The following is a 72,089-nucleotide window of genomic DNA, read 5'->3' as shown; positions in this document are numbered from 1 at the left end:
AGGACCTGAACACAGGCTATAGCAATGAGAGCCCTGAGCTGTAGTCACTAGAGCAGGGGTTCTCAACCTTTTTCTTTCTGAGATCCCTCCAACATGCTGTAAAAACTCCATGGCCCACCTGTCCTGCAACAACTGTTTTTCTGCATCTAAAACCCCGGGGCTGGTGTTAGGGGGCAGCAAACAGGGTAATTGCCTGGGGCCCTGTACCGCAGGGGGGTCCGTGAAGCTAAGCTGCTCAGGCTTCGACTTCAGACCTCATTGGTGGTGCTCGGGGGCACCAGCCCCATGTGGTGGAGCTTTAGCTTTCTTCCCTGGGCCACATTAAGTCTAATGCCAGCCCTGCTTGGCGGACCCCCTGAAACCTGATCATGGCCCCCCAGAGGGCTCCGGACCCCTGGTTGAGAACCACTGCACTAGAGCATCAGAAATGAACCAATGAGACTGGCTTATTCAGGCTGCGCTGAGCCAAGTGCATCACTGTCAGTGCAGATCTGGATTTGGGAGTGGTGGTATTTCCTAGGATTTAATTGTAAGCAGGGTCTGAATTAATTCTCCCCTGACCTCTAGCTGGGAGGGGGAGAGACTTCAGGAGTAAATTGTATTTACATGAACACACCTACTCTGCTTAGATATCCAGCAGATAGAGTGGTGTTGCTCAAAGTGATCAACTTTGGCTGGTGTTGGGTTACAAATCACTTTAGTACGAATGCAGAGGTAGAGAAATGTTGATATCAATGTTGTTGTCTTTATTGTATGAATAAAGGGGAGCAGAATTGTGCTTAACTTGTCCCAAATGAGGGGGTCACCCTCAGTTGAAAGAACCTCATTAAGCCAGGGGCTCGAATGCCAGAGCCCTGTGAAAGTAAGACAGGAGGGGACAGGTGTCTAGGGTTCCCAACTGTCTAATCGCACAAACCCAAACACCCTTGTCTTGCCCCGCCCATGCTCTAGAGGCTCCAGCCCCCCTCCCTCCATTGCTCGCTCTCCCCCAACCTCACTCACTTTCACTGGGTTGGGGTGTGGGAGGGGGCTCTGGGCTGATCTGGGGGCAGAGGGTTGGAGTACAGGAGGGAGTTTGGGTGCAGGAGGGGGCTCAGGGCTGGGGCAGGGGGTTGGGGTGTGCGATGGAGCGCAGGCTCTGGGCTGGGAGGTGGGGCTGAGGGGTTGGAGTGTGGGAGGGGCTCCGGGCTGACCCAGGGGCAGAGGGTTGGAGTACAGGAGGGGGTTTGGGGTGAAGGCTTCAGGAGGGAGTTTGGGTGCTGAAGGGAGCTCAGGGCTGGGGAAGTGGGTTGGGGTGTGGGACGGAGTGCAGGATGCAGGCTCCGGCCAGGTGGTGCTTACCTCAGATGGCTCCCGGAAGCAGCAGCATGTTTGGCGGTGGCTCCTAGGCTCATGGGTAGCCAGGCAGCTCTGCACACTGCCCCTGCCCACAACTTAAGCACCACCCCCACAGCTCCCATTGGCCATGGTTCCCCATTCCTGGCCAATGGGAGCTACAGAGTTGGCGCAGGGGGCGGGGGTACTGTGTAGAGACCCCATGCCCGCACCTCCTCCTAGAAGCTGCTGCTGGACATGTTGCCGCTTCCTGGAGCGACGCGGAGCCAGGACAGGTAGTGCCTTAGTCCTGCTGCGCTGCCGGACTTTTAGTGGCCTAAAATCTCCCAGATTGGCTTCAGTAGCTGCTGGGAGATCGAGCCCGATTCTGGGAGACTCCCGGACAAACCTGGAGGGTTGGCAACCCTACAGGCATCCCAGCCAGGAGGTGTGGACTCTCCCTACGGGTCCCCAATCTGGTTGAACCTGTTATTCCCCAGTGTTCAAAGATACAGCTAAATAGGCTGCATTCGGAGCCTTTGTTATTTTAGGAGCTTAAATGAGAGCTGACATCACTTGTGGTGGGAGGGCGTTTCTGCCCAGCCTGCTAAAAGCTGACAATCACTAAGAGTCGGTCCTGCAGAGGTCACAGCAGAGAGGCAGATGGCAGCAGAAGGGAACTGACAGTCGGCCAGCGGGAGCAGCGAGCAGTCAGCTGGTGGGAGCAATGAGCAAGCAAAATGAGCACCTGGCAGGGTGGCCAGCAGAGAGGAACCGCAGCTGGCGGGGCAGCCAGCCAGAGCAAGTGCTTGGATGGTGGAGCAATCAAGGTGCCTTCTTCCCCAGGTGGAAGGGGAACTCACACAGATGCATCTCTGAACCCTGGGTCCTCACTGACCAAGGACAACCATTGTGCGTGGGGTATGATGAGGGGGCAGAGAGGGGCACAGAAAAGGAATTTTTGGTTGTATAACTCAGTAACACGAAGCGGAAGGCTCTGCCCCACGCACTTTGGGGTGAGTGTCCTGCTCACAGTTTTATAATTATGAATCCTGCTTGCGGCATTTTACCTATTTAATGCTGGGTGACTTCCCTCCTTTCACTAAAAGTTTCTTTTCTACACTCAGACTCTGTGCTTGCAGGTGGGGAAGTATTGCCTCTCAGAGGTGCCCAGTGGTGGTGTGTAATTTTCCCAGGTTACTGGGTGGGGGCTCGAGCTGGGTCTGTGTTGTACTGTTGAAAAGGAACCCCTGGCTATTGAACCTGGCCCTGGTTGCTGTCGGCTCCACGTGGCAGCCGGGTTCCAAAATCAAAGACAAAACTCACTAGTTTTTAAAGCTCAGATACTTAGAATGTTGAGACTTTTAGTCATTTTGGGGTTTTTTTGGTTGTTGTTTTATCTTCACCCTCCATCTTAGACCACCTTCTTGTTGTTAAGATTGGTGCCCTTTTTAGGTGCCTATTTTTCTGATTGATTAAAATTTAAGCCTAATCTACCTAGCGACAGTAAAGGCGGGAAGGGGTCATCTGACCCCCAGTTATTCTGCCTAGTGACAGAGTCTATATAAGGCGGTTTCATACTCTGTCAAGTGCTTTCTGCCCAGGAGGCAGCCCATGTTCAGTTCAATCCATGTTCGTGCTCGGTCATGTGATGGAGGAAGAGGAACATCAACAGAACACCTGTGCTTACCTGCTTGTCCATCGTCGGGGAGGATCTCCTCTTCAATCTCGAGTTCCTGATTCCGGTAGCTGTCCTCAAGGTCCCGACCTGAGAGACCTGAGAAACAAGATGAACAAGAGTATCGTGAGCCATCTACACCTGAGCTCCTGTTACTCCTAGAGACTGAGTAACATTGACATTTTATTTGTTTTGTGCCCATATTGGCTAGGGGTTGGGTCTGGGCTCCAAGCCCACTGTACTTGGAAAACCACCGAGCTGTTCTCTGCTTAATCTGTTTCATGCTCTTTTATTCTGTTTTAATGTTTTATTCCTCTTTCCCCTATATTATGTTACTTACACTTTAATAAAACCCTCCTGCCTGTTTTCACCTTTTAAAATGACTAAGTTTCATTTGACCTGCGACTAATCAGTGATAGACCCTACAGGGGAATCAATCCTTTTTGGGAGGTGGTGTCCTTAAATCAATCCCACCAGTCTCTTCTGGTAACAAGAAGATATCTGGCAGCCAGCGCTGAAACACTTGCATTGTCAGGATGGAGGATGGATGGCCATAGGCTTGGGGAAGCTATTTGCAAACTGGCTGATCAGAAGGACAGCCAGTGGCTTAGCCATGGCAGAAAACTTTATCCCACAACAGTCCAGATAGAGCAGACATCTGAAGAAGGGAGGTTCGGGTTTAACTCTAATTGTGGAATTCGGAGGCTTGGGCATGTCACATATTATGATGGTGGAGCTGGTTGGGAGGGGTATAGCGTTTGCGGAACCTGGTAGCATTTGGGGTCGCTGTGGATTCTCCTCAAGGCATTTAAGCCAACGTGGCACCCACATAGGCAGGTTAGATAAAAACATAAAATACTCTTATTAGAAGGTTGCAACATAACAATACTTTATTTCTTAGAATTCAGAACCTTAACATACAAGAACCCCAAACCAGAGAGAGACAAAGCAGGCTGCTCTCTAGGGCAGCGAGGCACAACTCAGCCTATGGTAAGATGGGGTATCTGTCTGCTGACTAACTCTGCTTGCCTGCTTCCCTACAGAGCCAGCTGTCTGCAAGCAGGACCAGGAAAATGCCTGAGAATGTAAAGTGATTGATCACAATTATAACACAGTTTTCAATATACCACACCTAATAACAGCACCTCAGAGTGGGCAAGATTTAACAGGATGCTCCTGTGGGGCCTGTAGGGAAATCCACTCCTTCCCCATGCACGCAGAGAGGGCCATCTTTGGTTCCTACAGCTGCTACAGACTTTGAAATCTCCAAATTAGCCTCACTAGGTAACATACAGATGTAACAAGGATGTGTCCCCTTGGCACACGTAACTGCTGCAGTGATTAAAGGGGAAACTGACAGGGCCAAAAGCAAGTGCAGGAAGGGACCATTCCCATGGACTGGTAGGGAAGACAGGGAGTCCCAACCGCAGCTGGTCAGGAATTTTTTGACAGATGTTTTTTCTTCAGAAAATGCCAATTCATCAAAGCCAAAACAGTTTGCAGGAAAAGGGCTGGTGTTGCTGAACTCCCTGTTTTGGAAAAAGGTTTTGAGGTTGTTGAAGTGTCTTGGTTTGATGTATTCAGAATGAAAAAAGTTCCACTTTCTGGCTTGAAGTTACATTGTTCTGCAATTTAATTTCTAGTAAAAAAAGTCAAAATCAAAATAAAAGATTTGATGGACCAGATCCAGTTTCTAAATTTTATTTTTGGTTTGCAAAAATTTCAGCTGGGCTTTTCCTCCCAGCTGGGCCAAGAAAAGTGTTTGAAATCTCACATTCTCACAGGACAAGAAAAGTGGTCCCCACTCAGCTCCAGTCTCAACCACTGCAGGGTAGGAGTGCCAAGAGTTTGACTCAGAAATGGGTATTGCATCCAACTCCCAAACATCTGGGCGTTAGTCCTCAGGAATTCCTCTCTTCCGCGGGCTGAACAACCAGCGTCCCCCAGGGAGTCACTCACCCCCTCACCTGCACAGGCAGGCAAGTAAAAGAGTGCCCAATCCCACTGCCAGGGTTACCCGGCTATGCACGGATCAAGCCAGGTGTGTGCAGCGGCCACCATTACCACCCTCTACAGTACTGGCAAAGTCTGTTGGGAGTCATTGGCTCTGAAAGCTCGTTCCAGCTCCCTTGTGCCCCGCTGCACTAGAGAGCTGCACGGATTGGCCCCTCAGTGACCTGACACAGCTCTGAATGCTTAAATGAAGGATTGGCAGTCACCCCACCACAGCCCTTTCTGAAGACACCAGATGACAGCTCCGGGGGACAGGGACAGCAGCCACACTTGGGGCTCCCTGTCTTAAGTCATTTAGAGCCAAATTTAAAACCCAAGTTTAAGATTTGGGGTAGAAGAAAATGAAAATGCCTCTCATGGAAAAACCAAGTCAGCCAGGAAAAAGATACGAGTAATAAAATCCTCTCGCAGCTCCCAGGGAAACAGGACCTAGCTTCTCCTTGGCACAAGAGCAATGGGCAGCCTTTGAATCATTTAGTCACACAAAAATTCAGTGAGAAATGGTTCCCAGCTCCTAGAGCAGGCGATGCTAGGAACAGAGCTCTCTGCCTGAGAGAATGGCCAGATAGAACTTATGCCCAAACACAGCCAGCCCAGCCCAGTACAAACTGACTAATGTACCCCTAAAACCTCTCCTGTCCTTCCTTCCCACCCCTACTCACAGCACACCCAACATGAGCCAAGTATCTTCTAAAAGCACTCCCCAAGCAAGCCTGTCAACCACAGCTCCGCTTCCAGAACCAAGCGCTTCATTTGCAATAGGGTTAGGGGGGCAGTTGCCCACCCCCCCAACCTTTGTTTGCCCCCTCCCAAGTTTGCATAGGTCCACATGCTTCACTTTTTGGCTCTCCCCTGACTTTGCAGGATATAATATAATATAACTGCATAGTAGTGACACAACTTTGCCTCCCCCAAATTTTTCTGAAATGATACTCCTGACCCAAACCATATTGAAATCCTGGGAAATTTTATACAGTCCAGTTAACCCAGAATTCCCTTCTTCTTCAGTGTGATGGGAGCATTTTTGGCCAATCAAACACTAAGTCTGAGAAGTCTGTTGCTCTGGAGTTTGGTTATGAACAGGTGTCCTTTGAGTGGCAGTTTCCTCACTCAATGAGAATTCTGATTGGTTGAGGAACTGTCACTCAAAGGGTAACCGCTGTGACTCCCCACCTTCTGAGGTCCAACAGTTATGATCTGATTGGCTGACAGTGTTGTACCTGAGCGCCATGTGCATGAGTGGGATTCTGGGAAGGCTGCTACAGGAGTTCTATAGGGCAGAAGCCTGGTGGGGAGTCATGGCTGAAGCTGAGCTGAGTTCTGCATGTAAAGCAGAATTCAGCCTTGGGAGCTGTGACTTTCCCCATGGAAAGCTGACTTCGGGCGTCTGCCACACGACTCTCTCCAGGTTTGGCCAAGTTTCCGGGAGGACTCTAACCATAGAGACCATGGGTGGAAGCTGATGCTAGATTCATGATTCAAAACTGAAGCTAGCTATGGAAGGGTGGTCTAGTCTAGGGGATTAGCCACTAGTCACAGACCTTGGTTCAGTTCCCTCCTCCACCGCAAACCGGTCTATGTCACTGCAGGGGTGAATGCTTTACAGCTCGTGAGATGTTCTGATAGCAGGTAATGGGGCATATCAGTGTCACAGGTAGAGATCAACTCAGGCTGGAAGTAAGGTGCAAATAGGTAGCAGCGAGGGTGATTAACCATTAGCCAATCTACCAGCCAAGGGTAAGGGATTCTCCATCCCGTGGAATCTGTCAAGCAAGACTGGAAAAAGCATTCTCCAGCTCAACCACAAGTTAAGGGGCTGGAGGCAGGAGTCAGTGGCCTGTGCTCTGCCGGAGGTCAGACTAGATGAGCCCGATGGTCCCTTCTGGCCTTAAAATCTGTTCAGTCCGAGCATTTAGCCATTTGGATAAAATCTCCACATTTCTGCATCATTCCCCTTAGCGGTATCTGTAAATGGGACAATGATAGCTGCTCCCCTGAGGCGGGGGTCTGGGGCCCTGTTTACGAAGAGTTATGGACTGCACCTGACTGTCCCCTGCAGTCCATGGGCAAGATGGGGTTAGCACTCCCCCTTTGCTTTGCCAGTCAGGGTCCTTTCCACCCAGGCTAGATGGTATGTGACTGGTGTCTCCCTTCTCCCCTCCCACTCCCACTTGTCCTGAAAATCCTGCCAGAGGTGGGAGTGTCACACGAGGTATATGATGCTGGGCAGATAGAGATCCCTGAGGGCTGCCCTGTCTTGCTCTCCCCACTACACAGCACTCTGGCCATGCGTGACACTCAGCAGGCAGCCGTGTCTCCAGATGTGCCCTCATCCCAGAGCACTTCCTGCTCCAGGGGGGAGGCTCAGAGCTAGGGGAACTGGCACAACCCTCTGGCAGAGGCCCCCTGCTGTGATGTTATCTGGTTTATAACCCTTCTGCTCCAGCATAGGCAAAGCAAGGGAGCCATAGGACAGCTCCCAATCCTGAACTGATAGGTGCCTTTCTGGTGAACCTGTCACTTGATTTTCACAGAACCTCACTGCAATAATCACACGAGTTATAATTCATGCCAGACAACATCTGTCTTTTCCCCAGGTCTGCAGCAAAGAGGGCAGTACCAGGGTCTCTCTTCTTAGTGAGACGTTGTTTCTGACAAAAACCCTGCAGCGCATCCATCAGCCCATTACGGAGAATTGCTGTAAATAACCGGGGCCCTGTCATCAAATCAGTGAGCATCATCCATGCTTTTTCCTTTCTCACCGTGTTTATTCACTCACTAATTCCCAGCGATGTAGTCCTTCACCATGGGTCTCCCAGTCACTAGTAGGAATTAGCAAGATTCTAGTAATATATATACACTGCTTACTGTATTTTTCACTCCATGCACCTGATGAAGTGGGTTTTAGTCCACAAAAGCTTATGCCCAAATAAATTAGTTAGCCTGTAAGGTGCCACAAGGACTCCTCGTTGTTTTTGCAAGATTCTAGTGTTTCTCTTTGAATGAACCAAGAGACACTTCATACCCTTTGGAGACTGGGCATATAGATCGATAGATGTTCTCCTAAACATATGTAAGTCTGGCAGCCTGGAAAATGCCAGCATCCTAAGGGTTAATACATCCATTCCCCTCTATCTAACATTTCCTTTGTTGCCAGTTCACACACACTCACCAGCAACTGATGCTGCTTCATCTGTTGATTCTGCTTCCCCCTAGTGGACTTAAAGGTTTCCCTGTAAAAAAAACTTTCAAATCTTTCCCTGGTTTGCCCTTATTTTAGCCTTTCCTGGTTGCTTCCAAGGTGCTCAGATACCAGGCTGATGAGCGTGAGAGAGACACTCTACAATGCACAAAGAGATGCTTGCAAATAGATTTTCTGGAGGACAGGCCATGGCACCTGGAAGTTTGGGGCTGAAGGTGAATTCTCACTGTAATTCCTCAGCTGCTGACACTAGAGCAAAGCAAAGCTTTGCATGGCTCAAGAGTAACTCTATTGCCAAGCTTGTGTGGCTTCACACAACTGGAGTTTCTTGTTAAGATTAGATCCTGGAAGACATGTCACGTGATCAGATGTTGCAATTTTGTTATATAATAAAAATGAAATTACAACATTCATACAAAAAGAACAGGAGTACTTGTGGCACCTTAGAGACTAACAAATTTATTAGAGCATAAGCTTTCGTGGACTACAGCCCACTTCTTCGGATGCATCCATACAGCCACAGATTCCAAGGCCAGAAGAAAGCATTGGCATCATCTAGTCTGACCTCCTGTAAAACAAAGGAAATTGAGTATCAAACAATTGATGTCTCTTAGGGGACGTGGAAAATCATAGAATCATAGAATATCAGGGTTGGAAGGGACCTCAGGAGGTCATCTAGTCCAACCCCCTGCTCAAAGCAGGACCAATTCCCAGCTAAATCATCCCAGCCAGGGCTTTGTCAAGCCTGACCTTAAAAACCTCTACAAAGGAGATTCCACCACCTCCCTAGGTAACCCATTCTAGTGCTTCACCACCCTCCTAATAAAAAAGTTTTTCCTAATATCCAACCTAAACCTCCCCCACTGCAACTTGAGACCATTACTCCTTGTTCTGTCATCAGGTACTACTGAGAACAGTCTAGATCCATCCTCTTTGGAACCCCCTTTCAGGTAGTTGAAAGCAGCTATCAAATCCCCCCTCATTCTTCTCTTCTGCAGACTAAACAATCCCAGTTCCTTCAGCCTCTCTTCATAAGTCATGTGCTCCAGCCCCCAAATATTTTGCTCTCTGTTGCGGTGAAAGATTCGGAGGGTGCCCAAAAAAACAAGGCTGGTTTTGTATCCATCCTGGCCCCCCGAAGTGGCTGTATTTTTGCTTGGCGGTTCCCTGAGATAGGTTCCCTTCGACCTGCTTGACAGTGCACTCCTGTCCAAAAGCCAGTAGGGCAGGGAGCTGACCTTCAGTGTTAGCCGAGGGCCCTAACCACAAGCCCAGGCTGCCTCTGTGGAAGTCTTGCTCTGTTGGATTTTAATGCCAGGGCACCGCTGGTTCACCTCCTTTCCCCGTGAGAGTCAGAGGTCTGGTAAAACCAGCCAGGAGCTTCCCAAACCACAGGACACCAGCAGTTCTCATTGTTCCACACCGTTTTTGGAAGCTGTTGGAGAAAATGATGAGTTTCTATAAGTTAAAAATCTTGCTTGTAGGAAAAGATCTCTAGGATGCTGGGTTCTGGGCATTTCATTGTCAGCAATCTGCAAATAACTCTCCTAATGACACAGGAAACATGCAGGGCTATTGGTATCTGGACCAGAATTCACTGGAGAGATTCAAAAATCCCCCCTGCCTGGGAGTTACCACATCTCAGACTATCCCTTGGGAAAGGTGTTCACTAACAACTGTATCTGAAATCATGAAAAGGGAAAGTGCCTGGTTACAGGTTTCCAGATGTGCACTGTCATGCTGGGTGACTTTTGCTTTCCAGAGAAAGAAAGACCAAGCTGCCGAGAGAGCGAGAAGGAAAGGTGGGCTTCTCACTCGCTCACCAGCCACTTTGAAGGAGCTCAGTAGGTGTGTTTCTGCAGACAAGTTAATTTAACTCCTAAAGGTGGCACGACCTAGAAAACAGCCCCGTGGGTACATTGCTGCACGACTGGGTTGGGGTTGGTGGGAAAGCCCTCCTGTGGCGCTGAACCTTTGCCGAGTGGTGGGAATATTAAGCAAGGCGCTAAGGAAGCTCTGCTTTTCCCTCACAGTTGTCTTTGCGCATGTCCCATAATGGTCTGAGCCCCTCGTTCCTCAGGCTTTCCGTAGATGTTCCCTCAGCAAGCGCCTGCTGTGCTGTCTCCAGAGCCCTTTTCAAGGTGACAGGAAGCTACCGCCTGGCTTTGCCAGACCTCTGACTGTTCCAGGGAAAGGGGATGCATAATGTACAGAAGGGGATGGAGGAGCAGGTGGGTAGCTGGGAGAGGAAGGGTGCCTCAGTGGCTAGGCTGACATCTCGCGACTCACAAGACATAGATTCCTTTCCCTTCTCTGCACAGACTCCACTTAGCCTCTCTGTGCCTCAGTTTCCTATCTGTACAACGGGGATACTAGCGGTGGTCTGAGGATAAATATGTTGAGAACTGTGAGCCATGGGGGCCATATCAACACCAGAGATCGATAGGGACAGTGGTGAAGGACATTCCCGTTTTGGGTTCATGCTCTCTCACAGTTTGACCATTGGTCCAAAGGAGTTGCTCTGAAGTGTGTGAGCCAGAGACAAATGCCAACTGTGCAGACAACTCACCATTGCAAAATTCCCTCACACAGACGTGGCACTTACTAACTGTCATTAGCTACCTCCACCATCACCACCAGCATGGTAAAGAGAGGCCGGGAGCGGGGAAATGCGGCTCCTGGCCTGGCAAATTTTCTTGATGATTTTGCAAAGCTGATCACGCTTGATAATTAACGCTGAGAGCGGTGAGCTCATCCACTTCTCTTAAACTCAGCATTGTCCTTGTCTGGCTACATCACTTTTTGGCAGGGGCCCAGCCAGCACATGCAAGATATTGAACTGACCTTATAGCTAGGCAATAAAGCACACCCAAAATAGCAACGCCTCTCAGAGCTCATTTCAGCCCCTCCCAGCCCCTAGAAGTCAACGGGAAGCTTCCCACTCAGATCAGGTCTCGGATCAGGCCCAAAGTCCTGAAGAAGAGACAGCAGCTTGCCTGGGGTGGTTGAGCACAGCCCTGTGGGTGGAAAAGCATGAGAGGACCATGGAAGGAATTGGGGTGACCCGTGGCTGCCATTTTGGATTCACTCCATCATGGAGTCAACGTGTCTGGCCACTTTGGAAGCTTTAAAAGTTTAGCCACTCTTAGGAACATGATTTGCTAAAGAGATCACTGAGCTTTTAATCTGGCTTTCTGCTTCCTGTCACTGCTTGATGCGTCCAAGGAAACAATACACATTATAGCAATGCTCCTGGCCACTTGTACAAAGCTGAATCTGGGGCACAACTTGTTTTATAGGCACAAAAAGCAACTGCATGTGTTTGCTTGAAGGACTTTTATTTTAGAATAAAGGGGGGGGGGGGAAGAAAAAAACCAGCAAAGTTTCCATGAGAGAGCACAGTGTGTGTCTCTCAACTGTAGCATGCTGTGTCTGAATTGAACACAAAGGGGCCCCGGCCTGCAAAAAAATCCCCCCAAATGTAAAGGTGCCAGCCTCACAAGTCATAATGATAGCGACTGCAATGTTAAACATGCCACCTGGTGGGAAGAAGCAGAAGGGTTAAAATTCCTTCCTGACCCCTGCGGTGATCAAGCACATGCCTAGGACCATGAGCTCTGATCACTTTCTTAGCACATATAGTTATACCAACAAGTATTGCTCTTAACATCACCTAGCGCCTTGTTAAAGCCCAGGGATAGGATTTGCTGTCTCATCTCCTGGCTGGCTACTTGCTGCAGGAAAATCAATTTTCTTTGACCAGTTTCAGATCTTCTAGCAGCTGCCAATGACCTGAAGTGATGTGGCCAAGCCTCGCTTTACTGATGGACAGTATTCTCTGATGCCTGCCTTGTTAATTGTTGCAGCCATGCAATATGCTACTCTAACGATGTGACTTTTAGCCATCTTGGCAGGGGGTTAGACTGGATGACCCTTGCGGTCCCTTCTAGCCCTAGGATTCTACAACTTTGCTGCTGACCAGCTGGGCACTGTGCCATTGTGCTCAGTTCCTCGCCTCGCCCTTCTCAGGCTTCAGTCATTCTTCACTGTGCCTGCTACACTCTTCCTCTGGCCTTCTCCCAGACCCTCTTCTGCCCCATGAATTCACCACCAGCCGGCATCCAAGCACATCAGCTCCTGGGTCACTCCCACTTCCCCGACATTCATGCAAATACCATCTCACCCCTCCCAGATCCTCTGCTTTGTCCTGTTGTATTAATTTAGATGGAATATATGGGCCAAGGGTGTTAACGGAACCCAGTCAATGTCCAACATACAGCAGCGTTAAACAAGGGTCGGAGGCTGGTGTACGGGGCCCTCAGCCTGCTTAGCACCATGGCAGACACACCATTAAACAGCTTTTTAACCTGTTATTAAAGATAAAGAAAAGAAGGAAGAACAGGGAAAACATTGGAAAAGTGAAGTATTAATAAGACTTTCATTTTAACCATGTCCCTTCTTCCCTTTCCCTCTAGCTGGAGAGAATTTTTAAAGGAGAAACCCTGTAGTCTGACCGTCTTCTAGATTGTATCAAAGATGGTAAGAACCGTTGTTTTGGGGGAAAGAGAAGCAGGGAGCTGGTAAGAACCGTTGTTTTGGGGGAAAGAGAAGCAGGGAGCTGGAAGGGGCTGGGTCTGCAGTTGTTGTGGCTGCTGTTGAAGTCCGTTCCTGTTTCATGCCAGATGGTGTCTGGGACTCAGCTGGAGCTGGTAGCAATGGTGAGGTCACCTGGGTCCCTCTCGTCCATCCAGTCTGGTCAGGATTAGGATGAAAAAGGCCCATGGTCCATGGGGACGGTAGGGGTGGCAGTCATGATCGTCAAACTCACTCCAGTAGCCAATTTTTCTCCCCCAAAGGCCCCCTCCAGGGAGTGGTGGGTGGAACAGCCCATCCCCTCGGTAGTTTGTCTCCCAATTAAGCCTAGTTTCCAACACACCAGTTTTGGTTCACTGATTCCTGGTCCCACATGGTTCTTGTTTACAGGCATGGTCTTAACACCGTCCTTGAGTTCTACCAGGAGCCTTTTTGTATGCACTAATTCAGTTGTTTTCCTTTTTATCTTTTTCCCCATCAACATTTGTTATTATGGGCTATTCTGGCATCTTATGAACTTGCCTGTATTTTTTATAGTTGAGCTCACAATTAGGGTAAACTTGTAGGCCCAATTATTACAATGGGCCGGAGCCAGTCCCTCCTTCCTCCCCTCCCCTTATCTATCCCACACACCCTTAGCCCCGGGCCTGTCACCTCTCTGAGCCCTGATTTACCCATCTGTAGAATGGCTAGGGATATCTACCTCCCGGGGCAGCATGAGGGTCAGTACAGCCTGTGCAGTGGTCTGAGGTCTGCAAGTGGCAGGTGCTGTATAAATGCAAAGTATCATTAGCGTGTCCCTTGCTTATCAGGGCGCAGAAGTGGCAGCGTTAGAAATAAGCATTGAGTGCACAGGATTTCTGCGCAGGGTGTAGCTGCTGGAATAACCATACACACTCACACACACACTCACACACACACACGCACACACCCCTCCCGGTACTAACCAGCAGGTGTCACTGAAGGCCAGGCTGTATTTTTACAATTTCTCCTTTGTTCCCAGTTTCTATTAGAAAATCTAGAACTGGAAGAAGCCCCCCACTGCTCTCTCCAGCTGTAAAGCACAGACTCCGGAAGCTGTGATAAATGAAGGAGTCCCAGTATGCCCCCAGCCCCAGGAAATCCCTCTGGTTGTGTCAGTGACGGGGAAATAACAGCACACAGAGTTGCTGGGTGGATCGAGAGATTTCCATAGAATCTGTAGGGACTCACTCCTTTCCCCACCCGATCAGTCCCTCTCCAGACACTCCTCCATGTAATCCCCCCTACAGCGATCCATCCATCTGGCCTGCATATCCCAGATCATGTGGGGTCACATGGCACTGCCTAATCCTCCCAGAGCAGGGTCAGTGTGACATTCTAGGAAGAGACGGGGCTGTGAACAGGGGATTGTGATACACTCAGAGGGGTGGGAGTTAGGGTACCATAGGCTGGACCAGACGTTCCCCTGTTTGTGGCCCGGGGAGCTGGTGTGATGTTGGGCTGCTTTTCTGTTGACTGAGAGGTGAATGCATTCTGGTTACTATGTGCCCTAGGATGAGAGAGGGACAGATTTATTTTCATGCAATGGTCCCATCCAGCAATAATCCTTTATAACAGTTCCATGTCTAGTTGGCAGCTGGTATTAAGCGGAGTGCCCCAAGGGTTGGTCCTGGGGCCGGTTTTGTTCAATATCTTCATTAGTGATCTGGAGGATGGCGTGGACTGCACCCTCAGCAAGTTTGCAGATGACACTAAACTGGGAGGAGTGGTAGATACGCTGGAGGGTAGGGATAGGATACAGAGGGACCTAGACAAATTGGAGGATTGGGCCAAAAGAAACCTGATGAGGTTCAACAAGGACAAGTGCAGAGTCCTGCACTTAGGACGGAAGAATCCCATGGACTGCTACAGACTAGGGACCGAGTGGCCAGGCAGAAGTTCTGCAGAAAAGGACCTAGGGGTTACAGTGGACGAGAAGTTGGATATGAGTCAACAGTGTGCCCAGGTCAACAAAACTACCATCGCAATGATCCCTGGGTGCCCCCACCTGCTGGCAGGCTCAGCACAGAGGCCAAGGACTGAATGGCCCATGGAAACCAAACTCCTTCCTCAGCCCTAGAGGTGGCTGGGAGTTATGGGGAAGCAGGTGCTGCCAGTATCTGGGCCACATGTGCCCAGTAGGAACAGAGGGATCTCCAGGACTGTCATTGTGGCAGGGGCGCACTCTATCATAGGGTTCCCCACGGTTTGAGGTACCCCATGACAATGGGCCACGTATCTGCCTCCCACCATCTGGGTGCAGGTGAGCTCCCATATCCCATGGAGACATGACTTCAGCACCTTGAATCCACACCTCTGCCATGCTGTTTCCCAGGCCAGGCCAGCTCCTCAAGGAGATGTTCTGTCCTGGCCTCTTGGGGAGGCTGTGAGCTCCAAAGCCTGGGTCTAATTCCAAACCCTCTGGCTGGGCCACTGGAGGCTCCATTTTCTGATTGTTTCCATCACACCTGGGAGGCCCAGAAATATCAGGAGAAAACCCATTACGGGCAAGATTTCCAGAGCAAAGCAGTTCGGACATCTAGGGATGGATCAGCTGAGATAAATTAACACTTCAAAGTGCTCAACCAGCATCAGCCAAGTGAGCCTCTGAGAAGCAGATATTGTCACCACCCCTTTCCAGATATGGCAACCGAGCCACAGAGAGTATAAGTGGCTTGTTTCAGTCTGGAGAGGCAGTAGCAGGACTAGAACCCAGGGTCCCTGCCTCCCAGTTCCACAAACCCTACTAGAACACAACACCTCTCACAGGAACCAACCTGAACACTTAAAGCCAACAGGAAACCTCTGTTGTAGCCGCCCAGGTGTAAGGGCCCAGCCCTGTGAGGCAGAGAGCAACTGGGAGTGGAGGACACTCAGTACCCTGCGGGTCAAATAAATGTGTAGCTACTGGAATTGCTCTGCAAATAAACACAGGCATCTGGGAGCAGCGCATGGGGGCTCCGTTTTCTGACAGCATGGGCAAGACACACACCTTTGCTTGCTAAACCCCAGCAGTTTCTTTCTCCACTCGGATCCGGTCTGAAGCAGACATTATGCTACTCGCTTCTCCAGGACAGGCTTCACGTCAGTCTGAGGTTAGCCTCTGTCCCTGCTTCAGGGACGTCGGCTCTAAAGAGATCCCCATGGTTTAAATATTTAACTATGTGTTTCAGTTAGCTACATAAGAAATAACTTTGGCACCATGCATCAGTCCATTGGTCCATCTAGCTGGAATCCAGCCTCCAGCTGTGGCCACTACCTGACGTTGGGGAGGAAGCCATATTGACCCAGTGGAGCCAATGCGGGAATGAGCGGCCATCACTGTCTCCTGGCTCCCTTAGAGTATGGAATGAGATTTAGACACCGCACCACCCAAATTCCCCACATAGCTCATAGAGTCAGCGAGATTAAAGCCAGAAGGGACCATCAGGTCATCCAGTCTGACCCTGCCTAGCACAGGCCAGAATCCCACCCGTGTACTCCTGTGCTGAGCCCAAGAACTTGTGTTTGACTAAAGCATTTCTTCCGAAAACTTCTCAGCCTTGTGTGTCCTCTTTATGAATCAAATTCACTGTAACTTCTCCTACAGAGAATCCCCGTGATTCGTGTGATACCAAAATGTCTAGATAAAGAAGAGGAAATTCTCCCGGGCCTTTTTTCTTCCTCTCACACAGCTATCCAAACAAGCTGCCTGACACAATGGGTCTTGGTGGAAATTGTTTGAACTCTCAAGTCCTTAAATTTAATCTGACACTAACTTTTATTTGCTAATCAGGGTTTTATGGCTGTGCCAGTTTGGGAAGGGCTCCCTCTAGTGCTCAGTTTTTCACCTGCTCTCAACATTTCTCCGCAGTTCTGTGGATCAAGATGAGGCTGGAGGAATATTTAACTCTTCCATAAGAGGCTGGTTTCTCCAAGCCGCTGAGGACACACAGCTCCAGCTGAAGTCAGTGGGAGCTGCATCTGCTCAGCTCTTCGGAAAAGCAGGACCATAGCACTCGTCCTGCCTTGGTCTCCAAGCACTTTACAAAGGGGAGTTCACATCACTAGGAGTTGCACTCTTTGTTGTTTACATGGGTCGAGCTGTACGCCCCCATCTGGGCCTTTGTCCTTCCCACACTCCAGCCAGGCCCTTTCCCTCACTCTGGTCAGACCCTGTTGATTTTGGTGGAAATCAGAAAACCATAAAAGCCTGATCTCCACTAAAATCAGGCTCAGAGAGGGCCCCTATGGTGCTGCATGCGAGGAAGCTCTGCGATGCCCTGTCCCTAATCCTGAGGTCACTGCCTCGCCCCTGCATCTAGAGTGACTCTGCTCCCCTCCCCCGGCCTCTGCCAGGTCACTGCCTCGCCTTTGGATCCAGTCACCAAACTGAGATTTTATTGGAATTTGTAGGTTTTCCGATTTTCGCCCAAATCAGTCGGGTTCTGCTCACTCATACCGAGAACATTCCCAGAAATGTCAGGACCGACCAGATGAGGTTTTCAGACGTTATCACGTTACTAGGTGAGGGAAGGGCCTGGCAGAACAGATGTCTCCTCACTCCAACCCTGGTGCTCTCTATTCACTAGGCTGTGGGTGTGAACTCATTGAGAATTAACACTTCTGGCCAGACCCTCAGGTGCTGTGTATTGCCACACCTCCACTGACTTTAATGCGGCTGAACTGACTGACACCAGCCAGGGATTTGGCCTTCTAGGTGCAGTGTATTTGCCCACAGTGCGGTGAGTTCTAAATATCCCCAGGTTATAGGGCAGGAGAGAGAAGTTATGGCCTGGGGGCTGGAGCAGCAAGTGAAGTTGTGAATACACTGGATGGTATTTTGCAAGCCAGGGAGCTTTTCTCTTCCTCGCTGTTCCTTAATCCAAGCTATTAGTCTCTCCACGTGTGGAGACAAATGCTACCTTGGGGCAGCACTCTCATGCTCTCGGGTGAGGTTATTGTGCAATTCTAAAGCAGCTGCACTAAAACTAAGGGACAATTATCTAATAGCGAGATAGCAATTAATTCTGCCAAAGGGAAACGTTTACCCGTTCAGGTCTAAATGGAGCGTAAAAGGGAAAGGCATTTACAGGATGAGAAGGGAGAGGGAAAGCGCTCAGTGACGATCTCCTTGGCTTCTGCTGCTCCTTCCAGACACAATTCACGCACCGTGCCTCCAAGGGTGCCGGGCGCAGCCAACTGGAACACACCTGGCTCCCGAACAGATGTGCCTGCTGGGCTGCTGCACATGCCAGGTGCAGCCAGGTAGAACCCACCTGCTCTGCTGCCGAGTGTCCCCCCAGGCAGCTCTGGGTGCTCCAGGCAGTTCCTCCTAGGCAGTGCTGGGTACCCCTGGCTATTGAATGTCTCATTCCAGAGGGATGCATGCGGAGGACCCAGCAGGCCCAGGAGAGGAAAGGGTTAAAGGAATGCAATTCCCCTTTCCACTGCAAATAGGTTTTTCTCCCCTCCAGCTGTAATACTGTTTATCAGCAATTGCAGGCTTTAAAATCCGTACTTTACAAGTGCAGCAGAACCTGCCAGTTATAATTGGTTGAATTATACCTCATCCCTTATGCAACTCCTGATGACTCTCAGCCTCCGCCAGAAAACTGATGGGAGACAACTTTATAGCTCTCTCAGAAAACACAGTTATAAACTGCAGCTGCCCCACAGGCTCTGGGAAAGGTTAACTCTCTCACCGCAATTCTCTGTGCAGCCAACTTTTACCGCGAGTTCTCTGCCAGGGTGGGAAGGGTGGAGGGAGAGAGAAAAATCTTTGCTCCATCAATTCAGTTGAACCCATTCAAATCTATGGGGAGAAAAAGATGAACATACTAGGCCTAATTCTCATTCACACCAAGGCCCCTTGTGCACCCCTCTAGCAATGTGAAGGGGCCTGAACCCAGGGGAACCCCACATTTACACTGCCAGAGCGATGTAAAGGGGCCTGGGTGTCGGTGAGAATCAGGCCCACTGGGTTTTAGCAGGACCTACAGAAAAGAGAGCCCCGGGCCATCTGCTGATCTAAGACCTTGCATGGCCTGGGGATTGGCCCTGATTTCAAGTCCCTGCTGAACCTAGTGCAAATCCCTAGTGCGGTCAGGATGAACTGTTGTACAGTGCAATCTGCACGGGGGCTGCTTACCCCGTTTTCAAGCACCGATGCAGAAAGCAGCCTTTTTTCTCCAGATCAGGCTTGGAGTAACTGCAATGGCAGAAATTGGAACACCTCCTCAATGCAGACAAAGCCTGTTAGTCCTCCCCACATCTCCACCCTGGCGTAAGCACACTCAGTAACACACAGGTCCTTGCGATGCATTTGCTGTTTGCACTTTTGTCACGGTGCTTAGAGTGTCTTTCAAGATTAAAATCTTCTGTTAGAACTGGATGTGACCTGTAACTGAGGAGTTAACTGAAGCACTCCAGCCTAGTGGCATTAAATCATGGTGCCCTCTAGTGGTGGTGCACAGTGCTTGCAACTAGAGTTGGTCAGAAATTTTTCACTGAAACGGTTCTTTGACAAAAAATGTCGTTTTTTGTCAAAATAGAGATGTTTCAAAACCACTGTCAATTTCAATTACATTTCGTTTTTTAAAAAGAAATTCAGCATTTCGGGAATGTCCAGCCATCCTGTTTCAACAATTTCAGAGTGGAATCTTTCAATTTTTCATGTTGAAATGACTTTTTGAACCAAAATGTATTGGTTTTATTTCATTTTAAAAAAAATAAAAGTAACAAAAGGTTGAAATCGGAATGAAATGCTCCGTTGTTACCTAAATGAAATGTTTCCATTTCATTGACCTCAAATTATTTTTTTTTAAATATTTCCCATGACATTTCAAAGGGGGGAGGGCTTGTCTTGTTTTTTTCTTTTTGTTCCATTTCAGAACGGGAAAAATTTCAAAATCGCAGAATTGCCCACAAAATGGCTATTGCCCGCCCAGCTCTAATTCTACCAGCCTGCCACTTCCTCACAACTAGCCGAGGTATCTTTCATCCTTGAGCTGACATGGCCGGGGCATGAACTTTTGGTGCTAAAGGGCTCAGACTCTATGTCAGCCGTATTTGCTGGTGCCTCCAGGGTTTGTTATAAACACTCCTTTTCTTTGGAAAAGTTTGAATCTGATCCGCATTTGAGGTTGGGTCTAACCTATCCAAGAGGCTGATCTGAGAACACACTAACCCAGGTGAAGCCAGGATCCAAATATGAATCCCAAGTCGGCTGCTTGGGCCCAGCTCTGCTTTTGATAGGGAGGTACAATGGGACTGGGATGAGGGAGAAAGGACAACCTGAGGACACAAAATGCACATGCCTAAAATCATCATCAGACCTAGTCCCACAAGAAAGACTGGCCTTTCTACCATATGTTCAGTGCTAGGGGATAGTTCAACATTGTGTCTCTTTCCCTGCTTCTCTTCTCTCCTTAGCAGCCTGAGGGGAAGAAAGAAATCCACCATTACCAATTGCTTCAGTCATTGAGCCATGTAAAGCTGGTGGACACAGAGCTGAAGGACAGACTGTAGGGACCAATCCTGGCCTGGCCTGCAGGATAAGCTGGCTGACCCAGCAGGTCTCGTCTGCTGTTGACCAGCGAGCATCGCCCTTCGGTAAGGTGGGTTATGTCCCAGTGTGAAGAGCAGGAGAAAGCCCCCTTATTGCACAGTGCCTTACAACAAATGAATGTGGCCTGTAGCAAAATACTTCTAGGAATAAACCTGATTGAACTGCATGGTCTGATGGGCACACGCTGGACCTCAATCCATCCTGTGGCGCCGACGAGAGCGGGAGCCGGAAATGGCTTCGAAGGAGCCGTTCTTGTGCCCATGAGGACAAGCCAGGGCAATGGCACCAGCTGAGCCCCTTCTCCCTGACATCCCCGGGTTGGCTGGGCTGGATCTCTTTTTGCACGTTGACCTTGTATCGAAGCCTGACAAGTCCATGCAGCCGGAGAAGGGAGCCGTCTGTTGGCTTCCCATCTGGGAAAGGAGCTTCAGAGACAGTCACTGGGTGCCATCACCAGCGGGTTAGGCAGCTGTGTTCATGGAGACGGCAGAGATGAAATCTTCAGGCCATGTGTGAGATCTCTTTGTGCAGGAGGCCTGTGCTGCAGAGAGCGACTCCTATTCCCTATCCCTCATCTCCAGACCATGAAGGCAGCCGGCACCCTTCCCTTGCATTGCTGCAGGCACCCTGAAGACGGCATTGCTTACACCAACCCACCAGAAGTGCTGATCCATTGGCATCAACAGGAGTGGCAGGACCGGCGAAGGAGCTCCCTTCATGCCCCAGTCAATGCACCCGAGGGTCCCCTCCTCCCACCGAACCCCATCCATGCTGCACGTGCTTGTCATGGCATCAGCCTCCCAGCTCTGGAGGGACTCCCACTAGAGCCATCTGTACAGCTATCAAGGCTCACTCTTGTGCAGTATGGAGTCTTTGTGCACACACCGCCTCCCAGCCCTGCCTCTGCTCCGCTCCCCACTTCTGCTGACTAAGAGCACAGAAGCAGCCTGAAGCCAATCAACCGCCAGTCTCCTCATTTCGAGCCCCCTGAAATATAGGCCCAGAAATATTTACAGTCTCTCCACCTGTCCCTGACCTTCAGCTTTTATTTGCGTTCATATATTTTGTTCTATTTCAGGAATGCAAGTTCCATATCAGGGCAGTTCAATCTTTATGAGGATAAAGTGTTTGCAGTGCTCTTAAGCTGCTTAACGTAAGCATGTGTGTGAAAGATTAACAGCTTTGTAAGTCCGCGCAGTTAAGTGACAATATAAGGAGGAAGGAAGGGGGGAAGCATCATCAATCTAAAGCGGCACTAGGAATATTTGTGAGAATTACTGAATGGAGCTGGCTGCCAAGTCCAACCCAGTGCCTCAGTAGCACACAGGAGTGACCCACGCTGGAATCATCTCATGGCAAGGGAGAAAACAGACCAGCTTTAAAGGCTCCATCTTCTCTACAGTCCTTGAGTCACTAGGAAAAAGGAAACTTTCCAATTATCAGTCGGGATTTATGACCAGCCTTTTGTGTCCTGTTCAGAGCTGACCTCTGAGTGGAGGAAGGAAGAGACAAAGTCTTTGCATACAGCTAAACATGTGCTTCCTAAGGCAACCCAAAAGTCCATGAGATCAAAGGCAGCACAGAGCCTGCAAGCGTGCCAGGAAGGTCGACACCACGTTGGCTTGCTCCCGCCATAAAGGAGATGTTGAGGAGGGCTCATGTTTCTTTTTGCTGATTCCAGGGAGGTTTTTGAACAGATTTTCCCTGGGTTTGATAGATGTTGAGCCAAACTCATGAAGAAGCAAATTGTTCAGCCTGACCAGTTTGGGCCCTTCCATGTGCCCTGGGATGAGAGAAACAGAAACAAGTTCAAGGAACATCTGAGGATAAGAGTGGAGGCCATGAGACCACCACTTACCTGACCTCCTGCAAGTACACCCCAGTCAAACCCCCCCACTGAAGATCTTAGTTATAACCACGTGGATCTGGATGAGATCTGTCGGGGTGGATTCTGGTCCAGTGTATCCAAACGTTAGCCCAAATGAGTGGGAATCAGCAGTTCTGAGCTTTCTGCCTGGCTCTATCACAGCTTCCTTACAGCCCAGGTGACAGGTTGGGGACGATATGTCTTAATGAACCTTTGCAAAGCATTCTGAGCTCCTCTGACACAAATGGCTTTAGCAAAGGGAAACTAGCCAGTTGGCTCCGAATTATAATCACAGCCAAAAGAGCAGTGCTCAAATTATGGAGAAAAGTAGTCCTAAATAGTCCTTAACCTGTTCTTTCACCACTGAGGGCTGCTCACCTCCTCCCCATACTGTGCTGCCCAGTGCAGCAGTCTGGGAGCTGACCTTCTCTGTGAAGACTGAAGCAAAAAAATGGATTGAGTACTTCAGCTTTTTCCACATCATTTGTCACTAGGTTGCCTCCCTCATTCAGTAAGGGGCCCACACTTTCCCTGACCTTCTTCTTGTTGCTAACATACCTGTAGAAATCCTTCTTGTTACCCTTCACATCCCTTGCTAGCTGCAATTCCAGTCGTGCCTTGGCCTTCCTGATTACACCCCTGCTGCTCAAGCAATATTTTTATACTCCTCCCTAGTCATCTGTCCCAGTTTCCACTTCTTGTAAGCTTCCTTTTTGTGTTTAAGCTCACTGAAGATTTCACTGTTAAGCCAAGCTTGTCACCTGTAATATTTGCTCTTCTTTCTGCACATCGGGATGGTTTGTTCCTGCGCCCTCAATAAGGCTTCTTTAAAATACAGCCAGCTCTCCTGGACTCCTTTCCCCCTCATATTAGGCTCCCAGGGGATCCTGCTCATCAGTTCCCTGAGGGAACAAAGTCTGCTTTTCTGAAGTCCAGGGTCCGTATTCTGCTGCTCTCCTTTCTTCCTTTTGTCAGGATCCTGAACTCGACCAGTTCCCACACACTTCTATTTCCCCCACCAGTTCTTCCCTGTTTGTGAGCAGCAGGTCAAGAGGAGAATGGCCCCTTGTTGGTTCCTCCAGCACTTGTACCAGGAAGTTGTCCCCAGCACACTCCAAAAACTTCCTGGATTGTCTGTGCACTGCTGTATTGCTCTCCCAGCAGATAACAGGGTGATTAAAGTCTCCCATGAGAACCAGGGCCTGTGATCTGAAAACTTGTTAGTTGTCCGAAGAAAGCCTCGTCTACCTCATCCTCCTGGTCTGGTGATCTATAGCACACGCCCACCACAATATCACCCTTGCTGCTCTCAGTTCTAAACTGAACCCAAAGACTCTCAACAGGCTTTTCTCCAGTTTCATACTGGAACTCTGAGCAATCATACCGCTCTCTTACATACAGTGCAACTCCTCCACCTTTCCTCCCCTGCCTGTCCTTCCTAAACAGTTTAAATCCATCCATGATAGTGATCCAGTCATGTGAGTTACCCTACCAAGTCTCCGTTATTCCAATCCCATCAGAGTTCCTTGACTGTGCCAGAACTTCCAATTCTTCCTGCTTGTTTCCCAGGCTTCTTGCATTCATGTACAGGCACCTAAGATAACTAGCTGATTGCCCTACTTTCTCAGTATGAATCAGGAGGCCTCCCCTGTTGCACCTTCCTCCTTGTGTTTCTTCCCGGGATCCCATTTCCCCACTTACCTCAGGGCTTAGATCTCCATCCCCCGGCGAACCTAGTTTAAAGCCCTCCTCACTAGGTTAGCATGCCTGCCTGCGAAGATGCTCTTCCCTCTCTTCATTAGGTGGATCCCATCTCTTCCTCACAATCCTTCTTCCTAGAACAACATCCCATGGTCGAAGAATCCAAAGCCCTCTCTCCGACACCACCTGCGTAAGCATGCATTTACTTCCACAATTCAATGGTCCCTACCTGGGCCATTTCCTTCAACGGGGAGGATAGACGAGAACATGACTTGTGCCTCAAACTTCTTTATCCTTCTTCCCAGAGCAACACAGTCTGCAGTGACCTGCTCAAGGTCATTCTTGGCAGTATCATCGGTGCCCACGTGGAGAAGTAGGAAGGGATAGTGGTTCGAGGGCTTGATCAGTCTCAGCAGACACTCCGTCACATCCTGAATTCTAGCTCCAGGCAAGCAGCACACTTCTCGAGTTTCCCAGTCTGGACGGCAGATGGATGACTCCAGCCCCCTTAAGAGGGAGTTCCTAATCACCACCAGTCGTATCCTCCTCTTGGGAGTGATGGTCATGGAATCCCCATCCCTAGGATAATGCATCCCATGCTTTCCAGTCGATGGGGTCTTCTTCTGATCCCTTCCCTCAGATAATTCTTCCAAATCATTCTCCGCCATAGTACCTGTGTAGAGAGCCTGAAAACGGTTTCTTACCTTTATCTGCATTGGGGGTACATGGGTTCTCCTTTTTCTTCTTCTGGAGGTCACATGCTGCCAATTTTCTTCCCCGTTCTGCACTGCCCTCTCTGATTCTTCAGCATGCTGTGCCTGCAGTACCAAACACTGACTTTTATCCAGAAAGTCTTCATTTTGTCTGATGCAGCTCAGGGTTGATACTTGGGTCTCTAATCCTTTAACCTTCTCTTCCAATATGGAGACCAGCTTGCACTTCGTACAGACGTAGTCGCTTCTGTCCTCTGGGAGAAAGACAAACATGGCACATCCTGTGCAGGTCACTATCCATATTGTCTTCCTTCTAAGAGCCTCTTCAGATGTTGTATTTACTGCTCACAGAAACCTGAAAGGCAAAAACTCTGTGGGAACGCCTCCCCCAGGCAAACTCCCTCTGTTTGCTTCTCCTCTCTTTGCAGCTCACTCAGTTCGCAACTGGCTGCTTTTTTATAAGGCTGCTGGCTCCAAGCAGTTGCCCCAGCCTAAAGCCTTCCCTCAGTCAACCACTCAAGGCCCACCTGGAACGAAGCACTCCCAATTCACACTTTTTAAACAAACAAACACACGGTCAAACAGTCCCTGCAACTAGCACCAGTCAAACAAAAGGTCACAGCAGATAGACACTTGGATAATCATCTCACCAGCTCACAACACAGCCCCCCTAATGCAGCGCTCACGGTAGCTCCTCTCAGATGATTCCCAGGCAAACTCCCTCTGTTTGCTTCTCTTCTGTTCACAGCATACTAGAACTGCATTAGCCTGTTTCATGGCCACATAACATTGGCGGCTCATAGTCATCCTGTGATCAACCAATACTCTTTCTCCTCCTCTATCACTTCCAACTGATACCTCCCCAGCTTATAGCAAAAATGCTTGTTGTTAGTCCCTCAGTGCATGACCTTGCACTTTGCACTATTAAATTTCATCCCATTTCTATTACTCCAGTTTTCAAGACTGTCATCAGGTGGACAAAGGTCCAATGAATGGAGAATTCCCCATTCATTTAGTTGCAGATTGCAAGATGAAGCAGATGCACCTTGCTGACCATGTGAAACTCTTTTGCACATTGCTATGGTCTTCTTTTCATTCTACAATAACCTCGCCTTTTAGCATGAAGCAAACATCTCCAGCACCTTGTCTCCATCAGATCACAGAACTTGTCTTAGGACAGCCTTGTTTTCTCTTGATGAACATTCTCACTGAAATGTTTTGAACATCAACAGTTCCTGTCTTTCCAGGATCTAGGCAGACTTACTCCTGCCTCAGCATAGGGGGATGGACTAGATGACCTCTATAGGTCCTTTTCAGTCCTACATTTCTATGATTCAATTATTCTCCCATATCAGGCGAAGACTGGAATACTGGCCTGAATAACAACAGGATTATTAGCTCAGGGCTGGAAATTTTTCAATGGAATCTTTTCCCTTCAGAAAATGGCATTCCATCAAAATCAAAACTTCCATGAGAACATCTCAATTACAGTGAAATTTTATGTAGGAAAAAAAAGTTGGAACAAAATGTTTCCATAAAGATGAAATCTTATCAGACTGGCAATTTCACTTTTTGTTTTGAAATTTATTTTCTATAATATTTTATAAATTATAATATCAAATTTAAATGTAACTCCCACTTGCTGTTTGCCAGCTCCTGGAGTGCCAGTTGGCAACGTCCCTCTAGGGGACCTTACCAACAGGACTACAGCTATGATGACTACCATAACCTCCTGACAACATTTCCCAGCATGCTTGGAGTCAGGGATGAGGACAGAAGGAACTAGAAACCCCTTCTGAGGCCAATTGGGAGGTTTCAGCATGGGGTGATCTGTACAAGCAGTCCACTGGACTAATGACAAGCAAGTAGGGTGGCCATCCCGGCATTCCCAAAATACTGGACATTCCAATACTTCTGGGAATGGTGTGGGTCTACCCCTGCCCATGTGACCTTGCATGCATGGTGTTTGCGAGGTCACATTGGTGGGGGCAGAATGACAAGCTCTTCAAAATGGTGCCCCTTGTCCAATACCAGACAAAACTATGTCCGGCTTTGTCTCAGTACCGTATGGGGGGCAAAACGCCCAAAAAGAGGACCGGCCCGTTTAAAACTGGACTAATCACCTGCCTACAAGCAAGGGCTGCAGCACCCCCTGTGAGGGGACAGCCTAACTCTACACAAAGGAGAGAGAAAGCTTAATTTTTTGAAAGCAAAACTTCCCCTTCCACCAAATGGAGTTCATCCGCTGCTGGGAAATCCAGCTGCATGGATCAGGCAGCTCAAGCCCTGCAGCAAACCAGCATCCAGCAGAGATAGCGCCACACTGCCGCCGACTACCAAGAGCCAGCCAAGATCTCCCCAGGATGTTGATAAATTGGAGAGGGCTCAGAGAAGAGCCATGAGAATGATTCAAGGATTAGAAAACCTGCCTGATAGGGATAGACTGAAGGAATTCAATCTATGTAGCTTTACAAAGACAAGGTTAAGGGGTGACTTGATTCCGGTCTATAAGTACCTACATGGGAGACAAATGTTGGATAATTCAATCTAACAGACAAAGGTGTAAAAAGATCCCTGGGCTGAAAGTTGAAGCTAGACAAATCCAGACTGGAAATAAGGTGTACATTTGTAACAGTGAGCGTAATTCACCGCTGGAACAATTTAACAAGGGCCATAGCGGATTCTTCATCACTGACACGTTTAAAATCAAGATCCAATGTTTTGCTCTAGGAGTTACTGTGGGGCAGGTCTCTGGCCTGTGTTGTATAGGAGGTCAGACCAGATGAGCACAGTGGTCCCTTCTGGCCTTGGGATCTATAAATGTAGGATTCTAGACCAGGAGCCCACAGGATTGGTAGGAGTCAGAAGAGAAGCCTGTCCCACCCAGGGGTGGAGAACGAAGTAAGGGCACCTTTTGGTTTAACGTTCCCTCTCAGGATACTCAAGCTCAGCCTACCATCTGCCTGAGAAGGTGCCAGGGAGGGAGCTGGGGTAAATTGAGAGTGTTGGGATGGGGCAGATTGGTTTATTTATTAATGTTTAGTACTTACTAGTTAACCTTCCCCGTTTCCTTCCCTCCATCCTTCCTGTTCCCAGTAAAGGCCTCCTTGTTATGCTGGTGTTTGGGGAGTGGCATTCCAGCCCTGGGGCTTGAGTTGATGTACTTTATTTTCCCTCGTGCGCTGGGCTTTACACTCCTGCCAGCTGGTTGTATTGACTTTCACTAGGGACAGTGAAAGGCACGTGGCACAGTGAGGAATCACCAGCAGTGGAGGCACCAGGTGCCAGAAAAGAACCCCGGACCCCACCCATGCGAGGCGTGAACGTGTCTCTCCTAACACTGGTGATAGCAAGCACCACAGAGACAAAAGAGAGGAGGCCTGAGCCACACCGTGGGACAGGTTAAAATCAGAATGAAATGTTGCTATTGACTCAAAACAATGTGGATTTTTTTTGGTTTGGTTTCAGTTCAGAACAAAACCAGAATTTGAAATGTTGGAATTTCCTATGGAACAGAAAATCCAAGTTTTTCACCAGTTCTAAGTGTTACCATGAAAGGAATGGACCCAGTTCCATGTTCCTTGCTTATGGCAGATTGGCACAGACCAAAGCAGTAGAGTTTGAGGTTTCACAAGCTTCACAAACGTCTTTCAAAGTCTGGTGCATCATTTCCTTCCCTGAATGAAACATGTGTTGTTTTTAAGGGAGAATCAATCCGAAACCACTTTTTCCACCAAGGGAAGTCTGTGCTATGCAAACAATAAAGACATCCAGGAAAGATAACTTTGCAGGCTGTTGTTTTTATATCTCAGCAGGAGTACAAATAAACCTAGACTGGTGATCAGTTGCCTTACAGATGGAAGTAGATTGTGGATTGAACTGTAAAATGATGTGCCACATAGAGAATATTGAGTCACATTCGGCTTTCTGTTTCACTGGTGTAAATCCATCTGCCTCCTTTAGGAATTTCTAAGGGAACTATCATGGTATCTAAGCATAAACCTATCTCAGCTTCAATGTGGTCACTCTGGATTTACAGCCCGGTGACTGAAAGTCAATTTGGTCCAATCTATTGAAGAAAGCATATGGCATTCAAAGTTCTGATGCAAATCAGAGCCAGTGTCCTTTCTGCATCTTCTGAAATCGGTGTGGATCCCTCCACACCCAGTTTCAATTCAGACCATGCACTGGTTGATGGGCACTTCAGAGCTAAACTAGCCAGATCGAGCCAGCCTGGTTGGCTAATTAGGTGGTTAAAATAGACAAGTCACCTGGTTCTTGAACCTAGCAGGGCAGAAATGGTCACTCAGTCTCCTGTGGCTAGACTGACATAAAGGATCCATCTGTCTATCTATTGTTCTGTCCACAGCATACGCACAGAGAAGTTAGATAAAGACGTTACTCTTGCTAGAAGGTTGCAATGTAACATGATTTATTCCTTAAAATTCACAATGATCAGACACAAGAACCCCCCAAAAAGAGAGACACAGCTGACTGCTCCCCCTAGCCTGCGAGCAAGGCCAGGAAACCCCCTGAAATTTAAAGTGATAGCTTGTCATTTTTCTACACAGTTTTCAATACAGCAAATCTACAAACTGAGCTGTACTAGGACAAATATGTGTGAAAAGTATATTTGAACCTCAATTATTCACTCAAAGCAAATTGCAAATTGTGCGAATTGTGCATGTGATTGTAACGTTAGTTATATAAATCATCCAATCATGGAAGAGAAGCTAAACCATGTGACTTATTTAACTAAGCAATGCAGCAAGGATGTTCAGATTCTAATATTGAATATTCACAGCAGACTGTGAGCTCTTGGTAGAAGGGAAACATTCACAAAGAAATCCATGGATAATGTCAAGTAACAAGATGTGAGACATTTGGAAATATGTGCGTCAGCATTTTCCAAACAGAAAATGAGGCAAAGTTTGACTAATTAAGTATCAGCTCCCAATTATCTACTTGGATCTAGCCATAACGGAGATTGCCAGACATTCTTCGTGCAGGCATGCAGAGTGTGTGTAATGCTACAAACTGGCACGTATTAGCACAAGAAATCCAGGGGAAATTAGTCCCGGTGAGAGAAGCTAGAGTGACCCTCCAGGAGACTGTTGTCCTCTAGTCATGGAACAAGCAACAACGTTGTAGGGTTCCTCACACTGTGCCATCTGATGGGAATGGATCGTCTTTATGAGAGAGCACCATCTCCTCGGCTTTGTCAGTCCTTAGCCCTGGGCCTGAAACTGCCAACACAGAGAGTAATTAATGCCAATGCCTTAGTGGTGGAGGGTTATTCTGTGGGCACCTGCCCAGTGATAAATCACTGTGTGACCACTTCACATAGGCCACAACAATGGACCAAGTTGTCCATAGCAGGAAGTTTTGGTTGTTCCTGGCCTGGGCTGGATTGGAAGCAGCAGCCTGGCGATGAAAAGCTCCGTATCCCCTTATTAAATCTTGGAGCCATCCATTATTCCTTGCTCTGCCACTGACTTACTGTGTCCCTTTGGGGAAGTCACTTCTTCTCCTTTTGCCACTGCGTTCTCATCTGAACAATGGAGATAAAGATACCTTCTTCAGAGGGGAGTGGTGAGTCACTAATGTGTGTTCAGCACCTGACACCCTGGGGCCCTCGCCCATGACTAAGGCTCCTATGTGCTATGGTACACATCATCATCATCATCATCTTAAAGCTATTTAATATGATTCATTTATGAGTTTACAAAAACGGTCCTATGCAATGAGTCAGGGCACATGGACAGCAGCCAACCACAAACGGGTAGGTACAACCAACTCTAACTAGGTTCAGAGTGGGGGGAGAACCTCAAAGGACCAATCTTCACAGCACGGCCCCTTAAAGCTCCGTAAAGTCAGGCTTTTTCTGGCCATTGGGGGGAGCTAATTCCAGAGCTGAGCACTCTAGGGCCAAATATGAAATACGGTTCTTGACATGGCCATATAGCCACAGCCAGATTTTCCAGTGCTCAGCACCTATAACTGGAGCAAAATTCTCAGATGAGATTAGTTCCCATTGAGCTAAATTGGAGCCCAGGGAAATTTTCAAAGGTACAAATAGCAGCGAGGCACCTAGGCCCAGATCCCCAAATAGATTTAGGTGCTGGGCTACCGTCCTATTCAGCTGGCAGTCCAGGGAATTGCTTGGATGTATCCAGGATCTCTTGTTTCCATCTTGTTGCCCTCTGCTATGCACTGCTTTGCTGTGCCTGTGGGAACATTCTGTACTATCCTCAGTCAATGCCCATGGAGCTCAGTGACTTGTCGTGAGAAAAGGTTACTTAAATCCACATTAGAGGGCAGCAGGGAAGCTGTCAGGCTGCAGTTTTGCGATCCAAGGAGCCATCAGGCCTTGTAGATGCAGAACGGTGAGCTCTCCATGGTACACGCGGTGCACAGGGGATGCTTCTGCGGTGGGTCTGGAGAGCAGTAGCACCCAGGCTCCTAGTGTCTTTCACACTGAGGCAGGTGGAGCCCAGTTTAAATGCACCGGCCCTAGTTTACTACGTGCCTGATGGAGTTCCCCAAACCTCAGTCTCTGGGCTAAAACAAAATGTACTTGTTTTTTCTTTTCAATGTATAAATGCCAAAGCTCCCCAATCCACCCACTGGGGTGTTACAGGGTGTACCACTTCATTTGGGACAGTGGAGGGCTGTATAGGATGTTTGTTTATTCTTAACATGTTTATTATAGCAGTGCTCAAGGGCCAGCCAAGAATGGCGACCGTGTAGTTCTAGGCACTGAACAAACACAGAGTAGTAGATGGTCCCGGCCATTTCTGTAGCTAGTTTGATGATAATCTCCCCAACTACATGCAAACACTCATCTACATATACTCTTGCACACACATTCCCACTCACACCCATGCACACAGGTACACACCCATCCTTGCACACACTTCTACACACCCATGCAACACACCTACCTTCACACACGTACACTTAGTATCAGATGACAAATGCTAAATAGAGGTTTAGAACTCAATCCCATGCCAGGATTACTTTGCAAACCCTCTGATTGTGCAAGAGTTAGGGGGACTCAGCTTTCCTTTGGGGGCTCCTTTCCGAAATGGGGTTTGATGGCAGGCATAATGTGTATATAAAAGATACTTTCCACACTCTAATGTCATTGGCCTATTTGGAGGGAGCGGCTAAGACAGGGTTAGTGGGTTTTATTCACAAATCCCTGGAAACATCCTGACATTTCTCCAGATCACTGTTCCTGTTGTAACAAGGTGACTTTTCAGGAGTTCTGCAAGTCTGCCTCATGCACAGATGTGCTCAGGGTATCACTAGGACTTCAGCTTCATGGGGCATGCAAATGTACCTAGGGCATCGCCAGAGGTCCATCTCTCACTGACCAATAGAAATGTGTTTCTCACCAGCTCTCATGAACAGGACCCAGGCACTGCTAGGAATTCATTGTCATGGGGATGTTCTGGGTACCACTGGCAGTGCAGCTGCTGTTCTGCCAGGTTGTGGAGCAGCATATAAAGATCTCACTTGTCTGCAATTTTAATTCCTATCTGCCTGTGGGTCTGAACAAGATTCTCTGTGCTGTGGAGCGACTTGCAGCTCTGTGCTCACTAGATTGCTACTTGCTATCAGGGCAATTTGCTTCAAGACAAACCTAGGCACGAGGAACTGCAGCTCCTTGGGTTTTTGTTATGAACAGCTGTTTCTTATTGCGCCGTGTGGCTATATTCTGCGTATAAGATCCTCATGGGCTTAGGATGCTTTGCCTTTTTATGCTTCTGCGAGTCTCTTTAGGGTCTTTATGCATTTCTTAATTGCCTGGCTTGGCCTACCAGCACACCAGGGATCGGCGAAGTGAAAGCATAGAAGTGTTTCCTGCCTTCACATAAAATTAACCTCACCTAGCATGCTGAAGGGAGCAGCATGTCAGTCTGGGGTGTTCTACCCTCGGAGTCGGTACAAAGCCAGGGCCCCGTTACAATGCTCTGGGGCGCGGTGATGCAGGGAGTGGCACCGGTGAGTCAATAGGGGATGCTCCCCGCAGTCAGTCAGGGCAGAAGCCCTGCACGGTGTTAGACGGCGCTGTGCTTTGGAAGTAGCTTAGCACTGAGGGCCTGGTTGCTTGTGCTCATTAAGGTCTCATGCACCAAGAGGCATGCAATTAAATCTGGGACCCATGGTCCCATGGCTCAGGGCAGGCTGGTCTGGGGATTGGTGGAAGGGGCTGGATGAAGCGTGCTGGAAAGGGAAGTGCTGGAGAGTCACTCAGACAGGCCCACTCATGGGGAAGGAGCAGACACGCATGTGGAGGCACCCGGGGGCCCAGTGGAACGGAAGTCCCTGGGGTGGGGAGTCAAGGCTTAGCAGACAGGGGTACAGCGAGTCATGGGAGGGGAGGGAGAGCCCTTCCCTGGTGCTGCCAATAATGGCTGCTCTGGCTCTACATGACAGCCGGTCAGTTTATTCCCCAGCCTGGTTAAGAGCAGTAGCTCAGCTCCCCTCGGTGCACTAACCTCCCCCAGCTGGCCCGCAGGACCCCCTCCCCGCCCCCCCGCCCAGAGCTCTGTGATCGCACTGGGGCAGGTGGGTTGCCTGCGGGAGCCAGACGAAGCAGGGAGCAGAGCTCAGCATCTCTCCACAGGGCTGCCTCGGCCCCAGGCTGCCCCGTGCTGCCAGGCTCCCCACGCAGGCCTGTGCGCACGCTGGCTGCAGCTCTTTGTAACCTGTCATCAGCAGCCTGTTGGGGGTGTGCCTGGCTCTCCGGGAGCCTGCCGGCCCCCGAGGTTGAAAGCTGCTGCTCCTTCCCTTGGAGAGGATCCAGATCCGCAGCATTACAATCGAACTAAATTACTCCAGCAGCTGAACGAGAAGCATTAAGATGAGAGAGAGACTAGGGGTCAGCCCGCTCCCTCCTGGGGTCCTGGGAGGGTCCACTGGCCTGGGAGAGGAGTTAGCGCTCTGAACCAGACTGGGCCCAGTGGCCCAAGGTGGGGGTGACTGAAAGCTGTACTGCCTCGAAAGGGAGCTCCAGGAAGGGCTGCGCCCCAGCAGACACTCCCCCACAGCTCCCCCCACAGCGCATGGGGAGTGTGTGCTGTGCCACTGCTTTGGATGGCGCAGGCTGCTCCCCTCTGCCAGTGCCCCTTCTCCTCCTATGCCCTCCCAGCCTTTTGGGGGAGCTGGGGGATCTACAGAAGGGAGCAATCACTGTCGCTTCTCCTGACTTCCCCCCACCCAGACATCTCTGCTGGGGCCAGATTCCAGCTAGCCCTGATGGCTAGAGAGACAGCACAGTGGAGACCAATGACTGGGGCGCTCACCCATCGCTCAGAGACCCCCTGATCTCCCTTTTTAGAGTTTTCGTTGACATCTGGTCACAGGTCCAGGGGGCGGGCGAGCTTTTGTGCTTGTTCCCCCATTTTTACCTGGGGAACATTTGGAACATAAAGGGCCAGATTTTCCCACCCTGGCCTCTCTTTCTGTGTTTGCAGTTTGTGGGTGCAATTTAGATAATTCCACTGCCTCCATGCCTGGCCACGCTTGCAAACCTCGAAGGGCCCGAAATCACGGGCCACAGTTATCCGTGCCCACAGAATGGAAAGCTCTGGCTTGTGGTGTTGGGGACTCTTCCTGTCATCCCCAAATTGTTCCTTCCTTCCAGAGCCAGGAGCCAGGGCTCAGAAATCTGTCTCGGAAGCTCACTTTTCTCCCCCTCTCCTGCATGCACTTCACAGAGATTTCCAGCAAGCGAGAGGGAGGCCTGCTCACAGGAGAGCCCGTCAGCTAAAATGTGAGAAACCCTAAATGTGAGAATCCCTTTATTCCCAGATCTACCCAAGCTCGCAGCCCTCTCGGCGGAGAGGACTTCGTGAGGTGCTGAGCACCCAGGACTGAGGTCGGACCAGATGATCACAACCGTCTCTTTGTGACAGTGTGAACTGTTGCAGGTGGGGAAGAAAACAACCAAGCTGCCAGCTCCACTTAGCCATGCCTCTGCAAGGCTGCTGGGAGTGGGAGGGACCTGGGGCTTATATAAGCCAGACCCAGCTCAGGAGAGATCGGGAGGCTGAAGGAGTGCCAAGGGGAAAGCTGCTCCAGAAAGGGGCATGAGAGGCAGGGGGAAAGTTGCTGCGTTTGGGGAAAGCTGGGCCCAGACTGGGGGCTGCTTCCCTAGGACTTGCCTGAGAGGTCAGAGAACTTGTGGGGAAATGGGAGGAGATGATGATAAACTAAAAGCTGATACGTCCCTTTGTAGAACTGCTACATTCTCTGGCATCTTTTTTTCTTCCCCCCCCCCCCCACATCCTTTTTGTGGTGCTCAGGTCAACCTGGCCCATCAGGTAGTGGCTTGGTGATACCTGGAGCTGTGGGAATTGGTACTTAACCAGACGGCCAAGACACCTTAGTGTCTCCCTGGAGCTGGTGAGAAATCACCATTCACAACCTTGATATCACTGGGGAAATCAGTCGTTTTTAGTGATCATGGAGAGCAGGGCCAGAGAAACCCTCCAGGACTGACCCAGAGCTCCTTGCTCTGAGTAATGGCTTCTCTGTCCTGGTATCTCTGCAGTGGTATCTCCTCAGCCCCTCCCTTGGGAGCCTATCGCACAACTGAACTGTTCTCAACATTCAGAGCTTTTCAGCAGGACTCCTCCTTCCTCAGCTGCAGGCTCCCATGGTTCCTCATGCCTCCATCTTCTGAGACGGCAAAGAGCAAAGAGCTCTCTTCCTTCAGTTACAGCGTTGCCTTGGGGGCTTCTATAGACTCTGGGACTGAGTCTTCCCTTTTCTAAAGCACATGCATTCAACTCCTGCCAAACCACTGCCACGACGGTGGGGACTAGCCCTTCGGCAGCTCAGCTTCGCTGTGGATAAATCTCTCTCTTTCGCTAACGTATTTGGCAGCCAATGCTAGAATTCTAGAGGGCCAGCCCGGCGGCTTCTTACTTGGGATTTATTCAGTCCTTAATCGGGTAAACCCGTCATTGCAATCAATGAGTAAAGGCTGAGTAATCTCAGCATGAGGACCACAGCAAATAGCTGCCATCGGTGGTGGCATCTCCTCACTCATTTGGTTTGTGTGCATGGTAGAGTTATGGCTGGGTGCAGAGCCGAGCATCCTGCCCTCTGCTCACTGGTGCAAGGCAGGGGCGGCAGGTCCCTGGCCCTCCCTGCCTGATGGGCCATTAGCCAGTGACACCCCCCCCCAATCCACGGCATGAACCAGAGACCCCCAGGGAGCAAAGCATACTTTGGGACCCCTCTCTACCTGGGGCTGTAAGACTCACATCCTTGTGGAGCAGGCACAGAGGGGACCAGTGGGCTCCATGCTGGTCAGTGATCACTGAGTATTTAAGCAAGGGCTCTGCTTTATTCTGTAGCAGTGCATAACAAAAGCTTCACAGCACCCTGCCTGATTCTCTGCCTGAGAAGCTCAGCCCTGAAAAGCACAGTCTCCAATACCACAGGCTGCCCTAGGTTAAAGAGGGATCCCAAGAAAAAACCCACCTGGTGCTCTGGCAAGGTGACCAGGAACACAGTTTTCTCTTCCCCATGAAAAGGTGGTGACCAGGGTATTCTGGGTCCTTCGCTTCTGGATCATGGGTGACAGCTGGTGCTTTGACAAAGAGTAAGATACTCCTCAAGGAAAAAGAACAGGAGGATTTGTGGCACCTTAGAGACCAACACATTTATTTGAGCATAAGCTTTTGTGGGCTACAGCCCACTTCTTCAGAAGCATAGACTGGAACATATCGTGAGGAGATCTGTATACACACAGAACATGAAAAGGTGCAAGTAGCCATATCAGTTCTAAGAGACTAATTAATTAAGATGAGCTATAATCAGCAGGAGGGGAAAAAAACGTTTGTAGTGATAATCAAGATGAGCCATTGCAGACAGTTGACACGAGTTGTGAGGATACTTAACGTGGGGAAATAAATTCAATCTGTGTAATGACTCAGCCATTCAAACCTAAGTTAATGGTATTTAGTTTGCATATTAATTCAAGTTCAGCAGTTTCTCGTTAGAGTCTGTTTTTGAAGCTTTTCTGTTGCAAAATTGCCGCCTTTAAGTCTGTTACTGAGTGACCAGGGAGGTTGAAGTGTTCTCCTACTGGTTTTTGAATGTTAGGATTCCTGATGTCAGATTTGTGTCCATTTGTTCTTTTGCATAGAGACTGTCCGGTTTGGCCAATGTACATGGCAGAGGGGCATTGCTACTTCCACCTTTTCTAAATTTGTTAGTCTCTAAGGTGCCACAAGTACTCCTGTTCTTTTTGCGAATACAGACTAACACGGCTGCTACTCCTAAAGGAAAGTGAGGGATGATGTATGTCAGAGGAGCCCGAGTGAGGTACCAACCTATCACTCAGTTAAAGGCCTGTGGGGCCCACACCCAGAAGGGTGCAGGATGCATTACCTACAGATATTGGCCAGCACTGGTAGAGGGATGCTGTCCCTGGTGGTCTGACTCAGAATGGCAAATCCTATGCACATAGAAACAAACACAATCAGCACTATGGTAAGGACTGAAGCAGAACTAGGATACTGTTAGGAAGTTTATCCTGAGATTTAATCTAAATCTGCTATGCTGCAGTTTGAAACCATTGCCTCTTGTCCTGCCCTCTTTAACAAGAGAGAACAAGAACATAAGAATGGCCGTACTGGGTCAGACCATCTAGCCCAGTATCCTGTCTACATATAGTGGCCAATGCCAGGTGCCCCAGAGGGAGTGAACCTAACAGGTAATGATCAAGTGATCTCTCTCCTGCCATCCATCTCCACCCTCTGACAGACAGAGGCTCGGGACACCATTCCTTACCCATCCTGGCTAATAGCCATTAATGGACTTAACCTCCATGAATTTATCCAGTTCTCTTTTAAATCCTGTTATAGTCCTAGCCTTCACAACCTCCTCAGGCAAGGAGTTCCACAGGTTGACTGTGCGCTGTGTGAAGAAGAACTTCCTTTTATTTGTTGTAAGCCTGCTACCCATTAATTTCATTTGGTGGCCCCTAGTTCTTGTATTATGGGAACAAGTAAATAACTTTTCCTTATTCACTTTCTCCACATCACTCATAATTTTATATACCTCTACCATATCCCCCCTTAGTCTCCTCTTTTCCAAGCTGAAAAGTCCTAGCCTCTTTAATTTCTCCTCATATTCTTTTACTGTGTTTTTTAATTTGGGGTATACATTTAAGTTGGGCCTTTATTATGATGTCTTTGAAGAGTGTTCATGCAGCTTGCAGGGATTTCACTCTAGTCACTGTACCTTTTAATTTCTGTTTAATTAACCCCCTCATTTTTGCATAGTTCCCCTTTCTGTAGTTAAATGCCACAGTGTTGGACTGTTGACGTGTTCTTCCCACCACAGGAATGTTAAAAGTTATTATATTATAATATAGTATATTATGGTCACTATTTCCAAGTGGTCCTGTTATAGTTACCTCTTGGACCAGATCCTGTGCTCCACTCAGGATTAAATCGAGAATTGCCTCTCCCCTTGTGGGTTCCTGTACCAGCTGCTCCAAGAAGCAGTCATTTAAAGTATTGAGAAATTTTGTCTCTGCATTTCGTTCTGAGGTGACATGTTCCCAGTCAATATGGGGATAATTGAAATCCCACACTATTATTGAGTTCTTTATTTTGATAGCCTCTCTAATCTCCCTTAGCATTTCATCATCACTATCACCGTCCTGGTCAGGTGGTTGATAATAGATCCCTAATGTTATATTCTTATTAGAGCATGAAATTACTATCCATAGAGATTCTATGGAACACATGGATTCACTTAAGTTTTTTACTTCATTTGATTTTATATTTTCTTTCACATATAGTGCCACCCCCCCCCCACATGACCTGTTCTGTTTTTCCATCTTTTTTATGGCACCCGTTCAAGTATTTGAAGACCGCTATCATGTCCCCCCTTAATCTCCTCTTTTCCAAGCTAAAGAGACCCAGCTTTTGCTCACACGGCTTGCATTCCATCCCGTTGATCATCTTTGATCATCTTTGTCGCTCGCCTCTGGATCCTTTCTAGTTTCTCCATGTGGGTTCAAGATCAGAATGTCATGTGGGACGGTGTCAAAAGCCTTACTGAAGTCTAGGTATGTTATGTCCACCACATTCCCCCTATCCTCCAAATCAGTTACCTGTCAAAGAAGGAAATCAAGCTGGTTTGGCATGATTTGTTCATGGAAAATCCATGCATGTCACACCGATCAGCTCTGGGGGGCGTGATCACATTCCTGCTGATGAAATTGGTCGAGATGAGGGAAGGCAATAAAAGCCACAAACAGTGTAATAATCCTGGGGGGGAGGGGAGGGGGGCAGAAAGGGAAAGGGCCTTGGTACCATGCAAATATTGTAAAAGGCCATAAAAGCAAAACAAAGCCATAAAGGGGAATTTCAGAGGAGACTGAAAGGTGGGGACCAAAAGGCCTAACTGCCAACAGCAGAATGCCAGAGCAAGGCTAGGCTAGATGAGAGAAGGCTTTGATAGACGGGGGAGAGTGACATTAGATGGAGATAAAATAGCGTGAAAGAGTTTGACGGCGGGGTGGAATGGAGAGAGAGACAGATGCAAGGAGAGAGAATAGGAACAGAGACCAGCAAGCCCCTGTGCTGGGACTCCTGAAGCTGCAGAAACTATAAGTGGCTGAAACCAGGCAGGGGAAGCCCAGGGGGGTGGGGGTGGAGAGGCGGTGGGGGGTTGGTAGGTGGGAGGAAGCGATTCCTTAGTGAACAGCAGAGGACAGGGAGATGGCTGAGGCTTTGGCTTGTCACTCGCTACAGATGGCTGTAGCAGACAGTGGGTTAAGGCACAGCTGGAGGGGGCCTGCATTGCAGACTCAGAGCCTGAACCTCCACCGGCTCGCACTTGTGTACAATGCTCCCATTCTGATCCAGGAGCATTTTCCATTCGCTCTGCACTGCTGTAAATGACACAAGGCAGCGGAAAAGCGGCTTTCAGAAGCGAATCCTTCAAGCCATGGAGGGCATTTGAAATGCGTGTGTCACGCAGACGATGCCATAGAGAGCACGTGAGAACTGGCAGCGCTGAGCCAGGGCAGAAGGGGCTCTGGCAATGCAGCTTCTCAAAAGAGCATGTACCACAGCTGGGCGGCAGTGCCGGGAGTGGGTGCTGCACTCTCTCCTGCTGGTTATAACACATGCCAGGTGCCCAGGTCCATGGTGATGGTGCACGAGACTGATCGAATAACACTTAAGAGGACAGGTGGACACCGCCTGTCATGGGACGTTCCGAACTGGAGGGGAGGGCGTGCTAGAGAACATGCTGTAGAGGGGACAACCCTCCTCTGGCCTCAGAGGAATGGACCAGCAATAATTTAACAGGCCTTTGCCATCCCTAACTTCTAGGCATGAAAGGCCAGATGGTGCTGGAGAGACGCGGGGAAACCCTGGGGCAGTGACGACAACAGACCTTGGGCTACGTCACAAAGAGACGGACGAGAGCATCCTGAGCTCCTGCTGCTGCACGTGTTCGGCACCCAGCGTTCCTCCCCGTGCCCACGTGCTCTTGGGGCTAGTGTACATGAGCAGCGCTACATCGGCACCGCTACATCGGTGCAGCTTCAGCACCGTAGCTCATCATAGAATCATCGAAGATCAGGGTTGGAAGAGACCTCAGGAGGAGATCTAGTCCCACCCGCTTCTCAAAATCCCCTGCCTCTGGTGAAGACGCTCTGTGCTGACAGGAGAGAGCTCTCCCATCGGCATAAAACCACCGCCGTGAGAGGTGGTCACTGTGTCTGCGGGAGAGACAGCGCTGTCCACACTGGCGCTTAGGTCGGTGTAACTGATGCCATTCAAGGGATTGGCTTATTCACACCTCTGAGTGACATAACCTTATTTTACCCCTCTGTGAGCAATAGAGCTGCAAACAGGCTGTCCCTCCAGATCTCTGCTAATTATTAAACATACTTCTGTTAAGCTTAACTAAATGGCATTTGTCAGTGACATGCAGGAAAAGAGTAGTGGGAGAGACTTGCACCTGCACAAATGACTACATGAAAGCACGATTCTAGTGTCTGTTTGCCTTCAGGTGTTTATATCTGACCTGGTTTTCAGGATAGTCAATATGCCCTGCTAGTTCAGGGATCAGGGCCGGCTTGAGCTTTTTTGCCGCCCCAAGAGAAAAAAAAAAACGGGATCGGTGGCACTTCATTCTTTGGTGGCAATTCGGCGGCCGGTCCTTCCTTCCGAGAGGGACTGAGGGACCCGCCATTAGGGTGACCAGATGAGAGGAACAAAATATCGGGACACCAGGTGGGGGGGGGGGTCCGCCAATGGAGCAAAAAAAAAAAAAAAAAGCCGAGTGTTGCCGACGGAGCGAAATATCGGGACAAATTGCGTCCCGACCGGAGATCAGTCGGGACATGGGACAAACACTGAAAAATTGGGACGGTCCCGATTTTATCGGGACGTCTGGTCACCCTACCCACCGCCGAATTGCTGCCGAAGACCTGGATGTGCCGCCCCTTTCCATTGGCCGCCCCAAGCACCTGCTTCCTGCGCTGGTGCCTGGAGCCGGCCCTGTCAGGGATCTGATCCTTTTCACTAGAAAAATAGCTCTCTGAGATACTGCTCGATCCATGTGTCTATCTCTGCCCAATCCATGTGGTGAGCGGTTCAGATTTGTCCGTTACCCAGGAGGTGAGTTTGCCCCTAATGCCAGTTGTCAGTGCCTTCCAACCACTGCAACTTGCTTTATAATGAGTCACCAGTTAACAGTCTTCTAACGAGCTCCAATGCAATCTAGGTCAGGGACTGATCACATACGCTGTACAGGAAACTTGGGGCCATTCAGGAGTCTGGTGTAGCCATGTGGTCGTTTGCATTTACTAATGCTAGCATGTAAATAACTCTTCATTAGGCATGAGGATGAGTTGAGTGAGGATGAGTTACTGCCTTTGCGGCTGCTCTCGTTTGATCAGCGAACAAGTCACATATAAAACCACGTACAGTCAGGAACAGCAAGAGTTAAGGTTCTGACAGCAACACTAATTTGGCACACTGCATGTATGCAGCACTTTCTATGCCCTGTTTTTCTGGGTCAATGTGTAGCTTGATACATCACCATTTAAGTTGTAAAGTGTGTGTCCCAAAAACATGCAGGAAGTGCATCTCGATTGAACCAGTCTTGCTGCTGGAAACTTAACTTTGCATTTCCAAACGGATCACACTTGTGCAGCCTTAACGGTGCATTAATACAGGCTTTGCATTTAATATATGTGTAATATAGTGGGTTACATTTCTAAGACAATTCACTGTTACCTCACATTGATCAGCTAACTCCATACAGCTGGACTGTGCTCTCGTCCCATTACAACCCGGCCAAACAGCCTCATCTTTGTCTGGAACATAGAACGTTGAACCCTTAGACTATGGAACGAAAGAGACCAAATGAAGCTCCAAGTAGAAACCACTAAAGCTAAATGAACCTTCATCCTTTCTTATTGGGGTAAATGTCGCTAACAAACAACAACTTCGGTCTCCAGAGGGAGGGACAACAGAAAATCCTTCCGCACAACTCAAAGTGAATCTTTATAGGTCAATCAGAAAGTGTAATCAGGAGAGATGGCCAGGAAACTTTTCCATTCATTTGTTCAGTTTTGTTAAAAAGATTGAAAAGCTGAAAACTGCAATTGTTTCCTTTTCCAGCAACTGAAAACCAAAAAGCCGGTCCAGAAAACATCTTTGGTTTTATTCCAAATTTTCACCTGGCAGGCTGAAATCTTCCAGATTTTAGCTGCTAAAAGCCAAACAAATTTAAAACATTTTCAGTTTTTGGTCACCAAAAAAGTTTCAGTTTTTCAACAACAAAAAAACTGAGGGAAAAAGCATTAAAAATGGAAGTTTCCTGCAGAAATTTCCATTTTAATGAAAAAGCCATTTTTAGTCAAAAATATTATGAACAAAAAATCACAGCCAGCTCCAGCAATCAGACTCTCTTAAACCATGAGCACTTCAGCACCTTAGCTTTCCCCATGTTTCTGGAGAGTGCCTAGCACATCTTTAGGAGCCATAAAACAAACAAGGAGCAGGTACATTGTCCTATTTGTGCATAACTCCACTGTCACACATGGGCTATGGATAAAGGAGCAAATTAAACACTTGCTCAAGTACCCTATTGAAAATTTGACATAGTCTGAGCCCTCGGTAAAGTCTCCTGAGAACAGAGGGTCTTCTCCCTGCCCAAATCTCCTGGCCTGGCCAAACACCAAAGGGGACGTGGGGATTAGGAGCTGCTAAAAGATGGCCACAGGGCAGACTCAGAAGTAATTTTCAAAGTGCTTATATCTCTCCCAAGCAAGCAGTTCATACCCCTTCCCCTGCCACCTTTGCAAAGGAAGGAGGAAACTGAAGTGGAATTAACTCTTCTTCACTGGAGACCAGGTAGTGTCCCTGCCTCTGCCACACCATGTCCCTCGGCCCCAAGAAAGATGCTGTCAGATGTGCCCTTTTCTGGGGCATGAATGGCCAGGGGTTGGCAGAAGAGTGGAAAAGGCCGTTTATAACCCAGAGGGCTAGTGTCTCTGCTCAAAGCCACACAAAGCGGCTGACAGCCAAAACAACGCTCGGAACATTCAACAAATGACAGGGGAGGGTTTTTATGTTAAGGTTACTCTGTGCAATGTCACACAATAATATACACTCCTGCGATAAGGAATGTTAATAATACTTTGCTCTCTGCCAAGAATAGAGTCCCTATCTACAAACCCCACTGCTCTAATCTAGTGAAACAAAGGCAAATATATGAAAATAACAAACCCAGGAGCTCAGGAAGTATTTGAATTCAGGAAAGACTAAATATTTAGCTTGCAAGGCTCAATGTGTCCTGGAACATATGGGACACTCAAGGAACAGCCATCCATTGTCCCGGGGCTGCAGAGGGGAAAGCCCTCCTGCCATAGGATTTGCCATATCCTCTTCCCTTCCTCCTCCACCATCCTCGCCCATGGATGGACTCTGGAAATGCCCCACTGGCTACAACAGAGATGTGCATGCTGTGTGTCAGAGGGGGGCATTTTACAGTCAGGAGTGGTAGGGAAATCCATGGAACAGATCTGTAGCATATGTATGTAGCAAGCAGGGCTTAAATTGAGCCAGAGCTGTCCGGAGCGGAGCTCTAGTAAATATTTTTAAACCCGCAGGGCTGACACCCTGAGCCCTGGCACCTCCCACAGGGGTCTCTGTGAAATACTCTTTGAGAATTTAAGGCCAGGTAGCAAGTCATGGTGTTAACGTACTTACACCTGATATGGGGCCTTCTGGGTATCAGATGAATGATTAGATAGCAACAAATCCCTGTCCAACAAGGTCTACATCATTTTCACTAACCTCTGCTGCACAACACAGCCTCTCCGAGCTCCACATAGTCAGCAGGGATAGAACCTGGCTCCTTCTCCTGCACAGGCCCCTGCCACTTTGCTAAGGAGAATCCCCACTAGCTGTGAACAGCACAGGGTCTATGACACACAGCTGAGCCATATTTACTAGCAGGGAGTGGTGTACCCCTCCCCCACACATGCACTCATTGTCCCAGCCAGCAAAGGGCAGTGGAAACACACACACACTCACTCTCTCTCTCTCAAGATTGGATGTCTTTCTAAAAAGATACAGTCGAGCTCAGTGGTTCTCAAACTCATTTGATTGCCCCCACCCCCCTTCTTTGTGTCTCTCTGCCATTAAACTCAGACCCAGATGTGGATCTGGAACTTTCCAGGGTTCAGGGAGGGGGATGGTTTATGCATACAGTGAGCCTGTTTGCAGTGACCTGAGATTCATCAGAAGCTGTGAAATGGGCCCTGTGATGTGGGATACCTCAGGCTTTCTCTTCCTTATGGGGAGAAGTGAGAGACGTACGTTTTTCCCGTCCCCTCAGGCCATTCCTGGGAGACTCAGGTGCTTCCCACAAACTCCCACAAACTCCCCACCAAGGAGAAGCAGTGGCCTCCTTGGAGTCAAGGTGGGCACTATGTTCAAAGCTCGCTCTGCCCAGCCTCCCCCACTATATGGATCCTGTCTACGGGCCTAATACAGAAGCCATGTCAGGCCATTGAGATGGTCTCCCTCCCTCTTGCACTGACCAAGGAGTAGGCCCAGATGCCCAGGCAGGGAGGGCAGGACCAGCCCCAGGGGCAAGAACCACTTTGTGGGTCACCCTCTTATTTGTGCCTCCCATAAGGACAGAGATGTTACAGACTCAGGTCTCTTTCATGTCTTTGTTTGCAGCTGTGTTCACCGAGGCTCTTTGATTCTCAGCGCAGGGAGCTGGGTGCTGGCATGAGCGGCTGCACTCCAGATTCCCCTGCTAGGGTGTGTACAGAGCCAGATGAGGCAGATTTCCCCATCTACCACTGGGGTCAGAGTTGCCAGCATTTGAGAAAACTGTCCAGGCAAAATTCTTCGGCGAACTGGGGATCTGTCCCCGACAACAGTTGCTACAGAACGTGTGTCCAGAGAGACTGGTTTTGTGGCAAAGGCACAGAACTGGAGTTCGGGGGCTTTGGCTTCAATTCGTGGCTCTGCCACAGACTCCTGGGGTAACCCTTCTCAAGTCACTTAATGTCTCCATGCCACAGTTCACCATCTGTGAAGGGGGAATAATATGTGTCCTTTCACTGTCTTGTCTACTTTGATTGCAAACTTTTTGGGGAAGGGACTGTTTCTCACTATGTGTTTGTACAGCGCCCAGAACAATGGGGTCCAATCTTGTTTAAGGCCTGTAGGGGCTACCAGAAAGCACATAACTTGTAAGTAATAAGTTCCATACGACAATCCCCATATCAGGAACCCAAAACTCATACAATGTTCAGGCTATTCTTAAAGATCTTCTCCTCTACCAGCCCCCAAATCCACTAAGCCCTGCACTCCTCACCCTACATATTTTATCGTGAAGTCACATCAGTTCATGATAATGGAAGATACAAAAGTATGTGCCACACATGCCTCAGCATGGTAAAATTAACCACAAAACTAGGGATTGGAGACACTGAAATGTTCAGAGTGTGGGATCAGCTGGGACTAATGCCCTACTCTTTGCTCCCATGCTGTCTGCATGCTGACTGTAGCTGAAAGAAATGGTACCTGAGTCCATGGGAACAAATCATACCTGGACACTGATTCCGTAGCAAGAGGCCACTGTATCTGCATCTTAAATCAGAGATGCAGGACTATTATAAATAACACATGTCACCATGAATATATAGGAGTGGATTACACCAGATGTCCATCCAGTCCAGTCTTCTGTCTCTGACAGTGGCCAGCACCAGATGTTTCCAAAAGGGATGCAGGAAGCCCCAGAGAGGACAGTTATGCCATAAGATGCCTATGGATTTTCCAAGCTTTCTCCTGTTTTATACTATTTAACACAAAGAAAAGAAAGAGACCTGATGGTAACGAGTGGAGTGGATTTTCCCTGCTTTGCAAAAGTTCACCCATTGTTCAAAGCCAACACTCCCATCCAACATAAACAAATACTTTTGAAAACATTCTCATCCAAAACAATTGCCAGGACTTTTGATGTTTTAATGGTCCTTGCCCTCCCTGACTGTTTGATCATTATGTTTTACAATATTTTTTCCCCTTCCTAGCCACCCCTGTTCCTGCTGCCCCTGCTCTGGAATTCATGGCCTCAGCATCTCAGCTCTTGCATTCAGTGAATTACAATGGAAAGAATTTCATGGGCATTTATTTTGACTTAATATTGCTTCCTCTTCTTGCCTGTTTACACAGCCGCCTTTTCTTCACCAGTGCGACGGCTCCACGCGGAGGGGTCGCTGCCAGAGTTCACAGCTCACTTTGCAGCCTTGCTGAAAAGAGCGCAAGCCCATTGGAGGTTGTAACCTCCCAATTAAGCGGATCATCCCCTTCCTTTCTAGGATTCCCCTTCAGAGTTCTTCTGTAGGTCACTGCTCCTTCCTTGGCAATGACTGAATAGGTTTCTAAACTGGGTTTTATTATTACTTTATTATGATTGTAGTTGTGCCTAGAGGCCCCAACCAAGATCAGAGACCCATTATACACCTCTACCCCGATATAACACGACCCGATATAACATGAATTCGGATATAATGCGATAAAGCAGTGCTCCGGGTGGGCGGGGCTGCGCACTCCGGTAGATCAAAGCAAGTTCGATATAACGCGGTTTCACCTATAACGCGGTAAGATTTTTTGGCTCCCGAGGACAGCGTTATATTGAGGTAGAGGTGTACCAGGAACTGCACATGTAATGAGAGACGGTACCTGCCCCAAAGAGTTTAAAATTTAAATTGACAAGGTAAATGGGAGAGCGGGACCAGAGAGAGAGGAAGTGATATGCCTGGGGTCACAAAATAGGTCAGCAGTGGGTGGAGTACCCAGCTCTCCCGATTCATAATCTAGTACTCTAGCCACAGGACCACATAACCTCTCTAGGCTAAGCTAGGCGAGGTGAATCTAACTATGGAACTGCTGAGTGACACACTCAGCTCTGCTCTTCATTGACTTTGGAGCCCATATCTGCAGAGCCAGGAGCCAAGTAGGGGGTTGGTAATGGAACACTGTGAATTTGAAAGGGGATTCTTGTTAGATATGAGCCCATACTAGAACTATTTATCCTGAATTCCCCCTTTCTGTGTGAATCTTGCAGATTTGCATACAAGGACCTGGATCAGAACCAGCCCTGCTTTCCAAGCTAAATCCCAGTGAATGAGGTTTTACGAACCCAAAACAACCATGGTTTTGCACGTCTGCAAGGCAACACAAGAATAGGACAGCTCTGTTTCCTTGGCTTGAGTTTAGCATTACCTGGGGCACTACATTCCATTCTGGGCACCTCACTACTAAAAAGACAACAATAGATTAGAAGTGCATTAGAAGATATGAGCAAAAGGAATCGACTTAGGAGGAAAGATTCAAAGTGGACATGGTCAAATCTTCAACATTTGTCCCTACATTGGAGTCCAGATGGTAAACACCTTGGAGTCCAGGCCTGTTTGGAGCAGGTGTTTGATTCAACCCATTTGCAATAGTCAGAATATTTAATCTAAACATCTCAATGATGGGACCTTCATGGAAAAACCAAATGAAATGCTAGGCATGAACCATGATATTGAGAATTTTCTCCACATACTTTATTGCCAGTGAAGAACCTTTTGTGTCTGGAGGTCCTGAAGCATCAAGTACTTTTCCTGAGATATTGAACGATCCCTCCTGAATGTTCTGAAGACAGAGAATTTTGGAGAATCTATAATCTGGATTACTTTTTTCTAGGCTTCTTCAGTCCACTCAATAGTCACAAATAACAATACCTCTTCCTGCTTTTCACTGCCTCAAGGAACTGACCAAGGTCGTCTCAAAACGCATCCCTTTTTCATCATCATAGTTGATGATGAAACCTCCTTGTTTATAGCTCAGAGGGCCAAGTCCAGCTCCGACTGAAGTCAGCATGGTCCTTCTGTGATTTGTATTGCAGGAGACTTAGGAACCCCACCCCCATTGCGCTAGGCGCTATATAGACACAGAACAAAGAGATAGTCCCTCCCCAAAGACCTTCCAATCTAAGGATAAGATGAGAGACAACAGGTGGGGAAGCACAAGGCGGTAAGAAGGAAAGGATTCTGATCACATGATCACAGCATGCCAGCTGCCTAATTCTCTCATTGTGATGGCACTAATGGGAGCTGGACCAGGCCTAGCAAGCTGCAGTGTATCAGGTTTACAAACTCGCTCAGTTCTGTTTTGCTGTGTGCTGATGATATGTGATTTAGACCCCAATTCTCCTTTCCAATTCAACTCTGGGCAGTGCAACAACTTCAGCTACTTTGGACAAAACAGAGCAGGTCTGTAGGCTCTTCCTTAATGCACTCTCAGAACAGTGCTCAGTGATCAGGGCTAGCGACTCTATTAAATACCTGGGGGTGATAATTTACAAAGACAAAACGAGGAGTTTGCAGATCATTTATCTTCCCTTCCATCCTGGAACTCTCCTGCTGCGCAACACGAGCTGTGTCTCTAATTGGCGGCATTAATACAATTAAGATGATAATTTTGCCGTGATTTTGCTTTTATGTTACAAAGTATCACATTCAATATCCGATGTTAAATTCTATCATTATTTCTCTCCTTTGGGCTACCAGGCAAGTCAAAGTCTTGCCTTCAGACACCACAGTGTCCCTCGGATAGGGGCCTGTCTCTCGGTCTGATACATTTTTTCACACACCAGAGACAGTAGGGGTCCAAGGAGGGCAATGAAAATGATTATTTATTTGGATTTAAACACCGCACTAACTCACACCTTCTGAAAAGCATTAGGCATGGGGCGACAATTAAAAGCCTGGCACACAAATAATTAGAACATCAAAACCACATTGCGTATCTCCCTACCCCAGAGCCACAAAACAACGCCCCCCCCACCTCACCTACCCACAAACCAGCCCCTCCCACAACTACCTCAGCTCTCCTCAAAGGGCTGCCTCCCCATCTGGGCTTTGCAGCATGCCTGAGAGGTGAGCTGGCCCAGGTTATGTCACACATAGAGATGCAGGAGGGGAGAGGGTTGTAAATCCCAAAACTGAGAAGCCCTTCTGAATCCAGGCACCTCTGCTGCTTGCAGGATGGCATGGGGGTGAGAGGGGGCATTTCTCGACTAAGGAAGGTCCTAGACTACAGCCAGACTCTGAGGAGAGATGGTTTGCCTTAGAGAGGGGACATTATAGATGGGTACAAATTATAGATGGGTACAAATTAAAGGCAGCATGTGGCTGATCTCGAAACTCACCAGCCTCCTTGTAGAATGGTCCAGCTCCTATATGATGACTCCTCAAGCTGCATTCTTGTAAATGGGAAAAGAACCGCGGTCTTCTGAATTAGGTCGGGCATTCAGCAAGGACGTTTTGCTGCCCCAGAACTCTTCAATGCCATCATAGACTGCTTGCTTGATGAGACACTAATTAAATACATTTTACACATCTGCCTTGATGATAAGAACCTCACCAACACTGACTTTGCTAATGACATAGCACTAGTTGTGGAACCAATGGACGAGCTAGTTGTGGTTCTTAAAGCCCTGGGAAGCTCAGTGGCAAAAGTCACCCTGAAAATTAACTGGGGTAAAACCAAAATTCTTCTGGTTGAACATGAATATGCCAGGGGCTCTAGCCTATTAGTGAGCGACCACCCAGTTGAGATTGTCAATAATTTCACCCTCCTTGGCTCTGTTGTTGATTACGTGGGTGGCAATGAGAAACAACTTGAAGGCCACACTGCAAAAGCATTGTCAGCAATGGGGCTCCCCATTAAGAACATCTTTTGCAAATTGAACATCCTGATCCATAGAGAGATGAAGCCAAGGCTATATAATGCGTTGGTGGTCAGCAATCTGCCCTGTGAGACTGAAACATACCCCTCACTACCAAGCGTCTCTGAAAGATTAAATCAAATGGCAGAAATTCAAGTCAAATGAAGAGATCCATTTTCTAACATAACAAGTCCCGCTCTCTCAAACGGTCACCCGACGCTCTCTGTGATGGCATGGCCAGCTGCGCCGAATGCCTACTGACTTCCTGTGAGAATTATCTTCAACTTTGACCCAATGAAAGCGATATACCGGAATACCTAAAACACAATGGCCAGACAGTGTCAACAGACACCTGTCCCTCACTGACATCCTACCTTGTAACATGCCGGATTTAGCTCAGGACAGAACGTCGTGGAGGCACAGAGCATGTTCAGTGGCCTCCATGAGAAAAAGCAAGATGGTGTCAGACTGCAGCCCAGTGGCAAGAGCATGAACTCTTGCACTGCTGTTTGCCTTCTCCCGACTCGCCAGGCTAATGATCTCGGAGAGGAAGCCATTGGCTTATCTCTTCCTCCTGCCCAGCTCGAACACTGATTTTCTGGAAGCCAAACAAAGGCAATGGAGATTGTCTGGAAAGATAAACAAGGAACAGTCTGAACAACCAGGAAACTCAAGGGAAGCAAGAATTAAACATGGCAAGTAAACAAACTTATTTCTATGTCACTACAGTGGGGGGAGGGGGACAGAGATTCTTTCGGGCTGCTTCACCTGGGGCTACCGGGGAGTGTCTGAGAGCCGCCAGCATGCCACATCGATCATATGGGGAGTAACCTAACACGCTGCTTGGCTTGCTGTCTTCTTCTTTGCTGGAGTCTGTGCTTTCCTTCTCCCCCGGAATCCAGACATAACACCCCTCTGTTTTGGGGAGGTGCTGTCTGCCGAGGGGGAGGGGGACAGGCTGGGGTTAGAACGCCATTGTAATACATTTACAATGCTACTAGTGTTACTGCTCTCCAGGGAGCAAAGCCCCATTGTGCTGGGTGTTGTACAGGTTATAAGTCCAGTCCCCACAGCAAAGCACTCACAGAAGGTTTGGACATTCACCTAGGACCCAGGAATGCTCAGTTCGATTCCCTAGTCCACCACGGTCTTCCTGTGGGACCTTGATTTAGTCACTTACAGCTGTGCAAAGGGGGTGACAGCACTGCCCTACTGCACAGAGCAGCGAGGCTAAATAATTACAGCTTGTGAGATGCTCTGTTGTTATGGTTATGGGGATTATCTAAGTAACTTAGTTACAAAGACAGTCTAGGATTCTGACACAACTGCTGGATAAGCCGATAAATGAGGGGGGGAGAAGCAAGGCCATAGTAAAGATGGGAGTGTCGGCATAAGTACGCTGCCTCTGCGGCCAAAACAGTCACAGTGTTCTATGGGCAGCTCTGTTCCAGTGCTTCTCCGGGCCCCAGTTTCCCACGTGTTACATGAGGAGGTTTATGAGGCGGAACTCATTTATGTTTCCAAAGCTCTTTGAGATCCTCAGCTGGGTACTACAAGTACCCTCTCACGCTCCTGACGCCCCCAAATGACTTGTCCATGCGCATGTACACTGTGTGGAGGTGCTTACGTGGCAACGAGGGGGTTACCATCATTACCAGGCATAAGGAAGGGGACTCCTCTCTCCCGCTAGGTGTTAGCGCAGCTGCCAGGAATGGAGGACGCTGTGTGAGGCAGCCCAGCACCAACAGAACCTCACTGGGATTATGCTGCACATACAGGGATACAGGGTCAGATTCCCCAGGACAGGGGCTGGCATTTCCAGCTGATCATCGTGCTAAGCAGCCACTCCTTCTCCCTGTGCACAGGGTGCACCCCACATTGGTGTGCATGAGCCTCCCGTGACCAGCGATCAAGTAGTATCTTTTCTGCAGAGAAAAGGGGGTTGGCTAGATGGTAGAGAATGCAAGCCTGGGATAGGCAAGATGGGACGTAGTCCAGGGGAGTGGCAGGAAGGTTTGTGGTTGTCCAGCCCTTCGCTGCTGGTGATAGAGCCTTGGACTGGAACCCAGAGTAGAGGGTGGGCCCGGATTCCCCTTCTGGCCACTCACTGAGTGGCACAATCTGGGCAGGGAACTTGAAGACTGTCCGTGTCCATTTGTTTTAAGCACGGAGGGAATGGCTCAGCCTGGGCAGCGGTGTTAAGGACTGCCGGGGATGGCGCTGAGGGCTGGGATAGTACCCCACAAGGGGAGGAGTCTGGTGACTTGGCTGAAGGGCTAAGCCACAGAGACGAGGTGCAGCATCTCCTGAGGAGTAAGGGGGAGGGGGCTGCAGAATGGGAGAGTAAGACAACGGGCCAAGGAACCATGAGAAGAGGATGTCAGGCTGGCAAAGCTAATCTCCAGATGCAGTCAGAAGTAGGCGCTCCAGTTATGAGTAGCAGTCCCCGTGACAAAGACATTTAAAAATGGTTCATATTTTACTTTGCGTGGCAGTAGGCAAATGTGCACACACATGCATGCACAGGCGCACACACACACACCACAACCATGCACATGCACATGCTATGAACCTGTCTGTCAGAGGAACAGGAAGCTGTTTGCAATAGCTCCTTCACTGACTCAACAGACCTATGAACAATGGTTTTGCCAACCCCAGGACTCCCAAAATCATCAGATTTTAACATTCATATGATTTGGATCCTTGTCCTGATGGAGCCTTTGGAAGTCACATGTTCATGCTTTTCTCCACAACTGGCAAGGCTCTGTGATGGGGCAGACGAACCCCACCGCAGACAGGAAGGGGTTAAAGAGCAGCCCTGGGTTCGGCTAGCTCTGCTCTGCTCCACCTGTGCTGAGCGCTGGATTGAATAGGAGGAAAACCCAGCAACTGGGGGTTGTATGGGAACGAGAACAGAGACCTGCACCTGTGGGGGGGGGGTGGATCCCCTCTTGGACCAGGGACTGGCCCTCTGGAGCCTATAGGAGGAGCATAGACCTGAGTTGGAGGGTTGATCAGAGGGGGAGTATAGACCTGGGTTGGAGGGCTGATCAGAGAAGAGCCATGGGACCGGTCGCTAAGCAGGAAGATAGGCTATAGATGCTGGGGGTGCTATAGATCAGAAGGGTGCTGAAGGCTGAGCCCAGCTGGAGTGAGAATTCTTTTGTTTGGTGCATTTGTTGGACTTGGACTAAGTGTTTCTATTACCCCAGAAAGGGTTGACTGCTTTAAAGTAGCTTAGCCAGAAGGACCAGTCATCTCTACTGCTGGAATAGGGTGAAGATAATTGTGGGGAAACTGAGGGAGAGCAGCTGCATTGCCACGTGCAGCCTTCAGGGCGCATGCTGGGATAGCAACTCAGTGATAGCTCCCAGCTTCCTTTTCATTAACAGCTGAGATGAGATTCAGCCAGAATCACCTGACTCTGGGAGCAGGGGCTTCAAGAAAAACAAAAAACACCGTGAGACCTGCGATAAATTTGTCCTGCAGAACACACATGTTTCCTGCTGATGCCTAGCCCTTTATAGCCCAGTCTCCCAAACAGAACATCACTGTGGTGCGGGTTAGGTATTAGGGTGGTGGCCCTGTACAACCGGCAGCGTTGTTCCCACTGCAGCTCAAGCCTGAATAAACCATTTTTGCAAGAGAAGGAGGATAAAATAATTAATCAGAAATAACTAGCGATTGTTCCTGCATTTCCCAGGTTCACTGCACTGCCACAGTCTGTGCGCCTTTCTCCAACAGCAGGGGCGCTGGAACAATTTCTGTAATGGGGGTGCTGGGAGCCATTGAGCCAAACTGTAAACCCTGTGTGTGATGGAAACCACTTCAAGCCACGCGGCACCTCCAGCACCCCTAGTTCCAGCACCTGTGCCCAAGGGAGTTCTTTTATGAGCTGGATCCCCAGTATGCATCTCCCCATTACTCAGTAAAGAGAGTCGAGGAGACATTGGGTTTGAACGGTTCCTTCCTCTTCCTCCTCTTGTGCATGCAGCGATGGGTTCTGCTGAGCAGGCCAAATCTATCCAGAGGCAGGTTTAATAACACTCACATTCAAATCAATCTCCTGGCTCAGACTATATGAGAACTGCACTCACCTCCGCAAGCCTTTCGTCCCTTTAGCCAAGGTTCATTTCCATAATCCCCAGCTCTAAAGGAACTGTTCCCTCTTCAGTATCCCCCAGTTCCAGGTAGGGTGACCAGACAGCAAATGTGAAAAATCGGGACGGGGGTGAGGGGTAATAGGAGCCTATATAAGAAAAAGACCCAAAAATCGGGACTGTCCCTATAATATTGGGACATCTGGTCACCCTAGTCCCAGGGCAATCTTTCAATGAAGAATTAAACTAAATGATGGTGCTGCTCATTACCCCAGCTGCTAGCACTGCTGGGGCTCAGAACTTAGGGGGCAGCATCTCTCTGGGCCTGTAGTTACTACAAGCAGGAGACTGGCCAACGCAGGGAATGGCCTGGCAATGTTTCTAGGCACAAACTACCCACAGAATAACTGCCAGATAATTTATAATAATAACTGTTCTCTGCACTTTTAGAGCTCCTGTCACTCACAGCACTGTCAGACATTAGTTAAATCAGACAAATCATACACCTAGACACCATGGGAAGCCACTGAGGATTATTATCCCCACTTTACCAATGAGGAAACTGAGGCATGAAGCAGTTAAGTGACTGGCCCAAGCCTACACATCAAGTCAGTGTCAGCATCTGAAATAGACCCTGAAGTCGGAGTCCCAGCCTCAAGCACTAACTACTAGACACCACTAGACTCCCTCCAAGTGGCTTGTCCGATGCATTATTAAATCACCCCCATAAACCATAATCCCCACACAAAGAGGATCAGATTTTGCTGTTTGTCACTGTTGAGTTTCACTGTTCATGCCAAGGGGGTTTGTGCTCGTTTGCTGCTCAATGCCCATGATCCCTGAGAACCAGTGGGGAAAAGCCACTGTTAATGCAGGATAGGATCATCATTTCGGAGGAGCGCTGCCCTGCCCTGAAAACAGGGCTCTCTGCCCACCGGGAGTTCCTTCCTGGCCTATGCAATTTCTTTCTTCATTCTCAAGCCCTAGTTCTGATGAAGGGAACCAAAGACTCCCACAGCCTCCACTAGAAGTGGGGCTGGGTTTAATATTTACTTCCTTTCTCCCTGGTGTGTGACTCTGTAACAGACATTAGATGTCAGTGGTGTCCTCATCCCAACAGTGACTAAAACCGATCATATTTGGGCCCAGGTATGCTAGGTCTGTGAAGCAGGACCTCTCTTCTTTTTGATGGTGGCTGCCATGTTGTTTTCCAGAGTCTTAGCTTTCATTGTTTTTTAAAAAAGGAAAATGGCTGCAAAGGGAACCTGTAAAATATGACACATGTATAATGCTACAATGTGCCTGAGTCTGCAGAAAGCCGGAATCAGCAGCTTTGAGAGGCGTGTATTGCCCCGTTCATGCCAACGGAATGTTACTGAAATGCCCAGTGGTGATCACTGAAATGTCACCATTGTTCATCACGTCACTGCTGATCAGATCCATAGAAAGCAGAGGGATGATCATAACCTGAAGATCTGTACAGTCTAATGGAGTGACCTTGGTTCTGAGGAATGAGTGGGTGGGCAGTTTGGAGAGTTAGCACTGCCATTTTTTCCCAGTCTGACCCATGCAAAAGGTCGTGGGAAAGGAATGGAGCCCAGGTGGCAGAGCCAGCTAAGAGGGAGCTTATCCAACAAGGTCTAGCAGGACATCCAGCTTCCAGAGCTGCAAGGACCTGGTCTGATGTGGTGGGTGTGGGGCCAGCTGGCTCCTTTACCAGCTTTGGTGGCTACTGCCTATTCCACTGCTGGTGGCCACCTGTAGACTCAGGCAGACACGACAGTGTTAGTTATACTTGGGTTACATTTTCAAAGGCAAGTGACATTTCTTTTCGTTTGTTGCAAATCCAGCCCTGTTTTCTGTCCACTGGTCATTTAGAGAGCAGCCCTGATTCCTACAAATCTGTTTGTTATTCACAAATACTCGCCAAATAGTTTGGGGAAAACCTGTTCAATCTCTGGGAACTTTGCAGACTGTTCTGTTTGACCATTTGTTCTTCATGGCATGTGACTGGTCACTTAAGGCATATGGTATTGAGTCTGCTCCCTGATTGGATGACTGAAACCTATTAAAGAGGAAAGTAGCATGTCCAGGAAGGAAAAAGTCAACAAGGGCTAATACCAGCAAGAGGTGGTGCTTACTTCTGAGGAACATCACAGAAATACAGCCAAAGCAGAGATGAGTCCAACCCAAATTGCCACAGACTTTGAGAAAGTTTGATTCCAGATCTGAATTGTGCAGCCATTTTTAGGTCAAATTCACAAGACCCTGGGGAAGTTCAGCTGAAAATATTTAATCTCCATGGGATACAAGGTCCAAGCTACCAGTGAGACACATCCACTCAAGTTGGGAATCTGGTCAAGAGTCCCCCTTCAGTCATGTGGGTTTGACTTGTATGCCATTTGGCCTGCCATTTTATCTCTGGGCCTTTTGAACACGCCCAGGATCACGGCTGAGTTTCTTTCGCTGCCTTGATAGAACATGAAAAACAACACATTCCTGTTTTATCTTCTTTCTGACTTGAGAGTATTTATATAGTGTGTGCAAAGCATGAAGGGTAATTGCATGCCAATGACAATGCAATCTCCCAAGCCACACAGCAAGTTTGCTTTTCTTGAGAAGTCAGTGGTAATGAGAACTCACCCAGCTGTGAGATAAGAGGTGTAAGCAGAAAGTCCAGTGAAGGCAAATTGCCAGCTGTATTTGAGCTTAAGCCAAGGTGGATCTAGCCCTAAGAGTGACCAAGAAGTCACAGAGGGCACTTTGAGGCATAGGCCTTGTGCTAGGGGGAATGTTCAAGGCAATTTGTCCTTGTCCTTCAGCTGTTAAAATGCAGAGGCTGGGCAAAATGAGTATAAACCACTACCCAATCAGATCGACCATTTACACAGCCTCGGTAAAGATGAAAATGGAGACACGAGGTGCAAGGCAGCAGAAAATCAGCCCCTATGGATGTTCCTCAGCTTGTGTAAATCACCATACTAACTAGATATCTTTTTTGGGTGGGATTACGAGTTTGGTTGACAAAGGTAATAGCATTGATGTCATATTTTTAGACTTCTGTGAGATATTTAATTTGGTTCCACAAGGCATTTTGATTAAAGAACTAAAATGATATGAAATTAACATGGTACACATTGAATGGATTAAAAACTGGCTCTCAAAATGTAATTGGAAACAGGGAATCATCATTGAGTGGGTGTATTTCTATTGGTTCTTGTCCCTATACTGGAAAGAAAAAATGTAATCATCACTGATAAAATTTTCAGATGGCCCAAAAATTGGAACAGTGGTAAATAATGAAGAGGACTGGTCACTGATAACAAGCAATCCAAATGCTCTGTAAGATGGGCACAAGCAAACAAACCAAATATAAAATTATACGTTGGAACAAGGGATACAGGGCATACTTACAGGATGGGGGACTCTATCCTAGGAAGCAGGGACTCTGAAACAGATTAGAAAGTTGTGGTGGATAATCAGCTGAACATGAGCTCCCAGTGTGTTGCTGTGGCCAAAAGGAGTAATATGATTCTTGGATGTACAAACAGGGGAAACTTGAGTAGCAGTAGAGAGGTTATTTTACCTCTGTATTTGGCACTGGTGCAACCGCTGCTGCGTCCAGTTCTGGTGCCCACAATTTAAGAAGGATATTGGTAAATTGGAGAGGGTTCCAAGAAGAGCCACAGCAAGGATTAAAGGACTGGAAAACCTGCCTTTATAGTGATAAACAGATCGAGCTTCTTGAATCTAACTGAAAGAGAAGGTTAAGGGATGACTTGATCAGTCTGTAAGTACCTACGTGGAGAAGAAACAATTGATAATGGGCTTTTCTGTGTAACAGAGAAAGCTATAATGCAATCTGATGGCTGGAAGCTGAAAGTAGACAAAATCAGACTGAAAATAAGGCACAGTTTAATAGCGAGGGTAATTAACTATTGGAACCACATACCCAGATGGATTCTTCACCACTGGCAATTTTAAAATCAAGATTGGATATTTTTCTAAAAGATCTGCTCTAATTCAAACAGGAATTAATTCAGGGAAGTCCCATGGCCTACAGGAGGTCTGGCTAGATGATCATAATCGTTTCTTCTGGCCTTATAATCTCTGAGCATAGACCTACGCAAATCAATGGAGTTGTGCCAATTTATACCCTTTGGACTCATCTCTTGGGTTTCGCTGTGAATTTTATGCCTGTCTGTCTTTATGTACAAATGCTGGATAATAGAGATGGGCACAGTATTAATGTTCTTATTATTTAAAAAAAAAGCACCATATACCTGACTCTGCTGTTTGCTTGTTCCTGATCTCCCCTTCTTAGGTGCATAGAGATAGTTTGTTGTTTGAATTCACCAGAAATAAAATATTTTGCTGAGTCATATTTCCTCACCCTGCAATTACAAAGCAATGGAGGTCACAGGCCACACTTTCTTGCATGGGTATAATCCAAGGTCTCTTTTCTTGTTCATTGCACATAGTTCCATTCTGCTTTCTTTCCGTGTATTTCTTGCTCTGTGCAAGTTGCTTTTCTCTCCATTTCCTGTTCCTCTCTGATAATTACACCACAATCTAGTGGGCTTCTGCCCCACCCTCTGCTTTTAGCAACTGCCTCTCAATTCAGTTCGGACACTGCTTTACACTCTTTACCTGCTCTGGGTAAATCTCAGGGCCTTCTGCATGCGTGCCACCAGGGTTTTGAAGCTGTTCCATCAGGTGGTGCTATTGCATAGGGACAAACATGCATCTGAACTTGGGCTGACATGCCTTGAGTACCTATCAGCCTCAAGAGTTGGTGTGATTTCTGGCACAACAGCCTCTGTGCTCAATTAATTCCTTTAAGGTGATTTTGTTTTGAAGCATGATTTATGGTTTTTAAAGGGAAAGCACAGAACTGGATATGATCCTGCCAACTAGGGCGAGGCAGCAATATGCAAAACCATCTATTAGCCAGCTGCTGAATGTATGTAAACAAGCCCTCAGTGATTGTGTGCACACAAATACAGATCAGAGCTACCCAGCCTAGTTTCTATCCACAAAGGAAACTGTGTATCTGGTTCTTTGAGTTGGACTGTGGTATTGAGTGGGCAAGTCCAGCAAAAAAGAGTCAGCTTCTTATCCTGTTTGCACGCTGAGGTCCGCTCCACACACACACTTGAAATTGTTTAACAAATTGTGGGGTTTTGAACCAATTTAGTTAGACCCAGAGGAAATTCTTGTGTGGACACTCAGTTCAACTTAAACCCGGTTTATATCAGTATAGCTTGCATTGGTGGATCTACAGGTGCAAGCTACACTGAGCTAAGTAGTTTGACACCAATATAAGTGTTCCCACAGCGAGTGGGCACCCATTTTGTTAAATCAGTATAACTTCTGTGTGCAGACAAGGTTCTATAAGAGGATAGGAATGGGCCATGGTGAATTGGACCATCTATTTTGTGCTTATACAGCCCCCACACCAAAGTATCAGAGTGTCTCACAACCTTGAGTGTATGTAGGCTCACAACCCATTGTGAGGCAGAGAAATCCCCTTATCTCCACTAAGTGCTAAGGCTCAGACCCTCAAAGTCCATTGATCTCAATGGGAGTTAGGCACCAAATAGTGTTGACCATCTGATCCTAAGTGTCTTGCCCAAGGGGACGCAGGAAGTCTGTGGCAGACCCAGAAACTGAACGCAGCTCTTCTAAGGTCTGAGCTAGCACCTTAATCACCAGCTCCTTTCCCTGAGGCTGAGGATCCATTGGGTCTGGTATCCAGGCCCTGGCGGTGGCTTGAGGAAAAGGGAACCGCATCACCCCAGTGATACACCTGACAAATTGTACAACACTATACCCTGTGGCCGAGCCATGGCATATCCGCCCCCTGAGCCCAGCGCACCATGGGGTGATGCTCTGAGGCATGGGCAGTCAGCATTTGGGTCATTTTTTCCTCCAAGCTGCTGGAACTGCCATTGTGCCTGCCACTTATGACTGTCAGTTTTCCGCACTGTCTCTTTATCTGAATCTCACTGCAGTGATTTGCCTCAATAATAGCTCTCCAAAACGAGTTTCTCACACACATGGACACTCACATCCACACTCCAAAGCACTGACGTGATTGTGCGCGGCTGTTTCTGTTCTAGTGCTCACATCCCAGCTTTGCATTCCCGGCTAGAAGTGCTGTCCTGCTCTCTTCTCTCCGAACTCATTTCCCCTCAGGCATTTTCCCCTCAGGACAGGCTGAGGGAACTGGCCTTATTTATTCTGCAGAAGAGAAGAATGAAGGGGGATTTGATAGCAGCCTTCAACTACCTGAAGGGGGGTTCCAAAGAGGATGGAGCTCGGCTGTTCTCAGTGGTGGCAAATGACAGAACAAGGAGCAGTGGTCTCAAGTTGCAGTGGGGGAGGTCTAGGTTGGATATTAGGAAAAACTTTTTCACCGGGAGGGTGGTGAAGCACTGGAATGAGTTACCTAGAGAGGTGTCAAGTATCAGAGGGGTAGCTGTGTTAGTCTGGATCTGTAAAAAGCAACAGAGAGTCCAGTGGCACCTTTAAGACTAACAGATGTATTAGAGCATATAAGCTTTCGTGGGTGAATGCCCACTTTACATGCATCCGACGAAGTGGGCATTCACCCACGAAAGCTTATGCTCCAATACATCTGTTAGTCTTAAAGGTGCCACAGGACTCTCTGTTGCTTTCTAGAGAGGTGGTGGAATCTCCATCCTTAAGAGGTTTTTAAGGCCTGGCTTGACAAAGCCCTGGCTGGGATGATTTAGTTGGGGTTGGTCCTGCTTTGAGCAGGGGGTTGGACTAGATACCTCCTGAGGTCTCTTTCAACCCTGATATTCTATGATTCTATGATTTTCAGTCCTCATAGTCAGAGCAGCTGGCGGTGGCTGCCGGAAGCCAGATAATAAAGCCCGTGAGGACAGTTGCTTTGGATCTGCTGAAGAAACAGGAGAGGTGATTCAGCTATGCACAAAGGGTTAAATTCACCCCAGTGCACAGGTCTAGCGCTACTCAAATCCCACATAAGCTCTGGCCTTAGCCTGACCATCAAAAAGGAGAAAATTCAGGAAAGGAAGAGTTCTGCTCAGAGCAGCAGGAGTGAAGAAGGTCTTGGCAGCTGTGTGTGGACCAGCCTGAAAGGCAGGAAGACCAGAGTAGAACCTCTGCTTACCAGACATGGTGGAGGTGATGGACTCACAATCCCCTGTGAATGAAGTGCAACATTCAGATAGTCATGCTCATACCTTCCCTCCTGTACCCACGATGGCATCTGCACTTCCTTCCTGGGTGTGTCGCCCTCGGAGGCCAGAGCGATGCATGGTGCTATATGGGAGATGCTGATTTGCTGGCCCCATGAAACTATTCCCAGTAATCCTGCCTTTTGGAGGTGGTACTTCCTGGGATGGTGATACCATGCAACAGATCAGTGTTTCCATCGCAAGCCCCTCCAGATTAAACAAGAGCCCTACAGACACCTTCACCCAAACTCCAGCTGGCCCTGACACAAGCCTCCTCTGAGGTTCCTAAGCGTTTGTTTATATACAATCAAATAATTTCAGCCATTGACACCCCAACCAGTCTGGATATTTTTCACTTCCCCTGAACATTTCTGCATTTGCTGTTTCCCTCTAGCACTGGAAGTGACAGTGACAAAATACAAAGAGCCAGGCTGTTTTTTGCGGTACAGCAGCAAAAGCAGGAGGTGATGGGAGTTGTCATCACTGTCTGTACTCACAGAGCCACCATCTCCTTTCAATTTGAACTACTCCTATTTTCAAATAAGGAAAAAAGCAAAACAAGAAAGAACAAAAGTAAAGTCTCTTGGGGAGCGCACAGTGCATGCAACTCCTCTGTAACAGGCTGCTTCAGCTCTGAGAACAATATGGCTGCTGCCTCTGCAGACAGGAAGAATTCATAGGGATCTAAAGGTACGATATACATTCCCATTCACAGATGGGGAATCAGGGGGCACCGATTGGGGATTGACTATCCCCAGGTAACACAGCAAGTCCCCTCATGACTAGTGAGGTACTCTACTCACTGGACCAGAGTGCCCGCCATTAAGAAAAATGAGACTCAGAGGTCCATGAAGAGGGAGACAGAAAGGAAGATTAGTTGAGCTTTCTGAAAATAACATGTAGTCACTGAGATATCTGGATTGGTGCCAGAAGTGGGGGAAGCAATGGTATTATGTTCCTAAAGGTAAGAGGCCTGCGCCAAAGGATCTGGCTGGTGTGGAGAAGGAAAGGAAACATAGAAGCTTTACCTAATGGCCATGGTGGTGTCACCGCTCAGCTCAGATAACATCTCCAAGTATGGAGTGTGAGGCACTTCCCCACAGCATGATGGAATTTCACCTGAGTCACCTTCCTCCCATCCGCCTCCCCCAGCCAAGCTGCAGTCAGACGTCAGTGCCACCATTATGTGCAGCATCCAGAAATTCCAGAGAGATTTGCTTTCTCTTCCTGTGTTCTCTGAGCTGTTTGCTAAGCTGCTCCTGACCTTTCCAAATACCACCTCCATTTATGGCCTCCTGTCAGACTGGGCCTGCCAGGAATTGAAGCACTTTGAAGAAAAAGGCCTGGCTGTTGGGTTGGCTTCCTTGTCAACAACGTCTTCCCCAGCAAGCAGAGGCGGTTTCAGTTACAGGTGCTAGATTAACAAGAGCTGGAGGGTGCCTCTGGCTGCCTGCGGCGACAGGAAGTTGCCAGTGCACGTCACGGGGCGGGTTAACATAGATCAACGTGCCGTTATGCTAGACACAATATCGGAGCATGCCATTGTGATTTTCTAATTGCGGTTTCACTTCTGCTCCCTGGGGCTCCTGGGGCTTTTCATAAACAAGTCTGAGTACAGACACCCATAGCCCACAGACTGGGTTCTTACTGGATCGCCGTCTCTGTGCAGAAGGAAACCCAGTTATCTTACCTAACAAGGGCTGGGGTTGCTGGCCTGTTCTGTGCAACCTGATACCATGGCTAGAATAAGGATACCATAATTGTGGGCTTTACTGTGTGATGTGTTACACTGACACAATAGACTTCAGGGACTTGCACTACATTGTTGAGCAGGGATCAGGTGTGTTGTTGAGTAAGAGACACGTTATCACTACTTGTTCCTCTTGAAGACAGAGTGTCGGCTAGCGGTCAGAGTGTCGGGGCTTAGAACCGGCCGGATTCCAGAGCTTGGTTCCTGGCTCTACTATTCACTGTGCAGGGCTGGGCAAGTCACTTAGTCCCATGGTCCTTCGAGTGCCCCTCTGTGAAATGGAGCCCTCATTTCCTGTAGCCCTGTCACATTCTCTTTTGCAATATGCCTGTGTATAAGGGCAAAGATTGTCAGATGGGAAGAAGAACCGTACAAAAGCAATAATGCACTGCAGGGTGAGTGCTGTCCTGTGATACAGAATGTACCTGAGAACACGCCCTGGAGAGTGCTACTGCCAGGGTTCTCAGCTTGGGGGTCACAACCCATGGGGACATGAAGAGAAGTCAGGGGGTCACAGGCACACTGGCCTTCCTATACTACTAAATCAGACAGAGATCCTCACTCCGTCTTGGCTAGATGGGAGGGGATTCCAGCACGGAGAAGGTGGAGAACTACTGTACCCTTGCACTGCTTACTGGACTTATGGAGGAAGCTGGTTCTGACCCCTATATTGACTTTATATTAGCCCTAGACGTGCTTCTTTATGACCCTCATTCTCCTCCTTCACATCCCACCTCAAAATGATTCTTCTGCACACTGACCTCCACCCCTGTACTCCTTACTCCTCCCTCGTGCCCTGCCTCATTTCTTGTTCAACAAATACCAGACTATACAGAATTCCTTAGTAAGACAATAAACCCTGCTGCTTCTCGTGCTAAATCACAATCCTCTCTTGATCTCTTGGGTTCCCCCATCAGTTTGTTGTATTCAATCTGTTGTCTCTTACATTGATGTTGTCTCTGATACATGTTTGTACAGCACCTAGCACAGTAGGGCTAAGGCCTCTAGGCACTACTGCAATACAAATAAATCATCATCTTTATTAGTTTTAACCTCTTCCCTAGCTCTTCTTTTCTCAGTTATATATATTCTGCTACGTTTCTCTAATGCACAGACTTTAAGGAAGGGACTGTGTCTTTTTTTAATCATCATGCAAAGTTACGGTGCCATACACATATCAAATAACAACAGCCCCACTCCTAAGGTCATTGCTTAGGCTTTAATTAAATCAACATTCCCATTGACTCAACTGGAATTAGCTTGACTAAGGACTGCATATAAAACAAGTAGGAACTGATTAAGGATTTGGCCCAACAATTAACACAACCTATCACCAATTCCATCCCAAGATGCCTTGGTGAATATTTGTTTAATTGGAAATGTTCTGTTTCCTGTGGAAAAGCAAAAATCACCCCCTTCTCGTAATCCTTGCAGAGATCTAGCCTCGTCCCAATGACAGGTTTCAGTGTGGCGTGGATTGCTTTGCAAAGCCCTGTGCATAGACAGTCACCAGAGGAGTGCCTGCAGAATGCAAACAGTTCACACCTAGGAATGGTGTCTTAAAGCTGAAGCTAAAAGGCATGTGTCAGAATGTGGATTATGTTTCAGAGCCCAAGTGCTTCTGATAAGGAATCTAGGCTTAGTGATTCCCACCCAACCGGCAAAGAAATGATTCCAAATATCTGCCAGTTTGGTTATCTGATGTACCTTCTTGGGCCTGGAAACACTGAATACGTGAATAACGTAGCTGAAGTCGAAGTACCTTAGTTCGAACTTACCACGCGTCCACACGCGGCAGGCAGGCTCCCCCATCGACTCCGCGTACTCCTCTCGCGGAGCAGGAGTACTGGCGTCGACGGTGAGCACTTCCGGGATCGATCCGGGATCGATTTATTGTGTCTAGACAAGATGCGATAAATCGAACCCAGAAGATCGATTGCTTACCGCCGGACCCGGAGGTAAGTATAGACGTACCCTAAGGGTGAAATTCATCCCGGTGCAGAGGGCCTAGGCACCACTCATGTTTCAGTTAAGCCCTAGCTGTGACTCAGGGGATGGGCAGTTTGCCAGAGAACGCCTCATTGCCAGACTCCCAGTTCAAATCCATCCCTGTCTTCCAGCAGCTGAAAGTTGTTCCCATCTGAAAGCTTTGCAGCATCTTTTGTTAGCTAAGTCTTGCTCCAATTGCCAACGGACAGACGTCAACAGCACCTAGCCAGCCCCCACTGGAGCTAATTGGCAGATTCAGCAGGGAGGCCAGGAATTGAATGGCTATGAAATATGAACTGTCATCTCCACAGCGTGCTTCCAGGCCAGGCTTGAGATGCATTGGCAGGATAATGGGGGCAGGAACGAGGGTGACCAGACAGCAAGGGTGGGACTATCCCTATAAAATCAGGACATCTGGTCACCCTAGAAGGGATGTACAATGCTACAACTCTTTGTAGGATCGAAGACTGTGGTCTTCGGAGCTCTTCGTCTGGCACCTTTCTCCAACACAAAATTCCCTTAAAAAAACCCCACATTGGCACGGGGCGCTCACCACTAGAGTGCCTCCTTGCGGCTGGGGATTAACTCTGCCAGTCTGACACCCCTTCCTGCGGATGCTCACTCCATCTCTCAGGACTCCATGGCTCCCTCTTTGTGTCTTGGCCCTCCAGCCAGGCCACTGTACTTTTTCCCCTTCCAGAGGGTGGGGGGAGAGGGATGGGGTGTGTACCAAAGTCTCTCTCTACCAGCCATGCCAGGCAATCTTCCAATTCATTGGACCTCAATGGTGCCACTTCCCCAGTGGCTGGTAGGGAAACCCAGGCCCACTGTCTTCTCTGGGTTCCAGGCCAGGAACCCTACAACCAGTGGCTAAGGTCTGCACTGTCCTACACCTTGATGCCATTTCCCTGGACCGCTTTCTATGTTGCCTCTATCAGGCTCCTTCTCCACCCTCCTCTGGGTATGCCCATCCCTCCAGACCAAGCTGCCTTCTCTCCCTAGCCTGAGAGAGTGACTGCAGGGATCCTCCCTGTAGCCACCTTCTGCCCTCAGCTCCCTGGCTTTATACAAGCCCTGCCTGTTCCTGTCCAGGTGAGTGTCATCCTCTGATTAGTCCTCATTGCTCCCTGGCTCCTCCTCCAGGTGCAGCCTCTGCAGTTAACTGGCCCCTCCAGGGGCTGGTGTGGGGTGAACACCCCACCACACACCAGTGCACAATTCCCTCATTTTCACTCTTCTGAAAAGCATATAAAATACTCTGAAAACTTCCTAGTGTGTCTTTACACCACTTCTGTCTGGTGAGTAGAATCAGAAATGCTCAACTGTAGATCTTAGACCCCATACTGCTCATCTAACAGATGCTCTGTAAGCAGGATCTGGGCTTTTTGGAGCAGAACTGAGTTCTAATCCTGCTGCAGCTGTGATATTCTGAACAGTCTTGGTGTGGAGACTGGAGGCTGCTATGAAGTTGCAGGGGGCTACCAAGTTACTTTTTGTGTGGCAGTGCTTGCTGCACAGTATATTAATAACACAGCGCTGTGCTGTACCTACCCCCATCTCAACTGAGCTGGAGGGAAGGGATCAAGCTGACATATGGCTCCAAAAACTTTAAAGTACAGGAAAGTGAAACATATTCTGAGCTCAGGTTCAAGAAGCAGCCAGATGCTGCGTGAGAATAGGAGCAGCAAATTGGAGGAAGGAACCTAGGAGCTGGCTGTGGAGGGATGGCTGGGAGTTGGCTACGGGTGGGAAGGCCGAGCAGCAGCCTGGGAGCCGGCTGTGGAGGGATGGCCGGGAGCTGGCTACGGGTGGGAAGACCGGGTAGCAGGGAGCCTAGAGGTCTGTGGTTGAACTGTTGCTTTCATCTTTATTGTAACAGTTTAAAGCTATTGTGGCTGTGATATTTGCAGCCTTTATCTCTGTCAGCCCTGGTAAAATAATCCGGGGTTCCCTACTTGCAATCTGTGCTTCTGAGAGGGCACCCACCGAGGGCTAGAGCTGGTGTAGCCCAGGGCTGAGAGCATCTGAACTTGTGGTGCACAGTCGCTGCCAGACCTCAGGGGACTGGTCCCCTGGTGCTCACAGCCACACCCTGCAGGAGAGGGGCCGTGACAGCATTTTACATCAGGGTAACCGTTAGTAACACAATAGGCTGTCACTGTTGCATGGAGGGCCAGATAGCCACACTCTGAATGAGCCATGTACCCTGAAATGAGCATTTAAAGCTCTCCCTCCTCCCACCAAGTCAACTGCACCCCTTACCCAGCATGCCCTCCTCCGACCCTCCTCCCTGCTGTTTGCACTAACGCTGCTCCTCTGGGTTTAGTTTGCTTTTGATTCCTGAACACGGCATTTAGTATCAACTGGCACATCAGCAAACACTCTCCAGCACGTCCCACCCAGGTATTTACCAAGCGTTATGTGCTGCACTCCGGCCACAGAGAGGAAAGGTGAAGGGTGGGGATGGGAGAGTGAGATTGTGGGCAAGGGCACATTCATCAGTCTTTGCCCCTATTCAGATCCAGTGAACGCTGTACAAGGAACCACCTTTAGAGGAGTGGAGCCCAGTCGTGCCATGTCAGTGTGATGGGGGCTGCTGGCCGGGGGCTGTCTGGGAGGGCTCTATAACTTCACCATAGACCCGGCTGAAAACATTTCACTGAAACATTTTGTAGATGAAAAATGGCCTTTTGGGTCAAATTAATGTTTTTTTCTCCTCTTTTCAGGTTTTTGATTTTTTTCCTATTTTTCTCTCCCTCCCTCCTCCTGCTGTGGAAAAAAAAGAGAAACAGGGTTTGGGGTGGGCGAACTACAACTGGAAAATGTTCAGTTTGGTTCACTGAAAAAAATAAAAATTCCATGTAAAATTTCCAACAAAACAAAAAATGTTAATTAAAAAAAAATGGTGGAAAATGCCATCCCTTGACCTGCTGTGGTCTGAGGTTTGCACCCTACAGATCAAAATAATCTGAATCTGATAAACCTCAGGGCTTGTTGCACAGCTCACATTTTCCCCAGCACTTGTAAATGCAGCAGGACCAGGGTGGTTTTAACTGTAGGGGCAGGGACTGGTTGGAGTGGGAGGAATTTTTATTTTTATGTTACTCACTGGCAAGATTATTTTGGCTACAAAGAAATGTTCTGATTTTGAATTAAACAATTAAGAAGTAGACAGCTGCAGTGGGCACTGCTGAGACATAATAAAGAGGGAGTGCCATGCAATGGAGAGGGCGCAAGGCATGGAAACCTGGTTCTGACCTTAGACAAATCATTTTCCCCTTTCATCCTTTAGTTTTTATATTGTGGTAAATATATTAGAGGCCCAGGCTCAGATCAGAGGCCTATTGTGCTGGGTGCTGTCCAAATATAGGAAGACGCAACACCTGCCCTGACAGTCTGTGGTGGGGCGGCTGCCCCACCCCCATGCAAGAGGGGGCTAGAGTAGGCCAGAGCGGCTGTGCAGACCGGCAGCCAATCAGGGAAGGGCCTACTGAGAGCCAATCAGGGCCGAGATTAGAGCCAGCCAATCAGGGCTAGGCTAGACCTTATATAAAGGCTGCCCAGAAGAGCAGCAGGCAGTCTGTCCCAGACCTTCATGGGGGAAGGTCTGTCTCCAGAGCAGGAGACCAGCACCCCACTCAGAGCAGTATTGCACCTGGCCATGTAGTGGCCGAGACAAATTGCAACCGACCCTTGAGACAAGGGGCTAGACTTTGGGGGTTGTGGTTGGCCACTGAGGCAGGTGCAAGGACTGTTGCTAACCTTCACCTCTCTGAAGGGGGTGAGGATGGACTAGTGGGCACTGCTGGAGGGTCAGTGGCCTGAAGAAGGACACTGTCAAGTGGAGAGCAACGCGGGTCCAGATGCCAACGGAGGACAAGAGATGGATGGGACACTACCAGCAGAGGGCGCTCCCCATGGACTGAGCTAATTCCCAGAGTGACCAGCGGGAGGCGCCGTGGTGGTGAGTCCCAATCCCGTCACAGTCTACATAGACAAGACAGACAAAGGGAAAGAGCTACAGGAGGCAAAGGGACCTGCCCAAGGTCACACTGGAGGTCAGTGGCAGAACCATTGCTAGAAGGCCCAAGCCAGTGCTCCATTGGCCGGGGCACATCGCATTTGCTAGCTTATCTATTTCAATTGTAAGCTCTTTGGGGCACGTTCTGTCTCGCTATGTGTGTGTGCATCAGCTAGCACAATCCGCCCTTGATTTCGGCTAGGGCCTGTGACCACTAAAATTGTCCCTTGTGGGAAAGACTCCCATTGAGTTTAGAATGGTTTGGATCAGGTCCCTACGGCAACATGTTAAAGATATTTATGGCCTTCCAGTGGGAGTTAGGTGCCTAAATACCTTTAAAGAACTAGCCCCATGCTCTCCTGGTTGAGAAAGATATCAGCACTGATGCTCGTGTGTGTGTAAACACTGCTCCCGGTGGGGCACACCCATAACTGGACAGCATGATGCTGAACACAACTTGTCCTTCTCTATGGGGACCATCATGGCTGCTAGCTTGAGGATTAAAATAAGAACTTAAACACCAGCACATTTCCTAGTGAAGAAGAGCCTCAAGAGGCCATGTGAGCACATTCATGCTCCTGTGCATGGCTCAGGCTCAGGCCCCTGACCCAGGAAAACATCCCTATTCAGGACAGTCATATAAGTCAATGGGATTCTGGCGCATACAGCAGAACCCCAATTGTATGTACATTAATCTTATTAGCAACCACTTCTGTGAACCATTGTTATCTCTCGAACAACCAGGTGTACGTGGATGTGCTTGAGCAGCGAGCAGAGGTCACGCGCACTCAGCATGTGGGCGTATTTGACCTTTCTGCGCTCTGGTGAAAACCAGCAGGGGGGGGTGGAAACTCCCTGTGAATGGGGGGTGGGAGGTGGAGGGGGCAAAGGGGAGCTACTGAGACTTGTAGCCAGATAGACAGATTGTCCCACATTTTATGGGACTAAGATATAAAATTAAGGACTCATGAAAATGACTTAATACAGGAGACTTAATAGTGGGAGGATCTCTTTTGAACATAACTACTATTTTCCATCACCTCAGCTCGTCTGGGGTGGAGGTAGTGTGAGGGACCTCCCTGGTAATGAGCTATAGGTGTGTCTGTGATTCCCTTTTACCATTCACTCAAGGCTGTTTCAGCTCTTCAGAGATGCAGCTGAGGAAGACCTAGATTTTTCTCTGGCAGCGAGCAAGGTGCCTTCAGAGGAGAGGGTAGGAATGGTTTGGATTCGGCCCAAGAACAAGAAGCATGACACACACATAATGTATTTCTTAAATATACTGAACAGTCAGTCTGCATTCTTCTTAATCAAACTTCAGGTATCCCTTTATTTCCTAGGGCACAGCTAACCAGGGACTTGCTCTTTAATTACATAGCAAATGTCATGGAGGTTTTGCCCATGCAGTAGCAAGGGCAGGTTCTTGCAGGTTACCTCGTAATTATCCTTCAAGTTACCGAATAATTCCAAGATGAATTACCATGTAATTTTCAGGCTGTAGATAGCAACATCAGGGTGCAGTTTGGAAGACAGGGTCTATTCTTGTCTCACTTCTGCACCCAGGCAGCACTCGGGAAATGCACGCCTCACAGAGAAAACAGCACCCACAAGCTAAGAGCTACCCTGGGAATATATGGTCGGTACGTGGCCAGTAGCTTTCAGATCACTGTGCTCCTGGGCCCTGCTAACAGTAATAATAATGGATGGGTACCAATGCCCATCGGCCTCCAAGAGCCTTAGCCAAGGGGCAGATCGGGTCCTTTGTAAAACCCCACTATAGCAGGGATACGGATACTCTGGAGACTCAACGATTTTCCATGGGCAGAGTTTCCGTAGCGTGGCACTGTCGTGGCAGCAGTGAGGAAGGTTTGTGCCATGGCACACGGATGTACTTCAGGAGTCACTGAGCAGAGAGCAGAGCACTGCAAGGAACATGGCAGTCCTAGGCATCAGCAAGACGAGGGCTGGCAGTTTTGTGGGCTCTGTACATGGATGCAAGAAGAAGCCCACGTGGTGAATAACCAGAACCATCTGGGAGCCAGATATAGGAGCACAAGACTCTGTATAAATTCTTACCTGGGCACTTAGGCCCAGGTCCTCAAAGGTCTTTAGGTGCTTAGCTCCCACTAGAATCAACAGGAACCAGGTACCTAAATACTCTGTGGATCTGGGCCTTAGACTCTAATTTGCATCCTGTCTTCTGCCACACTGCAAGAGAATGTTGCAGCTGAAAGAAGCTATCTCCTGGGCACAGCCCTCCTTCCTTAGCTACTTCCCAGCTGCATCTCCCCATCCCCCAAACTCCTCAAACACATGCTCACACCAAGGAGTTTCCTTGGGGCTGGAGGAAGAAGGGGACATCTCTAATCTGACCTGCAGAATGCAGGAAAGAGAATTTCACTCAATTATCCCTGCACAGGCTTATAAACTGTGGTTGAGCATATTTTTTAGAAAGAACGATCCAGTCTTGATTAAAGACTTCAAGTGATGGATAATCCACCATGTCCCTGGACAGGCTGTTCTAATGGTTAATTACCCTATTAAAAATTGGTACCTTGTTTTCAGTTTGAATTTATCTAGCTTCAGCTTCCAGCTGTTGGATTTTGTTACACCTTTGTCTGCTAGATCAGGGATCTCAAACATATGGCCAAGAAGGCTGGTTCCAGCCTGCATGTATTTTTGTATTGCCATAGTGCCTACGAGCATTCGTTATACACCTGGACCCCATGGTGCTAGGCACTGTACAAACACAGAACCCTGCCCCACAACATTTCCAAGCTAAGTAAATAGATTTGATTAAAGTAAAGAACCTGAAAACTTTGTTTCTGACGGCGTATCTGTACATCAGCCCCTTTTCCACATTTGGTGCTGTGCATTACTGGAACTGCTGTTCAACGTGTGCCACATTTGTGCAATGTGGTCAAATGACAGTTACCATGGAACCAATCCATAACTTTGCATTCCACACTGTTGTGGATTTATAGACCTGGCCATCTCTTTTCTTTCATTGTGAGGGGTCAGATTCACACGCATCTATAATCTGAATG

The 72,089-nt window shown here is 48.4% G+C and overlaps 1 long non-coding RNA gene across 1 annotated transcript; it reads right to left on the bottom strand.

Annotated features, from left to right (window-relative positions):
• Nucleotides 1–29,168: 29,168 nt before the first annotated feature.
• LOC117868322 lies at nt 29,169–58,631 on the bottom strand. Its single transcript, XR_004643605.1, has 5 exons — nt 58,337–58,631; nt 49,435–50,582; nt 47,788–47,876; nt 36,154–36,285; nt 29,169–29,897 (listed from the first exon to the last, which is right to left on the bottom strand). It is a non-coding gene; the product is annotated as an uncharacterized LOC117868322 (long non-coding RNA).
• Between the last annotated feature and the right edge of the window lie 13,458 nt (nt 58,632–72,089).

Source organism: Trachemys scripta, chromosome 20 (assembly GCF_013100865.1).
Source record: "Trachemys scripta elegans isolate TJP31775 chromosome 20, CAS_Tse_1.0, whole genome shotgun sequence".
NCBI lineage: Eukaryota > Metazoa > Chordata > Testudines > Emydidae > Trachemys > Trachemys scripta.
The sequence above is the reverse complement of the archived record's forward strand: the minus strand, read 5'-3'. Positions and strand labels throughout refer to the sequence as shown.